Genomic DNA, 72,089 nt, shown 5'->3' with positions numbered 1-72,089 from the left:
TCTCTATCTCTGTCAAATAAATAAATAAAATCTTTAAAAAAATAAAAAAATAAAAAAATAAAATTGGCATTCAGGTAAAAAAAATATACAATGACATATTTAACCAGGAAACTGGAAACTGTGACCTAAGCTTTTTTAATCAAAACAGGAAATAGCTTTTAGAATCTAACATAAAAAAATTTCCAATTAAAGCTATCAAAATTACATGAGAATAAGTCATTTAAATGCTTTAAACAGAGACTCAAAGAATAGATATAATTTGATGCAATGGCCTTTAACACTTAAATGTTCCCTGGTGGCCTACAGAAATAATTTCTGCTTGACAGAAGTATTAATTAGGAAATACTGCACTTAATTATTACAACTGGGATTGGGTTAGATTTATAGCTGACTTTAAATAGAGAACATAACTTAACTGGAATAGTTACAAATTGATGTAACAAAAGAAAGTCAGTGAAAATATTTTAGTTTATTTCAAGTAGGGCTTAAATTAAAAAATATATGTACATAATTTCAGTATAGAAATAATTGTAAAAACTAAACATGACTAATTTTTACTTCTCTGATTAGATAATCTAATTAGCAAATACATAATTTAAAGATTCACATCTTTATTGATAACCTTGAAATAATGTCTAATAAAATTAAATACCTAGTTGGTTTTCAGTCCCAAGGGGAAAAAAGAATAAGAATTTATAATTAGCTATTGCCCCCAAAGAGTATGTCCAATATGTCCCGACTGCAAATTGTATTTGCAAGTATTTATTCCATTTACCAGTAACTGAAAACAAAACAAGTGCCACAGAAAGGGATTTATGAAAACTTTAATAATTTAGAAGCCATTATGATAAATTGAAAACATATTTATTAATCAACTCCTTATACCTGCTATGAAAAGAAGTGAAGATTATTCTATGGGTGAGTTTCCACAATCTCTTTTTCATAATGTGTGTTTATGTGTTCTGTATATTATTTATATATCAATAATTTGAGAATCTGCAGTACTATAGTTGATTTCCTAAAATGTTTTGTATTACCCGGAAAAAAATCACATTCTCCAAATAATTGATTTAGTGACAGTAGGTAGGGAATGTGTTAGTAATTATCTTCTAGTTGGCCAAATCCAATTGCTATAATCGATTTGTTCTGTTATTTCTTTTTTTACTTCTTTTTTATTATCAATGTGTATAAAATGCCTACTTACTGGTAAAAGTTTGGAATGGAGTCAGAAAAACAGCATACTGATTTCTTTTTTTTTAAGATTTTGTTTATCTATTTATTTATTTGAGAGAGAGAGAGAAAGAGAGAGCACGAGTGGGGGGAGGGGCAGAGAGGGAGAGAGAGAGAATCTCAAGCAGACTCCCCACTTAGCGCAGGGCCTAAGGACCCGGAGAACATGATCTGAGCTGAAGTCAAAAGTCAGACACACAACTACTGAGCCACCCAGGCACCCCATTGTACCAATTCCTTAAGTGTTTATTCTGAGGGTCAAGATTAAAAGGAAATATACTCCATATTTTATTATCTATGAATGTAAAGATAACAAATTACCCAATCAGACACATACAATGCAGATAACTTACCCACTGTCAAACTTCACTAACAAATTCAATGACATAGGTCATTCTGAGCTCCAGGAAAAGCAGGGAACATCAATCTTAGGTCCTGTCTGTCCACATAAGAATGTTCTTTGGACCAGATTTTTGTTATGGACCTCTCTAAATATTGCAAACAGAGCATCACTTACAGAAAATGATGCAATTTTGGCAATCAAATATCTCCATTTTATGCTCTGATAATTATGTTAGGTAGCATTGTGTAGAGATGAACAGCATGCAAATCTATACATTCCATGATTATTTATCATAGCTGATCCTAGGCAGAACCGGTTCGGCCTGCTAAAAGCATTCCATAGCTATGTATTTTCCCACAGATATTCCCATCACTAGTGTGTCTGCCAGTAGGTCTGTCATTATAGTATTTAGTGATCATTTTCCTCCTTTCCTTTCCTCTCTTTCCTTCTCTCATTTTTTCCTTCCGATCTTTCATTCTCGGACTTCCACTGGAAAAGTAGGAGTTAGATTTCAGTTTTGCTGCTAATACTTTCTTTACAACATGTGAAGAAAAATAACCACCTAAAGGAAAGAAGACAAGTCTTCTGAAATCTCCCCAAGTCATATCACATGTGTCAGGCACTGCAGAGGAATAAGGTTGTCAAAAATTGGTTTACTGTATGGTATCACTTATAGGTGGAATTTTTAAAAAGCTGACTTCATAGCAATGGAGAATAGATGGTTGGTTGCTAGGGGCTGGGGGAGTGGGAAATAGGTCAAACTTTCAGTTATAAAAATAAGTTCTGAGGATCTCGTGTGGAACATGGTGACTATAGCTAATCACACAGTATTGTACACTTGCAAGCTGCTGAGAGTAGATCTTAAGTGCTCTCACCACACACACACAGTTAACCTTGTGAAATGATGGCCATGTTAGTTACCTTGAGCTTGATAATCAATCCACAGTGTTTCCATACATCCAGTCATCACGTTATACACCTTAAGTATATGTAATTATATTTGTCAAGTGTTCTTCAAATAAGTTGGAGGAAAAAAGAAAAAAAAAGTTGCTTCCAGAATCTCTTTTGAATGTGAAATTTTTTAAAAAAGTTATTTCAGTCTAGATTAGAAAGAAATACAAATTGAAGGAGCATTAGAGTGTAGGCAATGAGCCCAAATCCTGCTTCAATATTCTTTGTAAGAAATGACACTAATTTTGCAAAAGAAAAAAAAGAGTATGAGGAGACATATTTATGATATGAGAAAAGTATAGAAGATGTGAGATTTTCGGGTTCATTGGGTGTGGTCTTTGAGGGACATATAAAAGTTACTTCAGATTTTCTGAATTAGGGAATCATTGGTAAAATCCACCCAGGTAAGATTTTTTTTTTTTTTACAAAAAGACAAATAAAAATTGCATATTTATTTTACATTAGGACTCCACTTAGGATTAAAGTCCCTTTTAAACTGAAGAACAAAAGATAATTTATATGGGACCATGCCATTGATCAAAGAAATAAACTATTTCCTTGAAATTGAAGCACCCATGTAAAATGAATTAAGCCAGCAAAAGAATTGTGGTGTAATAAAAATAAGATAAATATACTCACAACATCATTTATCTTACTATACATTTAATGAGCTGGTAGAAATTGGGCAGCATCTGTCATAGGAAAAAGAGAAAATTAGAAGTTAGCATCATAGTTATTCCAGAATTTGATATTTATTTTCTAGATTTAGGAACAAATTTCATGTGTGGAAATGGTTTAAATGAAAATTGAATACGAAAGTAAGTATTCTACTCTTTCATTTTTACTACAAGTACTTCTGTTGTGTTGCTTATCCTTTCCTGCTATGAAATCCACTGTTTTATGTGTCAGTCACACTTGGAGAAAAATTAAATTTCATTTTAATCTTACTGAACTGTTTTAATCAGTTTTATTATGCCTACAAGAATTCATCTTTAAGTAACTTGTCAAAAGCTCTCTGCAGAAGAATTGAAGAAGAGTAACATCTGATTAAAATGCTGGGTAAAAATATTGTCAAATAAGTAGCTTCTATACTGAATGAAATAGTGTATCTTCCCTTCAATTCTTTTTCCATATAAATTTTACATAGTTTTTAATATAACATGTTCTAATGTTCTGTTTCTATTTATATCATAGATTGCATTTCATAATTTAATGATTCAGATCATTCCATGTCACTTATGCATGATAATTTAATTTATGGTAACCTTCCCTTCTGTAACAATAGAAGAATTGTTCTTCCTTGTGTCCTCACTGTATTGTCCTTTGCTTTCAGATAGACTGTTAGGGAACTATTGTCTCTCTCCCCTGTACCATTAGTTTCCTGAGTTTATTCCATTCTTTTTGTTTGTTTGTTTTTGGACACACAGATGCCTTAAAAACAACCATCATAAAAAAAAAAAAAAGGCACCCTTCCACCCCACTCTCTGTATGTTGGCTATACCCTGAATTATCTCACATCGCAAAGTATTTGCATACATTTGCTGTCTCCACTGCACAACTCATTCTTTTCACAACTTATTCCATTCAGACTTATTAAAGTCTCCAATGGCAATTACGAGGCTGAAGTCAGTGAATAATTTTTAATTCCCCTCCCACTCAGTCTCTCAAAAGCATTTGATGTGGTTGGCATCTCCCTTCTTTTCTTCATGAGGGTTTGTTTCCTAAGCCTCCCTGGACACCACACCCATTCCTATCATTCCTTCTTCATCATCTGCCCCATCTCAGTTTTGTTTTCCCCTCCAGGACGCCTCCAAATGTCTGCTTGCTCCAGTGCTCAGTCCCCAGCCCTCTTTTATGTGTGTAATCTCACTGACTGTAATAAGATGTGCAAATGGATGAATTTCTAATCCACATCCCAAACCAGTAATTCTCCCCTGAGCTCTGATGTGCTGTATCCAACTGCCTCCTTGACTTCTGCATTTAAATATTTAAATAGTCCTTAAATTGCCAAATCAGAACTATAGTTGTATTTACCTCCCTCAAATTGCTCCTTCTGGATGCCTTCTCATTAACGTATTCAAGCGCTGTTTTGAGTGCTAATGTGTGCCAGACACCAGCAGCAGCCATAGGGGAAAGAGCAGAAATGGTCTGCCTGGCTTAGGTAATAAGTGGGTGTATTTTCTGAAAAGAATTTTAAAACCTTACAAAAATACCTGAAATCTTAACCACGCCATGGGAAATCTAAACAATGTCTATGAAAAACAATATGTCTTCCTAAAAAAAAATTTGCCATAAATTCTAAATATTTTCTGTGATTACCATTGCTTTTAAATATATGCAAATTTAAATTAGGACTTTTTTTTTTCCCATTTACCTTGTAATAAACTTTTCATTCTATCTGAAAGTTAATTCGGATAACTCACCCTGGACAGTTTGCTTCCGACACACGCAGACTCAGCCGGAATTCCTTGTTCCTTCGGAGAGCCGGCGGTGCCTCGGATTCGTCTGGCCTTGTTTCTGTTTGCAGCGGTGCCTCCAGACCCAGTGGCAGGACACATTCCTGCTTGGAAGCAGAATATTCCACATAAACAGCCGTAGAGGAGGACTTACAAAAAAATAAAATCTTGGATTACTCAATTCTGAAATTCTATACGAATGTTTGGGTTTTTTATTCCTGTTCAGAATCTAAAACAAACAGTTCAAAGTGTTATTTTGCTTGATAAGGGTAAATTTTAGTTCCTACTAAAATAATTTTACCACCTTTAAAACTGAAAATCATTCTCCTTAATTATGGTTAATTATATTTTAATGCTAAATAATAAAGCAAGAAAACGATAATCATTACCGAGTGTCATCTAATTATTTTTTAAAACAATTCTGCCTTTTGGTGGAGAAGTTAAGATGCTCGGCTCCAGGGGTTTGTTGTGCCGCGCACGCAATTAGCAGAACAGCCTCGGAAGACCCAAGAAGCTGGAAGAGAGCAGAGAGAACATCCAACCTCAGGTATCACCAGTTCCAGGATCTCGGTTAATAATGTTAAGGGCTTCTTTTCTTATCTTGGTTCTGCTCTCTTGGTTTCAGTCTGTGGTCAGTTTATTCCAAGTCTCCAGAAAAGATGGATGCGAGCAAGTCCAGCTTTGAATGCTTTGGTAGCTTATAATTCTAGTAATGAGAAAGACCATGTCTTTCCCATCAAATATGTATCAACTGTTAGGGATCAGTCATTGGCTCAGTTCAGGCCACATGCCTATAATTGGGACCACACAGATGGAGTTCTCTTATAAACTGTGGATCTCTCTTCATTTGTGATCGGGTTAGGTCCCAATAAACCCATTTGAAGTTGAAATATTATAAGTGAAAAAATACATTTAATACACCTAACCTACCAAACGTTATAGCTTAAACTAGCCTACTTTAAATGTGCTCAGAACATACTTATTTTAGCCTACAGGTAAGCAAAATCATCTAACACAAATCCTATTTGATAATAAAATGCTTAATATCTCATGTAATTTATTGAATGTCGTACTGAAAGTGAAAACAGAATGGTTGTATGGGTACAGATAGTGGTAAGTGGACTGGCTGCTTACCCTCACGACCATGTAGCTGGCTAGAAGCTGTGGCTCGCTGCCCAGCATCGCCAGGGAGGGTCCTACCGCATATCGCTAGCCCAGGAAAAGATCCAACTTCAAAATTCGAAGTAGGGTTTCTACTAAATGTGTATTGCTTTTGCATCATTGTGGAGTGGAAAAATTGTAAATTGAACCATCATAAATCAGGGACCATATATAGTCTGAACTAAGTCTCTACTTTTGTTTGAGGATTCTCTGTGATAGATAGACTTAGTATAATCACATTGATTAAAGATTTAAGACTAATTCCCAATAGAAAATAAAAAAGAAAGCTTATCCCAATTATATGATAAAATAAAGGAAGACAGGATATAAAATACAAAATGTGGCCCATGATAAGCATTGAAAATATGCACTTTTTTCTTTTTCTTTTTCGAAATATTCACTTAGAAAGCACTCAAGAATATCTTTATAGGATCAATAGATAAGCACACACATTCCCCTACCTTTATTAATATTGCCATATTGTTTTCCTAAAAGAGTGACGTATTTTTCAGAAGGGCATGGAGTAGTTGGATAAACTACCTTTACATTAATTTCACCATTGTTAATAGCATTATTTTACATTTTTCATAAATTTGTGTATAGAAAATTATAATTCACTTTTTAGTACTGTAATTTAAAAAATTTCTAGTGGAGTCATTCCTAGTGTGGTCAAACATTCTTTTATGCATATGACTTTTGTACTAATATTTTTTATGTGAATTACTTCTTTATGCCTCTTGTCCATTTACCTGTTTTTTTTTTAAGATTTTATTTATTAATTTGACAGAGATAGAGACAGCCAGTGAGAGAGGGAACACAAGCAGGGGGAGTGGGAGAGGAAGAAGCAGGCTTCCAGTGGAGGAGCCTGATGTGGGGCTTGATCCCAGAATGCCGGGATCACGCCATGAGCTGAAGGCAGACACTTAACGACTGAGCCACCCAGGCGCCCCCCATTTATGTGTTTTAAATGTTATTGGGTTTTATATTCTAAAAGCAAATGTACTTCCTCATTCTTCCTTGTCTTTTTAATTGATTAATTATTTTTCAGAAATAATCAGATATAAAGTAACTACTAACTGAACTACTGAGAATATATGGTGAACAAGAACATCTGGTCACACCTTTCCTGGAGTTAATTTTATTAAGTCCACTTAACATTTCTCAGAAGTATAAACAATGTTCATCGTCAAACATGCTAATACTTCTTTTCTAAATTTTTAAAATATTTATATCTTTAGAATAATTTTCCAATGACTGTGATTTACATTTCTCAAAGTGTTGTCTCTCTGAACACTTGTACCAAGTAAGATAAAGTCAGTATTACTGGAAACATGTTCTATAATCAGATATGTTTGGTAACATTTGGGTTAAACAAGTTAAATAGGTTTCTCCTACTGCAATTTTCATGTCTATAAAATGTTACTAAATAATGCAGAGAGAAGGAATATTCAATCATAGTTCTCAAACTTACTTTTTACCTTGAAGTCCTTTCTCTGGATCATTAATTAGTGGATTAATTCACTGGATTTGCTAGTGTAGCATTTTTGATATTAAAAAAAGATTTAATTTTGTTATCCATCTAGAGCATCATTTAATCAATGATATAAATTATAGGCATGAATTATTTTCCCCAAATAACTATCCGATTTTATTTTATTTTATTTTATTTTATTTTATTTTATTTTATTTTATTTTATTTTATTTTATTTTATTTTATTTTATTTTAAAGTAGGCTCCACACCCAGCAAGGAGCCCAATGCAGGGCTTGAACTCATGACCCTGAGATCAAGACCTGAGCTGAGATCAAGAGTCAGACACTTAACAAACTGAGCTACCCAAATGCCCCTCCAATTATTTTAATATAACTAATTAAATATATTTTTTACTGTTTTGTTAGGATTACTAACATATACTAAATTTATATGTAATATTCAATGTTTCTGGAATTTCTCTTCTGAGAGAGAATTCACAGATATTGATGTATTTTTTTAAAGATTATTTACTTGACAGAGAGAAAGAGAGAGGGATCACAAGTAGGCAGAGCAGCAGACAGAGGGAGAGGGAGAAGCAGGCCCCCTACTGAGCAGAGAGCCTGACACAGGGCTCGATTCCAGGACCCTGGGATCATGACCTGAGCCAAAGGCAGATGCTTAACCAACTGAGCCACCCAGGTGCCCTGACATTAATGTATTTTAATAACCTAATTTTTTAAACTATTAGCCTACTCTTTCTTCTTTGTTTCTTTTTAAAAATATTTTCTGAATTTTTGCAATCTATTTTTCAAAACAATTTTAATATATGCATTTTCAGCCTATAAAATTATCTTACTGGTATTGATATTTTACTGTACCAAATTCGTTGATCAAATTAGTGAAAACTCACAAGAGAAGAATATTTAGTATTTTCCTCCAAGAATATTATATGCCTTTCTATTATGCAAATTTAAAATTCTTGTTAAAGAACTATATTTTATTTTGGTAATTTTTGGTAATATTTTTGAACATTTTTATTTTATTTTGGTAGTAGACAATTATTCTGTATATTAATTTTTTAACATTTCTCCATCAACATACATAAGAAAGCTCATGTCAAAGTTTTTTGTTCATTTATTTGTTTTTAGTTTTAATACTATTACAATTAAGAAACAGCCTTCATCATTCATATTTTAAAAATATTTTTCAAACAGAAATCACATGCAATTGAACTAAATCTTGCTGACTTAGTTTTTCTTTTAGGATAAAATAAGTTGTGTATATAAGTTAGAGATAATGTTTAGGGACAAGATTATTTTGTGTGATTATTATAAGATACATACGTGTTTTACCCAAAATTACCATATATATATTTGTATATGTATATATATATATATATATATACACACACACATATATATTTTCAGCTTAAGTAAATTTTTCCAAATTATTTTCTGAGACACATGGAGAGTATTTTTATTAAATTATAGTAACTCTTTTTTTCCCTATCTTATACATTATTCAGGTCGATCATAAATCTTAATAAATTTAACTCTGAATTACTTTAGCTTTTTAAAAAAAATATTAACATGCACCACTACACTTCTCAAAGAATAAGCTTTTGTGATGATATTAGGCTTAAATTTAAAAATCTGTACCTCAGACAGCTTGGGGTTGTCAGATTGATGATCTGGGTATAAGAAGTTATGCCAATTCTAGTAATTCACTTTGTGACATGAGGCAAATTATTTCACATTCTAGACCCTGGGTTTCCACATGAATGTATGTATCATGGACAGATGTATCATGTCCTATGTAGCATTCTTTTGGGGGAATTAACACATCCTAATACTCAGTCACTAAGACTTTGGTGAGACTGACACCTGTCCCAGAATCTAGAGAGTGATAAAGATAACCCAAAATTGGCCAATCTGAACTCCATTTCCATGGCAACATTCGCATTTCAGTGATTGACTATGACCCAAATGAGGCCAGTAGAATCAAACCTAAAAGTTTTTCTGATATTTTGGGAAGACAATCCTCTTCCTGCTGAGATTTTCAAAGGGGTAGAATTTTAGGTTACGGCCAGTAGACATTTTTGGCTGGCTGGGAATAAAGCCAACAGCAAGAAAACAATGTGGAGAGAAACAATTAAGAAATAATAATAAAAGCACAAGACTCTTTTTTTGTAAATACTCTATGCCTTGTTGATATATTCCATTGTATATTCATTGATCTTTCTCCAAACTCTTATACTGTAGCCAACCTATGTTTGCAATTTAAAAAAAAGGGTATTTCTGACCTGTCGATTGTTTTCACTTACAGTTATGTGTAAAACTAAAGTGAACAAGAAAGACATATGCCAAATCTTTATTTGTTTATCACATATGTAAATGACTTCTTTACTGAATTATATGTAAATTTTGAATAATGGAAGAAATTCATTCTTTTTTTTTTTCTATTCACAGTGTAATGGCTAAAGATATGATACACTTTTTTTAAAGTTTTTAAAAAGACCAACTTTATTGAGGTATAATTTACACACCGTACAATTCACTCATTTAAAACGTTTTTGATAGTTTCTGCATATTACACTAATGTTACAAATTGCATTTTCTTAATGACTAAGGATGTTGAATATCTTTTCATGGGCTTATTGGCCATTTGTGTATCTTTGAGAAATGTGCTCTACCAAACAACAGCAGAATACACACAGAAAAAAAAAAAGGAATCCAATTAAACAATGTGTAAAGGATATGATACACTTTTAAGTTTAAATTGTCCTATTAACATTAAATTAAATTAAATTAAACGATTAATTAGTTAAATTAAATGAATTAAGTTAAACAATGTCCAATTAAACAATGTGCAAAGGATATGATACACTTTTAAGTTTAATTTGTCCTATTAACATTTTCCCCATCACTCTAGCCAATCAACATAATAATGACTGCAGCCCTAATTTGTAGTATTTGCCAATTTCTGTTTTATAAATTTGCAAATTTCTACTATGGCTTATTTCAACCTACCAATATGACATCACTGAGATTCGCTGTGAAAAGATCTGTATTTTCACCATACATACATACACATAAAGGTTTCAAACAATCTCAAGAGTACAGGTTATAATAAGTATAGTACAATGATTAGGAAATTGTGAATTTTGAATATGTGTTACTTTTGTGTTTAATACGACACACTTATGTCTAATTTACATAAATTAAATTTTAGTAATGGCTATATTTAACAACTTCAACAATTTGCTCACAAACATCCTAAAAATTTAACAGTTTCCACATTAGGACTTCAATATTTGAGTCACAGTTTCTGGACTTTAAAATGGATAGTTTTGAGTACAAATGAGATAATTTGTGCTGAATGGAAAAGAAAATAGTGATTCTTTTGAAAATGAAAAGCCTCCTTGATACCAGTAACCTCATGAAGGTATTCAACCTCACTTAACACTAATTTCCTTACAAATAAAATAGGATTGATAAGAGAATCTTCTTTATAGGGTTATTTTAAGAACTAAATGAGATTTTTGAAACTCTTAGCACAATTCATGAGCATAAAAATTGAGTAATACTATTGCATTACTATAACTTTATTTCACATTTTTGAAACCCTAACCACCTTCTCCTAATTCTTAGCTCTCTGGGCCCTCCAAATATGTGGGTAATCCAGTATCTCCAATGTGCTTCCTTTCACATATTATCTATTGCTTAGTCATTTACCCACAATAATCTCCATGAGAGATTCTGTCAGTGAATTAGGGAGTTTATGTATCACTAGATAGCTCTACTACTGAGGGCCAAGAAAATAAACATATAAATAACGTATACCCTTTTGTAAATGCAAATTATATATATTATCATATATATAATATGATATATTATGATATATGATATATGCATTATGATAATGCATCATTATCACTCTTCTTGGGAGCATTGTGTTTGGTAAGATTGGTGGTTGACTGGTCCATTCATCATGGAGAGTTATTCAAACGGGGAGCCTGCTCTTCAATAGTGTGCCAATTACTCCTTGGTTGAAATTAATCAGGAGAGTTTTCAATGAATGTCCTCTTTCTCCCAATTCCAGTTAAAACTAGGTAAAGTGCTTTTAAACCTATACTATTTTCTCAACTGTAATTTTAAACACTAGTTTTTACAAAATATTACTCTTAAAAATGGTGGCTGTATTCTTTACTAAATTGGCCTACGTACAGTTTTTTTTTTTAAATGTAGTGTTAAATCCTTACATGCCTTTTCATTAGCTCAAATCTATATTGAGGTTTATAGTCTTAGATTCCCTAGTAGAACATCTCCCACTTTTTAAGACTCCATACTCAAGTAATTTTAGACTCCTCTATGTGGAATTATAATGATTAGAGTCCTTCATTCTGACATGATCTTGATTCACTACATAGCACAGTGTCTAGTAGTTTCAAGAGTCCTTTGTGAATCTTCAGTTTATTTTCCAGTGGAATTAAAGCGTATTTTAAATAATTTTTTCTCCACAGACTGAAGTTTTACCACATGTAGAATGTGCTGGAACAATGGTCAACCTAAGCAGATAAGAAGCTTTTGGTTATATTACAAGGGTTAGAAAGTTGGGAATAAACATTATTTCTGCCACTTCCAAGGGCCATGACTTTGAGATAGTCTTTTTTTTTTTTAAGCAGTGCATTTTCATTTTTCTTTATTATAGATCTATATCTACATATCAAGATTATAAAATACACAAAGTAAAATAATAAAAATAATGTATATGATATCAACTAAATGAAATTTAAAATGCTTGGCACACCAGAATTTCTTCATGAATGTAATTTCCCTTGCTGGTTGGGATGACGTAATTAATATAACTCACTTATTATCTATGCATTTAATGACAGCCTAAATTGCCCCAAATACAGGCCTCGACACTGGGTATATAGTGGTGAATGGAGTAAACCGTGATCTCTGACCCTATGGAGTTAACTTATAAAAAGGTGACTAATAATCCATCATTATTATAAACTTAATAAAATTCATTTTATCATACTCTCTCTAAGATAAGAGATATGCTTAAGTTCCTTATGGGAAAAATAATGAGAGAAAGCGAGATGTTTAACAAAATCCAGGAACTATAGATGAAAGGCTTAGCAGCATAGAGGTAGATATTTTTCTTTGAAAGCCTTAGCAAATAAAGTTGAGGCAAAGAAATTTCAAACCTTTGAAGTGAGTCTTGGTCTAACGGGGGACAAAGTTGACATTTGTGTAAGACAGACCTAATGCTGGCGGGTCAGGCTACTTTGAAATGTACTCATGAGGTCTAGCATGAAATTAGTGTGGAGACAGCAAACCCTATTTCCCCGTATGTTATAGAAAGTAAAGAAATTTCTAACTGCTCTTATAGACAGAAAAACCCACAGATACAGATTTGGGCATTTTAGTAGATTAGATTATTTTTCAAAATATTCACTCTCCCTTCCCTCCTCCATGGAAAGATTATTTTACCAGTGTGTTTGGTCATGTATCTTGCTGTAGGCAATGGGATATTAGCAGATATGAGATGAGCAGAGGCTTAAAGTGTGCTTGGGGGGTTGAACCTGTCTTTTGCAAATCTCCAAAATCAATGAGAAACTAAATATGCCTCAGGTAGCTGCACCTCCCTCAATCATGCACCGGAATAAATTCATCCTGAGCGTATCTGAATGAAATTTACGGCTAAAATGCAGCTAGAGACAGTTACTCAAGCAAGCCCAGCCTGTGTCAGCAACACCTTAATAGACATATAACTATGATAACTAGAATAAATTGTTGCTTGAAGTCACTGAGTTTGTGTGGTTTGTTATACAATATTATACCTAATAAATATAGAAATCGGTAACAAAAAGGGGCTACTACTTTAACACACCCAAACTATGTGGCAACAGATTTTGATGTCGGATAGTAAGAGAGAGGATGTTGTAAGCAAACCATCCTCCTCTTAATAATTATATAAAGAAAGGGGAGGAATTGTAAGAATTTATTATCTAAATGTATGGAGAAAACAAGGCAGGGTTATCCATGAAAGATAATTGAAAATTTAAGGTTATTAAATTAAACACATGTGAATAGTATTAAAATACTTAACAAGTAGAAAAGAACAGGTACAATCCAACTTAAATAGCTACAACAAATAAAAACGGATTTTGGTCATTAACAACACGTATGACCGTAATGGTGCAAACCCGTTTAACACACACTTTAATTCCAGATTCTTTAGCACTCCAAAGAAGTGAAAGATTTCTTTATGTTGATCAGATAAAAAAAAAAAGTAAAATAGCAGCAAGTAATTTTTTTTTCTAACAGAAAAGGAAATAATAACATTCTAATGATTCCATAACTTTGTTTACAGTAATTATTTTTCTTCCATTCCAATACTTACAGTGAGGACTCTTTTTTCTCTACTTTTCTTCTATGATGAAAAAGTAGGTTTGAGTCTTAGCCTTCAACTACATTATGCTAAAGTATAAAATATGAACTCAGGGTCAATATTCAATCAAGACCTTTTTCAGTTACTTTTGTGTGTCTTTCTGTAACAGTCTGTTCTGCTCCCACTGTATGTTCCACATAAGGAAATGAAGTGACATTTTTAATATTTGCCTGTAATATTCTCTCCACTTCAAAAGCATTTCTTATTCCTGCTTAATGAAAATCCTCAAAAAAAAAAAAAAAAGATTTATTTATTTATTTGCGAGAGAAAGACAGAGATAGCAATAGAGAACACCAGCAGGGAGGAGAGGGAGAAGCAGGCTCCCGGCTGAGCGGGGAGCAGGACATGGGGCTGTATCCCAGGACTCTGGGATCATGACCTGAGCCGAAGGCAGATGCCTAACCAACTGAGCCACCCAGGCCCCCTGAAAATGCTTTTTTAAGGCACATTTTACTTGTTACTCTCCATTTGCTTCACCAGATTTTCTGTGTATTCTCTTCTGCCTTGTTCTGTGCCAAAGAGTCTGACATCTGTGCTGCAGGATGTAAGCTCAAATTCACACTGGTTTGCAGTTAGGTTCAGTAACTGGGAGCAACAGGTAGTAGATCATGGGGAGAGAGGAGAAAGATATGGGGGGAGTCTTTATTTTTATTTTCCACAGCTATCTGTATTTACTCCCTCCCTCTGGAAGAGTTATACTCTGATACGGGTATCCCATTGTGGTATTATGTCCCAATTCATTAACCAGAGAAACCGTAGGCTGACAGCTTGCCATGAGGTCCAGATCAAGAGAAAGTTTGCAGTATGCGAACAATAGCATTACGTGGCTTGCAGAAAAAAATTAGGATCTAAATGATAGCTGAGATATTCCTGGCAGATAGGAAGGGTATATGGAGTTTCAGGGATTTTCCTTTAAATAGAAACAAAATAGGAGCCTATTCTGTTCCTAGGATTTTGGAGTAGTGCAACACTGCCTATCTGTGTTAAATAGTCTCCATTTGAAGAGTGACTGTGAGGCTGTTTCTGGATCCCTGTAGAGACTTACAAATGCTTAGTAAGATACCAAGTGACAATGGAAACAAATAGATATCACGAACTTTGAGTTATCCAATTCACTAAATGATAAAGTGGGTTGCACACAATTGCGTTCTATTCTTAAACAGAAGTAATATGGATGAAACTGATTACATTTGCCTGAAATACACAAAGAAATTTAATGAAGAGCAAACATAGACTCTCATCGTACCTACTCCACTGTTGTTATCTTTCCCTCAACACAATCCATTGGCTTCATGAAGAATTCACTAATGACCAGTTGATTAGAAAAGATAAAGATCAGGCCTGCTCTGCAGATGGGAATGCGTTGTGTGCTGGCACTCAACAGCGTAAAGATGGCCCTGCATGATAGCTGCCCTCAGGATGTCTCTGAAAGTCAATGGTGAAAAAAAAATATTGTCTCTGTTCGCAAATCTACAGGCAATGCATCTAGTCTCCTTCAACATGAGAGATGGCCGAAAGTACAAAACTGCAGTAATTGGTGCACACTGTCTAATGGGTTGGCCGGCTGGGTAGGAAATTGGAATTAGATTAGATTAGCATTTAAGTCTTGGGGTAAAGTGTAAGGTTAAACTTCTTGTACTGAACACAAATGTGAAGATATCTGTGTCCAACAGAAATACTCATGAAATGCCATGTATTAGTCTCTTCATCATCAGAGGGAAAAGATAGTCCCTCCTTTGAAGTTGTTCTGCCTCTTTTCCAGACTCCAGAGTTTACTCAATGACTCCAGGTACAAAATGGCTATGGTGGCAAGAATGGTGTCTATTAATGCCCTTAACACTGTTATTTTACCAAACTGCCTTGCTATTACCATGTTGGAGTGCTCAAAATGCTAACGTCAGAGGCCAGTGCTGAGCTCCTATTATGGCTCCATTACTCAGAGAGAGCAGTCCACCACCAGAATGTAGATTGTTTTCGACATGTGACAGAAGATGACAACAAGATACCTCAAGAAATAGATGCTTACTCTAGATAAATTTTGTTCTTGCTTGGGCAAAAAGCATGTCTTATCAGCATACCATATCTGGATTTATAAAATGTGTATTAATATGCATGATAGTCCATAAAACATTGCCTTTATTAAGGAATTAATTGTACAGTGAAATAAGTAATAGGTAAATAAGATATGGTAATAGGCTCACACACAGAATTGACTAGTCTTACCATAAACTCTATCACTTAAAGAAGCTGACCTGATAGGATGGCCAATGGTTTATAGACACTAATTTTTGTCATTGAATGGGAAAACCCCTGGAATTTTCTGTCCTGTAGGATGTGATCTATATCTTATACTAGCGGCCAGTTTTTTGTGTGTTTTTCCCCATAGCCAGAATAGATGGGTCTAGAAACCAAGACGTGAGGCAAGCGCAGCTTACTCTGGTATTTTTCTTAATAACCCACTTCTAAGGAAATTTTGTTTCCTGTCCCTACTGCTTTGCGATTAGTAGAGATGGAATCCTACTAACCTAGGGGCGCCTGGGTAGCGCAGTCGTTAAGCCTCTGCCTTTGGCTCAGGACGTGATCCTGGCGTTCCGGGATCAAGTCCCACATCGAGTCCCACATCGAGCTCCTCCGCGGGGAGCCTGCTTCTTCCTCTCCCACTCCCCTGCTGTGTTCCCTCTCTCGCTGGCTGTCTCTCTGTCACATAAATAAATAAAATTAAAAAAAAAAAAAGAAAAAGGAATCCTAAATAGGAACTTTTCCACTAAGGAAAATGGTCGTGGTTCTACTGATTTCTAAGGTACAAGCTCCCGTTGGGTTGCTCTTTTTTTTCATGGCTTTAACATCTTTCCAGGCATTATTAACCTTCAATAACCTTTTCCTTCCTCTTGTTCCTTTATTTCTAGATGTGCTAACAACTTCTTAACGTTCCCAGACCCTAGGGACTTCATAGCGCTCCTTAGATAACTTAGCTGCAATAAATAACTTTCATTCCCTTCAGTTAAAATCTTCGAGTGTCCTGTTTTCTGCCAGTATTGTGCCTACTACATACACCCATAAAATTCCCCTGAATATTTCTTCCTTTTCTCCAATTCTCTTTCCTTTAGTCCCTTGTCTAATCTCCACCTGCATTAAAATGTCCCAGAAAGAAGTGATTTTATTCTTTGCTATAGATGACATTTTATTTATATCATTCAGTTACATTTTATTTTATTTTTAAAGATTTTATTTATTTATTTGACAGAGAGAGAGGCAGTGAGAGGGGAAACACAAGCAGGGGCAGAGGGAAAGGGAGAAGCAGGCTTCCCGCTGAACAGGGAGCCCTATGTGGGGCTTCATCCCAGAACGCTGGGATCATGACCTGAGCCAAAGGCAGAATCTTAACGACTGAGCCACCCAGGTGCCCCCGTGACATTTTAATGAGACAGTAAAATCATGCTCTTTGAAAAATGGCAGCAAACCAGGGATTTTTGAACCCTATGGATAATAGAACTACTTGAGCCTATTGGACTTTTAGCTCTCTCAGAGGGATTTCTCTTCCTAAACAGTTTTCCTTATACACTTTTATCAAACAAGGTCATTGAGCTACTTTAATTTCTCTGGGTTAGCAAATATAAATGTAGAAAGGATTTTAAAGTTTAACCAAATCCAGTTTCCTTCAAAATGCTACTCAGACAATTAAAACAAAACAAAACAAAACCTTTCTCACTGAATTTATGGACTAAGATTTGTCATACAGGCACAGGGCCTGTCATTTACATTATTTTGAATGTGCTCATGGTGCCTTGGTACTTTTGTTTTTTTTTTTTTTTTTTTTGTAAAACCAATGATGTGTTCATGGTTTTTTGTGTTTGCAAATGTTATCTACCCAGAAAAACTGAAGACACTCAGGGTAGAGAAATTACTGCTTCATTCAATCCATTTCATTTAACTTGAATCCATATGCCCAAGGCCCTATCAATTATTCGAATACCAATTTCCTTAAACTTGAAAGCCATTTTCAGAATGTTCGACAGTGCATTTGTTTGATTTCTCAGGTCACATCAAGACTCTAATTTTTAGTTACTAATAAAGCCATTAAATTTGTAATAATATGTTTGTGGTTTAAAAGTACGAGTCTAAAATAATCGGTTGTGTGGGATTTTTTTCTTTCATTAAAATCCCGCTTCCTTAAACATCTCTTTCAAATAGAACATGGTATCTGCTAGTTGTGCATTTGTTTTCCAGTCCACATTCCACAATGTGATTTACACACAAAATAACGTTAAACGTTTCTAACAAGTCAGCAATTTTTCTAAGTTGGGGTAATTCCATGAGATAAACACACGAGAATTGCCTTTAGAATGCTAAATAAACTAATTGAATCATTCGTCCAAAATATTTTTCAAAAAACATGCCAAAAATGTCAGTTGTAATGAATTCTTTAGCCAAGCACTAAGTTACTTAATTATTTTTTCTTAACATTCTATAGACTTACTAGTATAAAGTAAGTAGAGAAATAAAACTCACAGTAATGATACACTCAAGTTAGCACAGAATCCAGACTTGAGAAAAGTGATCTAATTGGTTGTATAAACCAAACGCTTATGGGAAAATGGTAAGTTTGAACCTAATAATGCTAAGGATCCACAAATTTTCATAATCCACAAGGTGATTGTAATAACTGGATCATAGAAGGATTAGAAAATACAATGAACTAAAACCATTAACTCTTATATGACACTGGGTTCAAAACAGATGAATTCAAAATTGGCAAGTTTCTAAAAAAGGCAATATAGTCTTTATGAGATGATGTCTATGGATATCTATTCCAAAATAGATTATTCTTGAAGGATCAAAATTGGTCTGTGGTCTTTTAGGGGAAAAATGTAGTACTTTACAAATACACAAAATTATTTTTTAAGTATCATGCTTTTCAACTAAGATTATAGTCTAAAAGTATATGAAGAAACTAGCAACTAGTGTATATAACTCAGCTTTTGGTTCTATCTATCTAGTTGTTTGTTTATAGATTTTCTTCTGTATTTACTATTCCTTAGAAGTTGTTCAATTTTTTTCTGCCGTGTGTGTGTGTGTGTGTGTGTGTGTGTGTGTGTGTGTGTATCTCACTTTCTAGTGCAAGGACACTTTTGAAATTTCTTTGAAAATATTTACAAAAAAATAAGAGTGAAAATTAATATAATTTAATTAATAAAAATCTAGAATCCTAATAATTTAAGGTTAACTTAGTTGGCTCAACAAATCACAAAACATGAAAGTCATAAAACTAATATGAGACAAAATTTTTAAATCTAAATATCATATATTTCTACTTATGTAATGCACAAAAATATTTTGTTTGTACATGGCAGGGTATTTTAATAATGATTCTGGGGAGAATCTAGACAAACCATTTACCTCTGATCTGTCCAAACAAAAGGATCAGAAGTGTTGTACTGAAAGAGATAAAAGGTAAATCTTTTCGTGGTACAATGGATTTTGTCAAACATAGAAGGATGACAGCTGAAGTTCAAAATTATTTCCTCAGTTGCCTTACTTTTGGGGGGTGGGTCTAAGTGTTTGTATCGTAACCTCTCCTGGTATTCTATTTATCTATTTTGTGTCATAAAAAAATGTGTGCGAACTTTGTTTTAGTTTTGTTTCTGTTTTTGGGGGGGTGGAGGGGGGGACAGGTATTTCTCTCACTCTCAAATTTTTTGGGCCTCACACAGCAAATGGAATCATGTCATAAACCTAATGCCAGGAAGGTTGTGTGTAAGGTGCCAGGTGAGGAAACGGACTCCTTCTTGCGTTATACCTGTGCGAGAGGTTCGCAGGAAAGGATCTACTGAGTAGACCTAATAAATGCTTTCTGTGATCAGAACCAGAAATAGCTCCAGGCAGTGGTGTTGCTTGGGAGACATTCTTCATGCTTTATTGAACAGGGCCTGAAGATGTACCAATTGCGAACAGACCAAAGAAGTTAAATTTGAGGAGGAAAGGGAACAACAAATTTGCTTGAATTGTCACATTTGAGAAAGTCCCATCACTTTAATACGTGTGGGAAATACAAAATAGAGACAAAATCACAAACATTAGTGGGATCTACAAGAAGAAATCAAGTATTCCCAGTGGCTTTCAATAGACATAAAGGCATCCAGTCAATATGAACAAGTTGCCACTAGAAAGTTCTTTCTTTGTAATAAGAGTAAACTATTTTTTATGTAAAAGAATTAGAAAAGCATTGAAGTCATACGGTGTCTAAACACTATAATTAAAAAAAATGATAATGACCTATGTGCTTTTAAATACAATAATAGAAATCATGAAGTGATTTAAAAAAATAATCATCAGTCTGTCTGGGAAATAAACCTCAACATCTTGTAATAAATAGTAGCATATTGAAAACTAAGATACAATCTTGTTCATCAGGAAATCTCATCTCATATCAACTTCAGTATTTTTTAATAAGATTGAGTGCTTGTATTCTAAAAGCATATCAGCTGTTTATTATCAGAACCCACACTTAAAAAAAAAAAAGATTTTAATTATTTGAGAGGAGAGAGAGAGAAAGAGAGAGAGAGGGAGAGCATGAGCAGGGGGAGGGGCAGAGGGAGAGGGAGAAGCAGGCTCCCCACTGAGCAATGACCAGAGGCGAAAGACCTGAGAAGAAGGCAGACCCTTCACCAACCGAGCCAACCAGGCACCCCCGAACCCACGCTTTTAGTAAGCATCCTAGGTAATTCAAAAGCCCAGCGAGGTTTGAATTGTACTACTTGATAACTGTCAAATATAATATGAGGTAGATATAGTGTAAAACTTTTCTGAATCTGTTCCCTTACCCGGAAACCCTTTTGGTATAGCATATCCCTTGAAACTATAGTCATGAAAAAGGCACTTTAGGATATGCTGTAATGTCCTTCATTAATGTAAGCAGAGATAATTATGTGCATAAAATTCTTTGGTCATCCCAACACCATTTTTTTAAATTTGAAACTTAAAAACCATGATTGATGGCTGGATATCAGCAACAACCTTGTCTGGTACCTTGATCTTATTGACAAAAGTATCTTTAAATTTGTTTTCTTTGTGCTCCTTGGGCATTATGAAAACTTAGCAAGATAGCGTTGAGAAAATTTTCAGTGTTTCTCAAGGAGAAAGCAAGAGATAAGTCCAAAATAATCATGACTTGCAAGTATCATGTCTTAACTATCTTATCAGCACTGTAGCTATTGTGGAAGCTGGGTTTCCCTCTGGAAGAATATGAAGGAGAGGTCAATTCTTGAAGGATTTCTCTCCGCGTTGTCGAACTCAGAGCAAATAGCACTCACCTTGCCTTGGGGGAAAGAAATGATTACAGAAAATGCCCCAGATGATTGCAAATGCTAAAATCCCGAGCACTGCCGCTTCTCCTGTAGTATGGTAAAAAGGCAGCATTGTCATGCTAAAATTAGGACTTGGCTTGAGAACCTACCCCAGCAACAGTTTATTTGGTCAGGGAAGCAGCTTCACCTGCAGATGGCGCCAAGAGGTTTTGAATGGAAATCTACAGGGCCGGGAAATCAAAGAGCAGAAAATCGAACTGTTGCTGGAACTAAAGCCCAGTAAGTAGGCCAGACCCTCCATGCTAAACCTATTCAGGATAATTGTCTGCTAAAATAGAAGTGTTAAATACTACTAGAAGCTCTCCTGACATAATAACCTGCAGCTATAGGATTCCTCCTAGAATCCTAACTACGATCACCACTCAAACCGAAATCCAGGATAACCGAAATCCAGGAAAACCACAATTTGAATAAAGAAAGACAATCGGGACACCTGGGTGGCTCAGTCCGTTAGGGTCTGCCTTCGGCTCAGGTCATGATGTCAGGGTCCCGGGATCGAGTCCCTGCATCCAGCTCCCTGCTGAGCAGGGAGTCTGCTTCTCCCTCTGCCCTCCCCCCTACTCGTGCTCACACTCTCTCACTCTGCTCTCTCAAATAAACAATTACTTTTTTTATTAAAGAAAGGAAAGACAATCAACTAATGCCAATAACAAGATGCCTCAGGTGTTAAAATTACCCGACAAGAATTTTAAAGCAGCAGTCATAAAAATGCTCCAAAAATCAATTGAAAGTTCTCTTGAAGAAAAAAAAATAAAAATCTCACCTTTTTAATAGAAAAGAAGTTATAAAGAAATACATGTTCCACAAAAGACAGTTTAAAGAAGAAAAATCACCTGATCACATCATTTGACAAAATTCAACACCCATTTATGATCAAAAAAAGAGTCAGACACCCTACGTAAGGAGCTTGGAAATCACCACTCCATCGCAAAGAATATGTGAAAAACTAAACTAGATGAATAATGAACAACTCTTCTTGATCCTTTTAAGAGGAGAGGACACGGAACAAACAGCTGCCCTCAAAATTGGAGAAGCAGACAGGTGAACATAGAGAGTTGAGGTTTCCCAGAGCAGGGACTCAGGACAGGAAACCACCCTGAGAAACAGTGCAGGGTAAGAAAGCTTGAACTGTGCTTGATGAATTGCTGGATACTCCATGCCCGCAACTCTGAGAGTTAAAAGCTCCGAGTGGATCCAGTTGAGAGGTGGGGGAGACAACATTGTGATAATTACCTTGAGAAGCTCAAAAAGATTCCTACATACCTCTGTATCTTTGGGATAAATACCGAGTAGTGCAATAGTGAAAAGAAGGGGCACATGCACCCCAATGTTCATCTTAGCAATGTCCACAATAGCCAAACTGTGGAAGGAGCTGAGATGCCCTTCAACAGATGAATGGATAAAGCAGATGTGGTCCATATATACAATGGAATATTACTCAACCATCAGAAAGAATGAATACCCACCATTTGCATCGACGTAGATGGAACTGGAGGGGATTATGCTAAGTGAAATAAGTCAAGCAGAGAATGACAATTATCATATGGTTTCACTCATTTGTAACATAAGGAATACTATGGAGAACATTAGGAAAAGGAAAGGATAAACGAGAGGGGGGAGATCAAAGAGGGAAATGAACCATGAGAGACTGTGGACTCCGGGAAACAAACTGAGGGTTTCAGAGGGCAGAGGGTAGGGAGATGGGTTAGCCTCACGATGGGTATTAAGGAGGGCACATATTGCATGGAGCACTGGGTGTTATACACAAATAATGAATCATGGAACACTACATCAAAAACTAATGAAGTACTGTATGGTGACTAACACAACATAATTAAAAAAGAAAAAAGATTCCCACATTAACATCAAAGCAAAATCCCCTTCTGCTTCTGGCAGAGGGAGGGAAAGAGAAATCATTTTGACATATGCCAGAGCTTTTCTTAACAAAGCCCACCTTCATGAGAAACTAGCTAAGCAGAGCCTAACCTACAGGGTGTTATCAGTACCTAACTGACCCGGGGCAAAGGAAATACTCAGCTCTAACCTCCTCTCGTTGTCCAGGTGGGATGAGGGAAACAACCAACTTGAGCCCACTCTAGCCAACCTATCTCACCAAAGGAGGGAGAGAAAAAACTGAGAAACACTTGTGAAGTCCACAGTCCAGAGGCAGGGGCTCGATAAAGGCAGAGACCAAATGACAGGACTACGGACTGCTTCCTCTCCCCACTCAGATCACCACCGCATTACCAAAAGCCTATTTCTAGCAGTTTCTTCTACCCCTTACATCATATCTGGCTATCGAGAAAACATTACAAGTCATACCAATAGGAAAAAAAGCACAGTTAGAAGAAACAGAGCAAATATCAGAAGCAGACATGGCAGGGACACGGGAATTATCAGGTCACATGTCCAAAACAACTCTGATTCGTATGCTGAGGGCTCTCAAGGATAATGTAGACAGCATGTAAGAACAAATGGACAATGTGAGCAGACAGATGGAAAGCCTAAGAAAGTACCAAAGAGAAATGCTAAATATCAAAAAAAAAAAAAAAAAAAAACTGTAACAAAAATAAAAAATGCCTTGATGGGCTAATTAGCAGACTGGACATGGAAAGCATCTCTGAGCTATAGGATTTATTAACAGAACTTTCAAAAATTGAAAAGCTAAGAGAACAAGACTGAAAAAGCAAAACAATATCCAAGGTATGCGGGACAACTAAAAATGTGTAACAACATGCTTAATGGAAATAAAAACTTTAGAAATTGGGGCGGGGGAGGGGTTGTCTTTGTTTCCAGATGACATGATTATCTCTGTAGAAAATCCAAGAGAAATGACAAAAAAAAAAAAAAATCTGTAAAATGGAGTATTATGCAGTGTTAAAAAGAAATGAGCTCAAACCTAAATGCATATTACCAAGTGAAAGAAGCCAACCTGAAAAGGGTACATACTCTATGATTCCAACTGTATGACATTCAGAAAAAGCAAAACTATGAAGACAATTTTAAAAAAAGGAGCAGTGGTTTTTTGGGGTGGGTGGGTTAATAGGTGCAGCACAGAAGAATCTTCCCCTCTGAGAATACTCTGTATGATACCGAAATGATTGACACATCTCATCATCCATTTTTCCAGACCCATAGAATGTACAACACCAAGAGTCAAAAATGTAATGTAAAGTATGGGCTTTTGGGGATTATGGTAAATTCAATGTAAATTCAACCAATTGTAATAAATAGACAATTTTGGTGGGGGATGTTGATAATGCGTGGGTGGGGCCAGGTGATATATGGAAAATCTCTGTTATCTGCCTTTCACTTTTGCTATAAACATTAAACTGCTTTTAAAAAAAAGAAGTTTTAATAAAAAAAATATCAGAAAACTAAAAATAGAAGGAAACTTCTTCAGTCAATAAAGAACATCCACGGGGGGGGGGGGGGGGGAGGTACTTCTAACATTATCCTTAGGGTGAAAGACTGAATGCTTTTATCCTAAGATCGGGGACAAGGCAAGAGTGTCCACAGTCACCACTGCTCTTCAACAGAATGTTGCAAGTTCTAGCCAGCTCAATAAGTCAAAGAAATGAAATAGAACAATTACAGTTTGAAAAGTTACAGCCCCTACTTGCAGATGGCGTGATTGTTGATTTAGAAAATCCCAAGATATCTACAAGAAAAATAAAAATTAATGAGTTCAGTTTGCAGGATAAAACCTGCCTGTATCAATTGCATTCCTAGAGGAACAATAAATATTAGGTCACCAATGTTAAAAAATACAATACCATTCCAAAATAAAATAACTAGTTGTTATTCTAATATAGACATGCAGGACTTATATCCTGAAACTTACAAAATGTTGATGAAATAAATTTAAAAGGATCTAAATAATTGGAGAAACAGGCAGTGTTATGGATTGGAAGCCTCAATATAGCAAAGATGTAAATCCTCCTAAATTGATCCATAGCTTTAACATTTTTCCTGTCAAAATTTCAGCTAAGTTTTTATAGACATAGAAAAATGTATTTTAAAGTTCATATTGGAAAGAAAAGGCCCTAGAATAGCTAAAACAAATTTCAAGGAAAGCAAAATGAAGTGGGAAGAAACACTCTTCCTGATGATATAATTAAGACTGTGTGGGAATTGGCCGAGGGATATACATATCTACGGAACCAAATAGAGATCTCAGATACAGAGCTACACAAATATACCCAATTAATATTTTATTAACAATCTGACTTTGAAATCAATCTGGTGGTACTTATTCCAACTCTCCTGGGTGCATTTCAGCTTCCTAATACTACGGATTTCCTTCTTATTTTATTCCAATAATGATCAATGATGTGAAACGATTAAAGTATATTTTAGATAATATTATGTAGCCAAAAATCATATATAATAGCATTTTAGCATTATATCTTGTATATACTACATAATAGAAAATACAGGACAATTTTAATACCACATTATTAGTATTAATAGAACCTTTTTAAAGTAATAAATTGTTAATAAAGTACTATTTTACGCAAAACAAAAACCAAACAACAAACTTTATCCACTTTACTTGTCATGCACAGATTTATTGTTGCATTGCCCTGAAAAGAAAGCTGTGTCTTCAAGATGAAAAATGATTGTTGAAATGATTACAGGAGGCTGACCCTCTGTGTGCAAGGCTGTAAACTATTTCTCAGGAAACTGATTCAAAAACCCTGAGCTAGGGAATAGTGCAGAGGACAATAGGGGAAGGGAGGGAAAACTGAAGGGGAAGAAATAAGAAAAGGGGACAAACCATAAGAGACTCTTGACTCCGGGAAATAAACTGAGGGTTGCAGAAAGGGAGGTGGGTGCGGGGATGGGGTAACTCAGTTATGGGCAATAAGGAGGGCACGGGATGTGATGAGCACTGGGTGTTATACGCAACTCATGAATCATTGAACATTATTTCAAAAACTAATGATGTACTATACGTTGGCTAACTGAATTTAAATTAAAAACAAACAAACAAACAAACAAAACCCCTGAGCTACTAAATCTATTCTCTGACTCTGGGTAGATGGGTCCAAGATAATCAGTGTAAATAAAGCTATTTTAATTAGTATGTCACAGACCTAACAGGCTCCAATGAGTGGGGACTCCTACCCTGTGGGCATTCTACTTTGCACTCTGGAGTTTTTCTTAGCTGCCAACAATGTGGGTCACCTCCAATCCTGCTACAGGTTTTGGGGAGAGTTTTATAAAAACGAGTATCTTTTAATGAGCACTTTAAAGGACAGATCCCCAAGGCTAATAAGTTCTGCAGAGTTAAAAGGTTATAAGCATCCCTTCCAGTCTGCCATTTCCCCTGGTCCTCCACCAGAAACCACGATCAACAGAATTCCAAGGTAACTATGTCTAAATCGGACACCTCCTTAAATACTCTTGTGTACATAACACCAAGGAAGAGTAGGAGATTCTTGAGTCCCGAAGGACTGGGTGTGAAGGAAAGAACAAACAACTCAAAAAATGCAAATGCCTTTCCCGTTGAGAAAACATCCCGCATTGGCTTTTCTGATTTTCTGTATTTGAGCAAATGTACATTTGGAAATATGCATGCTTTTTATGGCAAAAAGTGTAAAGACATCTTTTGCCGAATTTTCCTTGCAAATGTTTTCCTGTCTGTATCTGGAATGATGAGAGAGGAGGAAGGCAAGGTGAAAATAAAAAGTTGGTTGAGACTGTTTTATTAAAAAAGTGAGAAGAGATTCAGAATTGTGGCCAGCATACTCACCTTGATAAATCACAGCAAAGGCGTGGTAAGACTAGTACCACTGTATTTAAAAACAACAACAACGAAAGAATCTGCAGTCACTAATTTAGAAACACAGGCTTACTTCTTGAACTGTTAAACATGAGCACAAGACATTTAATTGCCCCAATATATTCTTTCCTTCATTTGCCAACACTGACTAGAGTAATTATTAAATTTTTATTCCTTAATTTCTGCCTGATGCAGTCTATTTAAATATGTAACTCTTGGAAAGATCAGGGAATGTCTCATATAAAATATTTTTTAAAAAACGAGTTCATAGTATTGAACACATTGGCTAATCTAATCAAGGTCTAAAATCTGATTTGTGCTAAATTTGTGGCCTTGGATAAGTACCTTAATTTCTTTCACGTTCGAGTTTCTTATGTATAAAATAAAACGAACAATTCTATTGTCCTGGGTCTTTGGTAAGTTTTCCTGTTTTGTCTGAATGTATTGTCATATCTCTTAGAAAGAAGATATTCGCTATCATTCAAAGAATTGGCAAATGTTAGGCAATTCTAGTCACAAAAATACTATCAATGTGGTGAAAAAATCTCAAATATTTAAAATGGTGGTTATGAGGGAAGAAGGGCTGGATGTAGTGGCTGTTGTGCTCCTCAGATTTACCTCGGCTAATGGAGTGGGCGGATGGAGAGGCTGGGTTGAAACCTTTACCAAAGAATCATTTCTTAAATTTAAACATATCCCCAAATGGAATGAATTATCTTAAGACGAACTGCAGTCCCTGGCTCTGTAAATGTTTATGCCAAACCAGAATAGCTCCCTCCCGGACAGTTGTTTAAGTCAGATTCATGTAATGGCTGGATTCAGTCATATTCAAATGCCCCCTACCTAACGTGGGACTCTGCTGAATGATATGACTAAAACACGTTTACCATGTTGATCTGCTGGCTGCCATAGCCAAAAGGTATCTGCAACATTTGGTAATCATACTTTGTTAGGAAAAAAATACTAACTTCAAGCTGTTAAAATTTGGTTTGTTCACATACAGAAAATTACATTCTACTCACATTTCTTAAGTGATTTATTTTATACAATGAACTAAGAAAAAGGATAAGGACAATAATTACAATGGAGTTTTAGATTCAATAATCAATTCAAGTACAAGGTAGTTTAGTGCACATTATATATCTTCTCCTAACCAAAACTCTGCAAAATGTATGTCAACACTATTTTAGAGTTGCTAATTGAGCTAAACTTTATGGGTAAATGATGAATGTCTAAATGTCTGTTTTTCTCAAAATCAGTAGACATGGTAAAAATGGGAAAGATTAAAAAACAATGGTATCTGGTAAAACTAATATGGAAGTTCTGAACTAAAAGAACTCGAAATTGCAACAATTCAGCACAGTGGGCTTTGGAATAGGAAGACCTGGGTGTGAATTTTATTTAGAATTTCCTTATGCATAAAATCAGTATGATAATATTTATTGCAAGTTACTACTAGTTATCCGTGTAATATTGGGTTCAATACGTAATCCCTTTGAGTCTGGTGTTTACTGTCCACATTTCCAACGTCATGAAAGAAAAGACACAAAAATGTAACTCATTTCATGGGGTTGATGAAAGGATTAATGAAATAACACTAAAAAGTCCTTATGTAGTTCTGGAAACATGCTATCTTCTCAATAAACCTTATCTATTATCATTATTATAACATTTTTCCTTACATACACACAGACACACATAAACACACATTCACTAAATGGTAGTTATCTATAAATTATGATTATTGTCACCTGTTCAAGTTATTAAAAAATTGAGTTATAAATTAATCTTTTCAGACATATTTATGTCTATCAGATGCCAGCCTCAGTACTTTTGCTTGTCAAACAAATATAGCAAGTAGGATCACTGTTGGCTAGAACATAATGAAATTAAATCATTATGTTCTTTTACTTGCCATACTTTTATAAAAATAAATTGATTCAGGATTTTGTATACAATTTAAAGATAAAAATATCTTTTTTTTAAAAGATTTTATTTATTTATTTATTTGACACAGAGAGAGACAGCCAGCGAGAGACAGAACACAAGCAGGGGGAGTAGGAGAGGAAGAAGCAGGCTCCCAGTGGAGGAGTCTGATGTGGGGCTTGATCCCAGGACTCTGGGATCATGTCCTGAGCCGAAGGCAGACGCTTAACGACTGAGCCACCCAGGCCCCCCAAAGATAAAAATATCTTAAATCTATTTATGATTCAATTTCTTCTGTGAGGTAAATCATCTTTAATTATATTAAAACTTTATATGATTGGAAAGATAGAAAATAAATAAATGATCAAATATATATAGGAGGGTTAACTAATGATACCACAATAACATGACATATTTTAATGATGGAATTAGCATTTCTTAAAAAATTTTGAGAAATATGAAAAATGCTTATAGAAGAATAAAATAAAATTATTTCAATGATTATTATGAGTATACAAAATAACTTGTTCATATAAAAAGATGGAAATGAAAAGATAAAAATTTTTATACAGTTATCTTTGGGTGGAATGATAAGAGGGTGATATTTCTTGGATAGGCACTTCTACGGCTCATTATGTTTCCAAAAATTTCTGGGGACATGTAATGAAACCATGTATAATTGAGAATCTTCTGTGCTTCTGGAGATAAGCTTTCTGAATACACTGAAACAAAACCCAGGTGTTTTGATGTTGCTAAAGAGGATGTGAGGGACCCGGACTGAATGTGCACTGATTACAGAACATGGGGATTCCATGTTTTGGTAAATGTCTACTAGGAAGTTACCTCTTTGGTACTCACCATAGACCTACCAGTCAAGGAGAATAAACCCTTTGTAATGGATACACTTTGGAATAATCATAAGATGAGGAGGAAGACAGAAGAGAAAGGAGGACGGAAGATAGGAGGAAAGATTGGAGAAAAGGAGGGAGGGAGAGGGAGAATGAAAGAGAGAATGAGAAATATCAAATTGCTCATTTCCTCCTACTCTTTTTGTTTTCCCTCCCCCAACCCCACTGTGTCCTTCACCTTCTCCCTTACTTTTTCATTCTTAGCAAAGGAGGAGAAAAGGACAATAAAATTTAATCCACTGGCAGCAGATCAAACTTCTAAGTATTAGAATGAAAATTCAACCTGAATACATCTGACTTGAAACTTATGCTCTTTCTACTCAGCAGCAACCAGACTCTGGAAAAATACAACATCAGTAAAGGTAAAAATAGGAGATTTGACATTAGACAGGCTTGACTTAAATTTTAGATCTGCTACTTGATGATGTATGACCTTGGAAAAACTACTTACGTACTCAATTTTAGTGTCATCATCAGAAAAAGCAGGTCAATAATATATAACTCATATAATTATTGTAAATGAAATATTCAAGGTAGGCATTTAAAGTACCAAATATTTAGTATTAGTTCAATCTGTCTCTCTCTTTCTCCTTCCTGAATTCCCACTTCCTCTTTCCTTTCCACTCTCTTAGTTTATGTTTGTACAATTAGGTTATTTTTACAATTAAATTATTTCCACTCTGTTAGTATGTGTTTTTACAATTAAGTTTATGCTTTTGTAATTAAGTTAATCTCCAACCTAGCTATAAGTAAAAAAAAAAAAAAAAATCATGAGAACATAATTGTTCTATCACTTTATTTTTTATTTTATTTTATTTTTTATTAGAGAGTGGAGTGGCAGAGGAAGAGGGAGAGAGAGAATCTCTCAGGGCTCAATCTCATGACCCTGAGATCATGACCTGAGCCAAAATTGGGAGTTGGATGCTTAACCAACTGAGCCACCCATGAGCCCCTGTCCTGTCACTTCAAAGAGAAGTATTGCCATTTATAAAAATAGAGTATCTGTATATAGGTGGCCCATATACTTATTCATATATATATATTTAAACCAGTATAGTACTTGAGAACATAGGTTCTCCATTCTGCATCAGTTGGAACCAAGATTATCTTTCTTGAATATATGAAAATGTCATATCTTACTTCCCTTCACCCACATTAAATTAAGCAATATACTGTAATTTTGAAATAGTGAATATACAGGCATCTATATATAGTGGGTAATTAATTAAATTTATGGAAGAACTACTTTCTATATTACAGGAAACAAAAAAATGAAAGTGGTAAACTTAAGAATTGAACAAAAGAGTACAATGAAAGTCTAGGCACAGGTCGTCAGAACACTTCTATTATCTTGATTAGTAAAAAATTCAGCTTGATTAGGAAAAGTACCTGCCTTTGGAAATTCATGTAATAAAATATGCAGTTTGATCAGGAAATCGTGCACAAATTCAGCTGCTTCTATATGCAGTTTGCCCATTTAATTATACAGGAGACCTAGGGAGGAGCACAGCTGGGTCTGTAAATTATGAAATGGGATGAGCCACAAATGCATCTTTATTAAAATGATTACACAACCTCTCTCCTACATACAAATCTCCACCAAGAGATATCAGAATAATCAGTTTATTTCTGTGCGTTTTGACAACAATCTGCCATCTGCTAAAATGTGTAATCTAGCAACAGAAGAGTGCAAGATAACACCAAAACTCTTACATAGGTGAGTAAGGATAAGTACTTATAAGGAACTGAATGCCCCTAATTTCTTATCTCTTATCATAATCCATGATGAGAAGGGTGTTATACTGGTGTATTCCTAGATAGTCAGCAGAACTCCACTGCAGTGGGTAGAGACAGGCTCTGATGTGGATTTGAGTTTCAACTCCACCTAGTACCAACTGTGAAAATCTAGGCGAAAAACATACAGATTCCAAAACTTTTGTGTTGTATAGAATAGTAAAATTAAGTGCCAGTAACAGAAATTGAGATCGCCAAGTGCAAAATTTGACACTAAAACCAACTAGAAACCAAATCCAACTGCTACCTTTTACATGTTAACACTCAAAACCTAAGAGCTATCCAATATCAAAACAATTAAGACACTTTAAATTAAAAAAAAATTCATGGAGGTCACTATTTTATCCCTATTTTCTCATTCTTATATGTTATATTTTATCTTTGGATTGTTGCAAACATTATCAGAAACTATTTCTTATTTGTGGACTACCGTTGGGAAACACAGACTTAACCTATTGTAAAAATGAGTGTAAGGAAGCTTATTCTTAAAATGTTGACACTGGTTTAAAATGAATCAATGGATGCAACACACATCTGGGAAATACGTAATAAATACATAACAAATGTGAGTTAGTTTCTGGCCCTTCTATAGCAAACATAATACAGTGAAAAGCGTGAAGAATGTGCCAACCCCATGTTTAACTTCTTTTGCTACTTATAGCTGCATCAACTTGGGAAAGTTTCCTTATCTCACTGATGTTCTGATTCTTCTGTAAAGAAGACAAAACAATAGTTATTTTAAGGGATTGCTGGAAGATTAAGTTAAATAAGAATATATGACAATTGTTGATAAAATATATAGTCCATAGTAGGTGATCAATTAAGTTTTGTTTGTCCTGTTTCTCTTCTTTACCTGGCCTTCCTTTCTTTCAATCAAAATATCTATATATTAGCAATAAATGCATGGATCTTATGAGGGTAGAAATAGTAATATTTAGGGGCACCTGGGTGGCGCAGTCCTTAAGCGTCTGCCTTCGGCTCAGGGCGTGATCCTGGAGTTCTGGGATCGAGCCCCACATCAGGCTCCTCCACTATGAGCCTGCTTCTTCCTCTCCCACTCCCCCTGCTTGTGTTCCCTCTCTCGCTGGCTGTCTCTCTCTGTCAAATGATCTTTAAAAAAAAAGAAAAGAAAAGAAAAGAAATAGTAATATTTATTTATTTTCATTTTGCTGTTTTTGATGTCATTACATTGGCTAAAACATAAGTTACCAGTTCATCAATACAGACATTTGATCTAGTCTTTAGAATTTTTAAATTATTGTTTTAAACTTTAACATGCATGTTTGGTTTCAATGCAAATATCTCATTTGAAAATTGTTGTTGAATCAAATTTGTATTAAGAAGGGCATATACCAAGGAGTTCTTAACAGTTCATTTCTAGAAGATCCCTTAAATGTCGTTCTTGTTTTTTGTTTGTTTTAGAGTGACTTAATTCTCTGGAATTAAAAAAAAAAAGAAGAAGAAGAATGCATAAGTAAAACCAATAGGCTTCGCAGTGATTCACTGACAAGTCTTGGTTGAGTTTGTACCTATCTTTCCCATCTGTCTTTTTTGGTTCTATATTACAAGAAAGGTGCATTAAATTGAGTCTAATTCATTTTCTGTAAAACCCTTAAAAAACACAGCACAATCAAAAGGAAATGCATAATTGGTAAACAGAAACTATAGCAACTAGAATTATCTATGACAGAACAAATCAACACTCTGTACCTATTTAATTAAAAGATAAATGAGAGTAGAAGCTGAAATTAAGCATGTTTTTTCTAGAATATTATAAAGGAGAAAAAAATTGCAATTTAAATCTAAGTGGCTTAGAAATGTGTGCATTTCGATACCATTTTCTGTGATTCTACCACTATTTGTTGCATTTATTACAAAGTGCACTTTAGTACTGTTAACTATTCAGAAATCTTCAGATATTGGAATAAAATAGGGAGAAACAAATAAGTGACAAATCAAAGCAATTAATCTGAGGCCAGTTGACAAAGCCAATAAGATGTTAGACTGGGAATGAGTATGGGAGTCTCAATACTGATTCTTTGTTAACTGACCTGGGAGCTCTCGGCAGTCTTCACTCCCTCTTTTCTCAAATTTGTACTCAAATTATTATTTTTCTGAGATATACCTTTCCTGTAGCTTCAAATACATGCAATTCTATTTGATATATAATATTAAACATTTGCTATGACAAGTATTTTAATAGGTGTTGAAGGGAACATAATGCTTTCTATATAGTCTGTATTCTCAAATTTCTTCCAATCTAAAGCAAAAAAGAGAATCTTTAGAGGTAATTAAAATTCTAGTTATAAGACTTCTGACTTGACAATATGGTGAAGCCCCGTGTCCACAAAGTATAACTGTAATCTGTGAATATGGAAGATTAAGAGAGAACTCTGACAGGTGGAAAAAGGAAGACAAATGATTAGAGACCCCAGGATTGGAGGAAGAACATGGCAGTAGGCAGGGCATCTTATGACCCAAACATAAAATAAGGCACCCATTTCACTAAAATAGTACCTAAATATGCTAACCTTACCTGTTTGGCCTTAAGTAACAAGCAAATAACAAACAACTAAACAAGGTATCCCTCTTCATTTATATTTATACAAGTTTCACTTAGCTGTGGGATACTAAAACGTATACTACTCTTCCCCTGTTTTTCACTCTTTCTGTTTCTGTCCTCCTGCATGTTTATGCTTTCTGTTGTCCACCCCGAATATTCCCTCTAAGCTAGAAAAAATAATTAAGCTGATTAAGCTGAAAATCAAGCTTTAGAGTTGGTCTTCAAACCAATACATAGGCCAGCTTGCTGAGATACATGCTAATGGATCTGGGATCAGAAATGGGTAGCCCTTGTCCTCAGAGGGATTGTAAAATCTCTTTACTTACATAAATGACTTCAATATAAAGCAGATTGAATATTATAAAAGGGGACACAAGCAAAGTTGTGTTTTTATTTTTCAATTTTTATTATGGAAATATCGTTGACATACAATGTTATAGGAGTATCAGGTGCACAATATATGGATTCAACAATCTCATATGTTATGTGGTACTCACCATGAAAATTGTGCTCACCATCTGTTGCCACACAAGATTATTACAATATTATTGACTCTATTCCCTATGCTGTACTTTCTATCTCAATAACTTATTTATTTTATAACTGAAAGTTTATACCTTTTAATCCCCTTCATCTATTTCACTCACCCTCTCACCCCTCTCCCCTTTGGCAGTCACCAGTTTGTTCTCTGTATTTATGAGTCTGTTTTTGTTTTTTGTTTTTTGTTTGTTTGTTGATTTGTTTTTGTTTTTTTTAAATAGTCTACATATAAGTGAAGTCATATGGTATTTGTCTTTCTCTGACTTATTTTACTTAGCAGATACCGTCTAGGTTTATTCATGTTGTTGCAAACAGCACACAGCAAAGGAAACCATCAACAAAACAAAAGGGCAACTTACTGAATGGGAGAAGATATTTGCAAATGATGTATTTGATAATAGGCTAATATCCAAAATATATAAAGAACTTATACAACTCAACTCCATTTAAAAATGGGCAGAGGATCTGAGTAGATATTTTTCCAAAGGAAACATACAGATGGCCAAATGACACATGCAAAGATGCTCAACATCACTAATCATCAGGAGAATGCAATCAGAACCACACTGGGATATCACCTGACACCTGTCAGAACGGCTAGTATCAGAAGACAAGAAGTAACAAATGTTGCTGAGGATGTGGAAGGAAGGGATCCCTGTTCACTGTTGGTGGGAATGTAAATTCGTGCAGCCATTGTGGAAAACACTATGGAGGTTCCTCAAAAAATTAAAAATAGAATTGCCATGAGATCCAGTAATTCCAGTAATGGGTGTTTATTCAAAGAAAACAAAGTCGCTAATTCATACAGAGATATGCACCCCTGTGGTCATTCCAGCATTATTTACAATAGCCAAGAAATGGAAGCAGCGTTGTGTTTTCATTGAGAGGGTCAAGAGCAAATCTATTTGGAATAAGAAAACGCGTGTTGGGCTTTGAAGAATAGAATGAAATTTGACAAATTTGGCAACAATGAGGGAGGGCATGCCATGTCCATGTCCACATTCCTGAAATAACATGAACGAAGACCTGAAGGCAGGAGAGTCAGAGTTAGGATCAAGAAACAGTGTGTTGGCCAGTTTGGCTGGTTACAGGGTAAGAAGAGTGTAGACCAGGAAGATAATGCTTGAAAGGAAGGAAGGAAGTTTGAATGTTTAGCTGGTGAGTATGTATTTAAGTAATTCATGTGGAGCCACTTACACGCTTTTAATGGAAGAGTGTGGCATCATTAGGGTCCTGACAGAATGATGTGGCAGTAGTCAGAGCAAAAACTGGAAATGGAGATTTTGGTGGGTGAATCCAGTTAAAGAGCTAGTTAAGATCAGGAGATCTCAAAGGGCTGAATTAAGGTGTCAGCAGTGGTGATGTGACAAAAGTATACTTCTCTTACTTGCAGAAAAAAGATTAGAACCGCATAATTTGGAAAATTCAACTGAAATAGAGATGAAAGGAAAGGAGCTGTGTTTAGTTTAAATAAAAAGATTTTAAAGCACTTGCTAATTTCACAAAAGACTGAGAGCAGTAAAAAGCAGAGCAGGAGAAAGGGTCAGGGGAACCATTTATTCTAACTAAAATTTATTTGACATTCAAAATAAACTGTAGGTACATTTAAAGTATAAAGCTGCTGAGAACTAGAGAAGCTTAAGTAAATACTAATATTAAAACCACTTGTCTCTCCTGACATTCACAACAAAACCCTAACTACAAATAGGCTAAGTTAAAGAATGGAATTAAATTATAGTAATAGGCATCAAAGCAATCTTAGCATGTTTTAGTTTTGTTGAATAATCACAAAATGGAATAAATAGTCCAACTTATTTCTATAAATCATATTTATTATATAATTATACTATACTTATATTAAACAAAATTAAAAATAAAACTCATCTATTATTTTAGCATTAATTATTTTTATTTCTCTGGGTTATCCATATCCTTATGTGTGCGTATTTTACACAGTTAAAATTACAACGCTTGTAGTATTTTGTATTCTATTTTCTACATGTAAATCATAAATGTTTTTCATGTTGCTTTGTGGTTTATATTTTAAATTTCCAAACAATATTCCATTGATTAAATTTGTGAAAAAAAATGTAGATTTATTTTTTCAGTGGTTGAAATGTTAGGCTCTTTTGAGGTTTTCAATTATTAGAATTAATATTATGATTAACATCACTGCATATTACAAGCCTTTTCTCTACATCCTGTTAATTCATCCCAGATATTTCCTTAAATCTTTTTGCTAGGCTGCTAACTCCCACTGAGAAGTCATTTTGCCTTATTCCCCATTGCATCTGCTGAAACTTGCATATGCTATGCCCCTAACAAATGTTTTGTATAGTGTTTTTTTTTCTTTTTCATCATTCAAGTAGGGAAAAGAATAAAGAATATATACTGAATGAAAGGGAAATGAATGTATGAAACATCTACAAATGATTGAGTATCTTCATTCCAGTAGAGGGCATTGCCCAGATTTTCCAGCTATGAATTTATTTTATTTTATTTTTTTCCTATTCTTCCCTTCCAGTCTTCTGGAACAGCCTTTGTTACAGTCCATTCCCAAGCTTATCTCTCCTGTCCTCTCCTTGGTACTGTAACATCCTGATGTTCTGCCAATAAACTCTTTTGGTTTAACTTGTCCAGAATCAGTGTTTTTGCTTGTAGCCAAAGAGGTCTGTTGCTACAAGTAATCAAACCATTAAATCCAAGTAAGACAATTGGTTCAAAATGCTGTGGTAGAGGCACTGGGAAACTACAAGAGGGAATCTTAACCCAGCTCAGAGAGGAATAGCAGCCCACCCAAGACAGATGGCCCATTTCAAAATATTACCTAATTTAATATATGCCTAAAATAAATTCATATTATTGTTTTAATTAGCATGCTTGTATTTATTAATTATATTCTCTCCTGCAAATGTTGTGCATTTTAGGATATTAATCTAGCTTTTAAGGGAGAGTGAGAAAGAAGGATTATGTCCAGAATACAAGGTGCCTTTTCAGTTTCATTTCACAATTTATATATTTATTTTTCATGCTGAGTTGAAGGTCTTTGTTAATCTCATCGAAGACTAAGAAGGTTGGATTAATGATGCTGGTGCACAGAGTGGGCAGGTGTGAAGGAATGACAAGGTAACTTTTCTCTTCAGTTAATGCTACCCATTTAGCAACTAGCAAGCCTGACTTGTTAACTTGTATAAGAACGCTAAAGTTATGCATTTAACTTTAAATAGAAAGCCTTATGTAAAACATGGTGACTACTATAGTTGGTAACACTATATTATGTAATTGAAATTAGCCAAGAGAATAGAAAAGAAGTAATAAATGTATTAATTAACTAGATGGTAGAACCCTCTTATAATGTATCCTTATGTTAAATTATCACATTGTATACTTTAAATATCTTATAATTTTATTTTCAGTTATTCCTCAATAAATCAGGGGAGAAAAGCCATGTAAGAATTCAAACAATGAGAATTATATACCACTTCTCCATTCCCATACTTTCGCCACAGAATAAAAAATAAAGATAAAAAGTTAAGTTTCCTTAAAGTCTAATAGATAGTGTTTGTTGATTACCATGGGACTTATAATTAGACAAAAATGAACATAATCTTTAAAATGGGTCTCTTCTGAAAATGGGTTGGCTATTTCTGAAAAGAAATTTTATTGACTCTGATACATTAATACCCGAATGAGCTACCACTGAACTTAGGGAAATAGAATGAGTTTTGGAGTCAGAAAAAACTGAAGTCTGACCCTGGCTCAGCAACTGAGAGCAATGGGACACCAGCCAAACTGTGTAACTTCTCGGTCTTGGTTTCTTAGTTTCATTCTCTGCCAAACAGGGACAAGAACACCTTTAGCACAGGGCTTTTGCTACAAATGGAGAAAATGAGCATTAAGTGCCTGGCACATATTAGACACTACATTGTAGCAACTGTTATTTGAAACCATTTATCTGAGGGCGTCTGGATGGCTGGTCAGTTAAGTGTCTGCCTTCGGCTCAGGTCAGGATCCCATCCAAGTCCCACAATGGAGTCCCTGCTCAGCAGGGAGTCGCCCCCTGCCCCTCCCCCTGCTCATTCTCTCTCGCTCTCAAAAATAAATAAATAAATAATCTTAAAAGAAAAAAAAAGAAAGAAACCGTTTATCTGAACAAAGAGTGTTCTGCATTCCTCTGGGGAGGTGTAGGCCTGAGGACACTGGCTACTTCTTCCAGGAATTTAGAAACATTTTAAAGAGTCATTCCCTCAACTTGGAATGTATGCTAGGACCCAGGTCAAAGCAATACATTTAAATGTTTTCTTAGTAGAGTTCCCATTTTCTGCTGAAAATGCCCAAAATCCAAAGCCAAACAATTAAAATCTACCTGAGAATCCATGTTAAGTACTTAGAAAGTTTCAGTGAAGGACGCCTGGGTAGATCGGTTGGTTGGGCGTCTGCCTTCCGCTCAGGTCATGATCCCAGGGTCCTGGCATCGAGTCCCACATCACACTCCTTGCTCAGTGGGGAGCCTGCTTCTCCCTCTGCCTGCCACTCTCCCTGCTTGTGCTGTCTGACAAATAACTAAGTAAATAATCTTTAAAAAAATAAATAAAGTTAAAAAATTAAAGTTTCATTGAAATAAAATGTTTCATAAACTGATCAAACTCCATAGTAGGTGCTTGTCAAATCCAAATTTCCAGGAAAAATGATGTCATAGCTCCTTTCCGTGTCCTTCAGTAGAATGCCGAGCATGCAAATCACACAAATTATTTTTCTCTAATTTTACTTGCTTTCTTATATACTTTAGTACATATTTTTCTATAAAATAAAGGAAATGTAAGAAATGATGTCTAAAATTCTTTAAAGGGAGTACTCTCATTTAGGGAAATAAATGAGACACGCCAAGCTCTCAGCAGGAGAGAGATCCGAAATGATGACCTGTGTGGGTGGAGGTGGCAAAGCTGATAATCAGTTCTGACTCTGGGCTCTCAGTTTAATCACATTGGTAATATATATTAAATACTTATGATACTTCAAGTAGCTTTATAAGCATTGTACATGCAGACTTTTATTTAATGATCTCAAAACTCTGTAAGAGAGCAAGATTCAAAGTGTTTACGTATTTGTGTTCCTAATCATGTATGCAGCTGCCTGTCCCCTTTGCTGCATTTGTCCAGCCACTCACTCAACCATTTGTGGTCTTCTAAGTCCCACAGGACATAAAGAAATAAAAGATATAAACTTTTTTGACGGGTTCAATATATTAACGAAAATAAACTTGGAAACAAGTGAACTGTGGTTAGTTTGTATGTTATGTTAAGAAGAACAACCTGGTATAGTTCTAAAAGGACAAGCTTGGAGGAGCCGTTCCTTTTGGAGAAAGCTCATTCTACTATCGTATTTCTAAATAATATAGTAAGCCTTTGCTATTTTTGTTTCATCATTGGTGCATTGGAACCAATAGCATTTATTCACGGGGTATGAGTTAATAAGATGAAGGTTCTTAGACGGTCTGAATCCTCAAGAAATGTAATTTTCCTTTATACAGTTTTCTATAATGATTGCTGTGGGGGGCAAAACTGACTAATCCCTGTAAATCTCTTTCTTCTAGCCTCATCTTCAGGATATATGCCAATTATGATAATAATAAACCCAATTCAGAATATATATATATAACCTGTATTTATCTTATATGCTCCTAACATATCCAAATGATACATATTAAGAATGCTATACAGATGAGTTTTGCCACATCTTTAGGGAACAAAAATCCCTTCCTATGCACACTATTTTTTTTTTTTTAAGATTTATGTATTTATTTGAGAGAGAGCATGAGCATGGGGGGTTGGGTAGGGGGAGAAGGAGAGAGAAACTCTAAGCATCTAACCCAATGCAAGGCTCGATCTCACGACCCGGAGAACTCGACCTGAGCCAAAACCAGGAGTGGGATGCTTAACCAACTGTACCAGCCAGGTGCCCCTCTAGGCACACTATTTTACAAAGAAGCAAAAGAAGGGAAGCAAACCATAAGAAACTCTTAACTATAGAGAACAAACTGAGAGGGTTGATAGAGGGGAGGTGGGTGGGGGATGCGGTAAATGGGTGACGGGTATTAAGGAGGGCACTTGCTGTGTTGAGCACTGGCAGTTATATGTAAGTGAAAAATCACTAAATTCTACTACTGAAACCAATACTACACTGTATGTTAACTAACAAGAATTTAAACAAGAATTTGAAAAAAAGAAAGAGCAAAAGCGAGGACTCCACTAATTTATTTTATAGAATTAAAACTAATAGAAATTAATTCAGACATACATGATATAAGAAAAGGTTATATTATAAATAAGTCTCAGTTACACAAATATACTAAATAAATATTAAAATCAAATTTATCAATGTATCAAAACATATATTGTGATAGAATTTACATTTCAAGCCATGACTGAGTAATCCAGCCTAGACTTACTCTCCCTTTTTAAATTATAAGAAAAAAATTATGTGAAGTAATGATTTTCAGATATTGGGCAATGGGCAGTATGAAGCCATATTACTGAGAGAAGAAAGAAAATGACATAGCTCTAAGATTTCCCCAGTTTATTGCCTGGAAAAAATTCCCATGCCATGGTAGAGAAGGGAGGAAACTTAGCAATAGGGAAAAAAAGTGGAAATAAATAAACAATAGTAACAAGTCCAACATTATTTAAAGGTATACAACAAAATATTGCACCCCAAAACATAAAAGTCACTATATCCAGCAACCAATAAAAAAATTCTCAAGCACAGAAATAAGGGGGAAAATATGATCCTAAATTAAGCAAAAGAAACAAAACACAATAGCTAAAAACCCAGTCAATATGAAGGGACCAAGAAATGGCAGATATTACAAAAATCAACAGCCAAAGATATTAAAACAGCTATTATATATATGCTTTATAATTTCTTGAAGTTACAAAAAAAAATAAGCTGGATGAGAAAAGGATTGGAAAAATTTAATAAAGCTCTAAATGAAACTTCAATATAAAATTGTTCAAATATTAAAAATGAAAAATACACCAGAAGTACTTACTAGTAAATTAGACATTGAAAAAGAAAAGATAAATGAACTTGAAGAAATAGCAATAAAAATATTTTAAATGATGAAGTTAAAAGTAATTAAACTTATCTAAACTATAGGAAAATACCACATATTATAATCTACCGGCAACTGGAGATCAAGAAAGAAGGTGGGAGAGAGTGAGTGAACCATATTTGAAGAAATGATGATTTGAGAAACAAAACAAAGAAAAAAGAGATAAACAAAAACCAGACTCTTAAATACAGAGAACAACCTGGTGGTTGCCCGAGGGGAGGCAGGTGGGGGGATGGATGAAGGCATTTAGAGTGTACTTATCTTGATGAGAACTGAGTAATGTATGAATGGTTGAATTGCTATATTGTACACTTGAAGCTAATATCTGTATGTTAACTATACTTCAATGAAAAAAAAATGGCAACATTTTTTTCTAAACTGAACGAAGTCTTAATGCCAATATCCAAGACGCCTGTTAAATTCCAAGAAGAATAACTTGAAAAAAAACACACACAAAAGTATGTCATAATCAGTGGAGGAAAACAGACACACACATGAACACACACACACACACACACACACACACACACACACTAGAGTGGCTCACAGATAATAATGATACTATCTGAAACTGCCTACCAGACACAATGGAGTGAAGTCTCTGAAATAAATTGCTAATCTATATTCTATTCCTAATTTTAAAAATTAAAAAATAAATATAAAATAAAAAGAAATGAAAAGATCCTCTTCAACCCCCTCCCCCCCAAAAAACCCAGTAGAGGTTATTGCCAAAAGATTTGCAGTTCAAGAACCAGAAATTAAAGGAATTTCTTTGACGAGAAGGAAAAATTATACTACATGGCAATTCATCTATACAAAACAATGACAAGAGCAAGAAATGAGAAATATGTGTGCAAATATAAACCATTTTAAAAATCTCTTTAAAAATGAAACTGATTTGGAACACCTGGGTGGCTCAGTTGGTTAAGTGTCTGCCTTTGGCTCAGGTCATGATCCCAGGGTCCTGGAATAGAGCCCCATGTCAGGCTCTCCACTCAGCGGGGAGCCTGCTTCTCCCTCTCTCTCTGACTGCCGCTCCCCCTGCTTGAGCTCTGTCAAATAAAATCTTTTAAAAAAATGAAACTAATTTTTAAAACAAAAATAACAGTATTTAATTTTTTGTTTTATACATAATTAAAGAAGTAGTAAAATATATCACAAATTAGCACAAAGGACAAAAATGCATAAATAGACATAAACTCTAATAACATTCTTACTAAATTCATGAAGTCATATGGTATTATTTGAAAGTTGACAATTATAAGTTGAAAATCTATATTATAAACCATAGAAAACCACAACAAATAAAATAAAGGGGTATAACTAATAAGCTGATAGTGGAAACAAATTGAAAGCATAAGAAAAACACTTGGTGATTTAAAGTTATATGGGAAGAAAAAATAGGACTGATGAGACAAATAAATTGCAAATATCAGACAGTGGATATAAAACCAAACATGTTTACTTCTCATTCAGACGTATTCCTTAATCTGGATCTATTTTCATTTTTGCCCTCTTTTTATTGGATTGTTTCCTTATTATTGAGTGGTGAAAGCTTTTTTATTTTCTCTATACATGTTCTTTCTCAAGTATATGTTTCACAAATAATTTTTCCTTCCATATAGGTTGCCTTTTCATTTCCTTAACAAGTTGTTTTCAAAAACAAACATTTTCAATCCAAGAAATTGCCTATCTAAGAAATATTTGACTAACCCAAGGTCACAGATTCTTTTCTGACCTTTTCCTTTAGAAAAGTTCGATAGTTTTAGCTTTCGTAGTATACATAATTGATTTCAAGTTAATTGTTTGTGCATAGTGTGAGGTATGTGCTGGATTCTTTTTTTTTTCCTTTATAGATATCTAATTGATTAAGTAGAATTTCCCAAATGGAGTGTTCTTTACCCACCAGATTATCTTGAATCCTTTGTCAAAAAAAGACAGTATGTGAAGGGTTGTTTTTTTTTAAAGATTTTATTTATTTATTTATTTATTTATTTATTTATTTATTTAGCATGTGCGAGCAGGGGAGGGGTAGAAGGAGAGAAAGAGAATCTTAAGCAGGCTCCACGTCTAGTGTAAGGGGCTCCATCTCACAACACTGAGATCATGACCTGAGCTGAAACCGAGTCAGTTGCTTAGCCAGCTGAGCCACCCAGGAGCCCCTATGCAGGTTTATTCTTATAATCTATTTTGTTCCATTGATTTTTATTTCTATGCTTACTCATGTGAAATAATTGTCTTGATCAGTGTAATTTTAAGTCCTAAAATTATAAAGTATAATACTTCCATCTTTTTATTCTTTTTAAAAATCGTTATGACTATTTTAAGTTATTTGTGTTTCCATATAAATTTTAGATTCAGGCCGTGAGTTAGCCAAAACCCTTCCCCAGAAGGGAATTATGATGGGAATTATTGTGTTTACAATCAGTAGATCAATTTGGGAATCAGTAGGTCAATTTGGGAAGAACTGACCTCTTTAAACATCATGTGGTGTAATTCATAAATTTGGTATTTTATTGGTCAGTTTTATTCATAATAGCCAAAATTGAAAACAATGTACATGTCCATCAACAGGTTTATGGATAAAGAAATTGTGGAGTTAGTATGCATTGAAATACTACTCAGCAACAAAACAGAACTAATACATGTACAAGCAACCTTCCAGATAAATTTCAGTCATGCTATACTAAAGAAGCCATACACAAAGCACAATGGTTTATACCCATAGTGACAGCAAGCAGATCAGTTGTTGCCAGATGTTGAGGAGAAGAGGATGAGATTGCCTTTAACCGAATATGTGAAAATTTTGTAGGGTGATAGAAATGTTCCGTATAATTATGATTGTGGTTATATTCACACAACTGTCTACCATTGTCAAAATTCACCCAATTGTTCACTTAAATTGGGTGAAATATATACTTTTCACCTAGGAATTCAAAGGTGAGAAAATCATTACTGGATTGGTATAGTTTATTAAATAGAGAGTGTTGGCAGGGGATTTCCACCATGGACCTTGAAGCATTCCTTCATGGTCTTTCTGAGTATACCAAACTTCAAGGCTTGTCAGTCTTCTGACAATGAGCACTGTCTCTAAATACTTGCCTAGACTACTAATTAGGGCAAGGAAATCATAGGGTGAGCACCATGAAATTGTTTGCTCCCTGAGGAAGTTCTTTTTTAATTGCCAAGGCCAACCTATGAAATGGAATTTCCAGAAAGCCAACCAAAGGCAAACTGCTAACTCCTCTTGTGATGAGGAAGGAGCACAGAGAATGCAGTTATTGGAATTATGATGTGAGTGACTCATCTCAGTTCTCAGAAGTTCTGACTAAAATAAAACTGTGAGCTTTCTCAGGGCAAAAATAGTACCTCTTCCATCTTTGTAAATGCCCTTCCATGACACCTCTTTTGGGAAGAGCCATTGAGAGAGATGCAGCTGCTCATGTTAGGCAAGGTCAAGAAATGGGAACGTGTGGCTGCTGTCACACTGAACATTAAGTAATTAATGACTTAGGAAATAAAACACCAAGTTTCTTGCAACAAATATTATTTAAGCACATCTGAGGGAAATATTAAATTCAAGATAGATTGAAATATCCTCAAAAGGCCCATAGTGAGACTGAAATGAAGGTGGAAAAAAGAAAGTTCAAACTTAGCAGTGACTGAAAAAAAGTTGCATTAACTATGACCAAATTTATTATTGAAATGTTCTTTTTTCTAGTCCATGAAGATAAAACTCTTCTTTTGATCAATTTTGAAATATTGAATTCTAATGTGTTGAGGCTCTTTAAATGTACTACCTTTGGTTAATCACGGGTCTCTCATATATGCTCAAAATTAACAAAAGGAGAAAATAGCAAAAGAGTGGGGTTTTCATTAAAATCATTTGGGTGACTCTAATGTCTAGTAATATGTAATTGTATTATGATTCATTTCCACATATATCTAAAAGGAAATAAAATCCCACAAAGTTTTAATTAACACTTCTATGGCTTTTTGAAGTCCATAGATGAAAGGTACTAACAGAGTATAAAGTATTATAATTAATATTCTAAAAAATGTAGATTTTAATTTGCTTTTCAATAGAGTTCCAAGCTTTGAGAGTGTATGATACCACACACCAGGAGAACTGGTTATAATTAGGCACAAAGAGATAGTTCAAGTAAAATTGTTCATATTGACTCTAAATTTAGTTACTAATAGAATTTATGAAAAAAATTACAAAAATCACAAAATGCATTTTTTGTGCTGAGGGTGAAATAAAATGTCATTTAATGTGATTGCCTCAGGGCTCTATTTAACTAATATTGGAATAAGAAAAAGTGGGGGGCGCCTGGGTGGCGGAGTCATTAAGCGTCTGCCTTCAGCTTAGGGCGTGATCCCGGCGTTATGGGATGATCCTGGCATTATGGGATCGAGCCCCACATCAGGCTCCTCCGCTGGGAGCCTGCTTCTTCCTCTCCCACTCCCCCTGCTGGTGTTCCCTCTCTCACTGGCTGTCTCTCTCTCTGTCAAATAAATAAAAAATCTTAAAAAAAAAAAAAAAAAGAAAAAGTGGATAAGGAAGAGGGATATTGGTCATTTGGAATTATAATATACTCCCCATAAACAAAATAATTAAATTAAAATAATAGTTATAATGAAACATTATTAAATAATAATTTTCCCCATTGATTCTGGATGATTATATGGAGAAGCTTTATAACTTTATGCATTTTAAAAAGTTATGTTTACATTTCAACAAACACTCATTGGAAACTCTTAGTGAGCAGTGTGCTAGATCCTGAAAGGGTTATACATATTCAGACAAATCTATACTATTTTACATTTGAAGGAAAGGGGAAATTGTTATGTAATGACGACAGCAATTTTTAGCCAATCCTTGCTGTACAAATTTGAAACATATTATTATATTTCTGTGCCATAATTTTGAAAGCCAAAAAATTGTATCTAATTTAATACAAGATTCAATTCAGTCCCTTAAAAAAAAGAACATGAAACAACTACTTCTCTTTCTTTCTAAGAAAAATAATAATTATCCTCTTTCTTAATATAGATGAAGAAGGTATATTTGAAGATTAGTTCATATTTATGGAACTTGGAAGCAGATAGCCTGCATTAGAATTCAAGCTTCAGTATTGGGTTGGTTTTGTAATAGTCAGCAAGATACCTATACTCACTCTGCTTTAGTGTTCTCGTTTGTAAAATAAGAATAATTACAGTACATATTATCATGAACATTAAGTGAATTTATTCATGAAAAGTGATTAGAATAGTACATTCTACATTATAAGTTTCCAGCAAATTATTTTAATTAATATTTAGCTATCATTATTACTATTATCATTGGGTTTTAAAAAAAGTTTTAAAAACATATTTTCTGTGCTACTCTGTAAAATGTGAAAGCAAGTAGTTAGACAACAGTTTTGAGAGATTTGGAAAACAAGTGTATAAAAATAATAAGGAATGCTCACGCAATAGAAATTCAATTTTAAGCCCATAAAGATTAGTTCATAAATACTAACAAGAAATGCAGACTGCATGAAGTAAAAGTCATGTAGACTCTCCCTTAGGCTATCAAGATGTCATAGTAACAGTTCCTGGACAATTAAATTTGGTGATTTAGAAGAAGCATTCTCTATGAAAATGGATTTGTAATGAACTTGCTCTGCAAGTAGGTGTCTTCTAGAATTAATTTAGTACATTTTGGATATTCCAAGCTGAACGAACAAAATGAATTTAGGTCTCTGAGCATGAAAGTCATTAACTTGTATTCAGATGCGAGCGGGGAAGTGGGTAAGTGGGACTGAAAGAAAAAAATTATGACCTAGAACGGTGGACTGTGCCATATTTCGACTTGATCTGGTAGTTGACCAAATGGAAATCAATATTGCAGAATTTATTTATACCTTTATCTCTTCATATGAATGTACAAAATCCCCACCATGATCTGGATACAGATCAGTCACTGGCCATGGAACAATCATGAGTAGTGAGGATCAGAAAACTTTCACCCTACTGTTACTGGACCCCCAACACCAAGTTCTTAAGTGTCAATGTCATAGAAATGAGTACTGAACTGGAGAGAACGAAAGCAGGCAGAATTCATTAAATGGAGCTTGTGTACAAGGGAGCCAGCAAGAAAGAGGAATACCGCTCCCCGAAGGGGGTAGCGTGCCAGGCTTATAAAGGCACTTTTCCAAAGGGTGAGAGGCAGGGAGTAGGGAAATCCTTCAGTCCCACAGTCATTGCCGTGTGGTCGTTACTTTTTAGTGGATGCAAGACAGCCACAGGATGCCTTTTTCCATGGTCGACATTCTTTCCGAGCTCCTAGAAAATAGAAATACTTATGGGAGCAGGGTTTAAATTGATACTTCTGATTTTGCCCAGACAATCATTACTCCCTGTCTACTGTTATTTCTCATTTGGTCTCTTTCCCAGAAGGAGGTATTTGTCTCTGAGTGTATGAAAACTTTTAACCTTTGCCTTGGACCAGTGGCTTCACAGGAATTAAGTCCCTCTTGCTTTCCCTATACTGTCTCACTGATTCGTTGGCGTATCATGGGGGCCTATAAGTGAGGGAGGTGAGCTAGGAACATACTGACCATTATAAAGAATTGTGTAATTGTGTCAATAAGCTTGGGCTGGAAACTTAGGGAGCACATATTATATTCAGGTGCAGGTAGCCTAGAAATGACAGCCTGGGATTCAAGAATAAGATGAGCTATTTGATAGAAAACTAGTAAGTGTGTTATGAAAAGCATAGCTGAAGCCATGTGTATGAGTGTGGTCACTGAAGAAGAAAGTACAGGGAAAATGAGAGCAGAGAATACTGTGAAATTCACAAATTGTGGAATAAATACTAGGATGCAGAGCCAAATAAATAGATAGGCAGACACATAGTGGATCATCAAGACAGTGAGACACCCCAGATGATAGGGCAACAAAAGAATTTCCATGGGGCAGTTGTGTCTACAGCGTGACAGGCTATAGAGGAGTCCAGGAGAAACAGGTGAGATGAGAAGCCATTTAATTTGTCTTCTTTTTTTTTTTTTTTTTTAAAGATTTTTTATTTATTTATTCGACAGAGACAGAGACAGCCAGCGAGAGAGGGAACACAAGCAGGGGGAGTGGGAGAGGAAGAAGCAGGCTCATAGAGGAGGAGCCTGACGTGGGGCTCGAACCCGGAACGCCGGGATCACGCCCTGAGCCGAAGGCAGACGCTTTAACCGCTGTGCCACCCAGGCGCCCCTAATTTGTCTTCTTAATTTATGATTCTTTTATCTTTCTGTCCTTATCTCTATCTAGACTGTTTTTTAAATTCTCCCTTCCACTGTCAAAGCTTAGGAACAGAGGTGGCCTTTTATTATGGTTTAAATGCCTGATGTCAATGTTAAAAATATGTCCCGTGGATGTTGTTATATGTTATTAGAATCAGTTTACTAATCCTCTTGTTCATCAAATGTTCACTTAATTCTTAATATATAATAATTGCTTTTCCATACACTAGAGGTATAATGATTAAAAAGAAAATTCCCGGGGTGCCTGGGTGGCACAGCGGTTAGGCGTCTGCCTTCGGCTCAGGGTGTGATCCCTGCGTTATGGGATCGAGCCCCACATCAGGCTCCTCTGCTATGAGCCTGCTTCTTCCTCTCCCACTCCCCCTGCTTGTGTTCCCTCTCTCACTGGCTGTCTCTATCTCTGTCAAATAAATAAATAAAATCTTTAAATAAAAAATTCCCTCGTTCATGGAATTTGTATTACAAATGGAAATATAAAAAATCATATATAAATACAAAAAGGTAATTGTAGACAGCACTAAAAGCTATGAAGAAAATAAAGCTGCAAAAAATTAGAATGCAGTAGATTTAATTGATGGAAACAATTTTTTGTCCCTCTCTGAAACCACCCCTTTGTATATAATAAAGGGTTTTCTTTTTCTCCATCAAGAAGTGAAATATATTCCCCATCCTATTGTTCCTGAAATTGGCCACTTAATTCACATTGGCAAGTGAGATGTCAGCATACATAATGTAAGCAGACACTTTTAAAGAGCTTATGTTTGGATTTTCTGTATCACTGCAGCACCATCATAAAAAGACATGCCTGAATAAAAAAGTTGGAAGACACCTTCTACCCAATTTCAAATTTTACTATAAATCTACCATAAACGAGGCAGCAAAGGTACTGGTGAAAGTATAGACATATAGATCAATGCAATAGAATAGAGATCCCCAAAATAGGTCCCCATAAATATAGTCAACTGACCTTTGAAAAAGGAACAAGGCAATCCAAGAGAATGAATGATATTCTCAACAAAAGTTACTGGAAAAATTGGACATTCATAGGCATAAAATTCAACCTACAAACAGACTTTACACCTTCCACAAATGTTACTCAAAATAGATCATATATTTAAATTTAAAAAATAAGAACTCATAAAACTTCTGGAAGAAAAAATAGGAGAAACTCTCTATGGACTTCGATTTGATGATGTTTTTAGACATAATAGCAAAAACATGATCCATAGGGAAAAATTGATAAGCTGTTTTTTTATTTTCATAGCCAGAAAACAAAAAATATGAATAAATCTTAAATCTATACTGCTATGTGAAAGAAGCTAGTCTGAAAAGGTGACATATTATATGATTCCAATTATATTAAGTTTTATGAAAGACAAAACAATATTGTTGGTAAACAGATCGGTGGCTCCTCCTGATTCTAAGGGTTCAGAGGAATAGGGAAGAGCTGAGTAGATGAAGCACAGGGCAATTTTTAAGAAGGTGAAACTACCCTACATGATACTGTAATGGGGAATACATGACACTCTCCCTTTATAAGAATGCATACAACTTTAAGCACAAAGAGTAAAACTTACAAATTAAAAACAAATCACTTAAGACATTGGAAAATCATGGTGTGCAATGCAGGATACAAAAAATAGCAGTCTAGCTGCATCACAAATGCATAAAACAATGCTACCAAAGGGCTTGGGATAAAAAGGAGCTGACCTAGGTCATTTGGGAAATAAATGGAGTGTCAGTAAGACTGAGGCAAAAGGAACTGTACAGGAATACTGTTCTCTAGATGGCAGAGTTGTTTCCCTCAGGGGAAAGATTTAAGAATTATGACCCTGAAACTGAACAATTAAATAAATAGATGGAAGATGATGAGAACCAGGTTTCTTATTGTTGGAGTGAGAATTTACAGAGAAGCCAGAAAAAGACGTTTAGAATGATCCAGATCGTAAGGGATTAGAGTTGGAGTCATCAGAATGAATTCATATTCTACTTAATATATTTATAGATAGCTACATATAGAAATATTTATAGATATATGTACACACATGGTTAGTATGAAATATATTTTCTTTGTTAGCTGAGTGGGACTAAAACAATGGCGCCCTAAGAGCAATGATTATACCTAGTGTCTAAACACTGGTTTCTAAAGCCATCCCCCAAAACGAGTACTAGGGCTCCTTGGAGAAAAGACTGGTCCTAGGACTGGGGTTGGAAACATACTAGAGAATCTTACAGTGCCAGAAAGTAATGGAGGTATGTCAAAAGTGTTCAGGAACCTACTGAAACAGGAAGAGTCCCCAACTGCCAAAGTTCAAACAGTTTGGACAACAAAAGAAATAAAAGGAATTTTGCATTATAATTCAAAGTATGAAATAAATATCCCAAAGTCCATAGTGTTATAAATGAATGACTGAAGACGTAAGTTAATGAGGAGAGGATAAACACAACTCCTGTTCAGAAGAACTCCAAATAATTTATGTAGATACTCTGCGTTCAAGGAGGTAGAGTCTAACTCTTTACCCCTTAAGTGTCTTCCTGCATAGAGTAACTTCTTTCCCAAAAGTGCAGGCAGAAATGGGAACAAAGTCACTTTATAGTGGTCTCACTATAGAAATCTCACAAACACTGCCTCGGCTAGGTGATTAAGTTCAACATTGATAGTGATAAGTCATGCTGATAGCCTGTACTTTTGATAGTTGGAGATGAAAATCACATTTTATCTCTGTGGTTTTCCTCCTCCAAACATATAACTCCAGTCTAATCATGAGAAAAACATCAAACAAACCCACTTAGTGGGCATTCTGGGAAATACTTAACCAATACTCCTCAAGCTGTCCATGTTCTCAAAACCAGGATAATGTGAGAAACTCACAGACAAAACCGGCCTGAGGAGACATAATGACTAAATGTAATGAAGTATTTTAGGTGGGATCCCAAAAAGAAAAAGGGTATAAGGTGAAAAATCAGAAAAGTGAATCAAGTGGGGACTTTAATTAATACTAATGTATTAATATTGGTTCATTAGTTATGCCAAATATCACATGCTAATAGAAGATGTTAATAATGATGGGAGATAAAGTTTGGAATAAGAGGGCTGGTGTTTAAATACTGACTCTTACCACTTTCTGGCTATGTAACTTGGGTAACTTACTAACCTCTCTATGCCTCAAATCTCGCTTCTGTAAAATGAGAATAATGTCAGAAACTTCCTCATATGATTGTTCTGAGAATTAAATTAGCAAGCATTCCTGAAACACTTAGGATATTAGCTGATACATAGTAAGCATATATATTTGATAAATAAAAATGAATTTGGTTTCTAGTTTTCTTTTGCTTGCTATTTACATGCCATAAAAAGATGGAGATAAGCAATCTCTAAAGCCCGTGATCTGGCGGGGACAATAGATTCTAACAGGAAGCAAATGTGTCATAAGCTCACAGGATTTCCATTACTTAAATTGTTGAGGGCCTCAGTGAATCTGGTATAAACTAGCTAAGGGATCTTGGGAGTTGAAATATTACAGAAAGAGTAAGTCAAGGTGATGACTGGAATTGTGATTAATGTCCCATGTTGTAATAGATTTGATCCTATTCCTAAAAGAATCATCTGCTTGCATTATTGTTGCATTAAAGTCATAAAAATATAATAAAAGAACATGATTTCAGAATGTTAAGCCAATAGAAGGCTCTTGAGGGCCAAGAGCCTTTATTAGATTTGTTTTATTTTAAATGACATTAACTTAAAAAATGCATAATTCCAGTATGAATGTTTCTAATGTTTATAGGTTATAATATCACACAACCCAACTTCAAACACAAATAAAATCCTAAGTGTAAATAGAAGCACAATAGATCCAGAGAAAACATAAATTATAAGGTGTGACTTGGGGGTGTGGCTTTAAGGATGCAAGTGGACGGCAGGAGAAAATTGCTCTGATAATAAGGTCATAATATTAAAGGTATTTATTTAACAGCTAACAGCATCTGACACATAATATTTTGTATAATAAACAATTTAAAATGTTGTCTGTAAATCAGTCTTGAGTAAAACTGAACTATACTAAGGGGGTATAGGAGCAAGCATGGAGATCCCTGAGTGTTGCCTAAATTCTCAATTTGTCCAATGACAAATCATGGTGGGGAAGTCTGAAGCAACAAAAGCTAAGTATGAGGATATTCATGCCCACACAGACTCCTTCTGGCACTGCCTCCTGCTTGGGGAGACAGCTGGGGCTCTTCTACTGCAGGAGAGATCCAGAAGACCAAGTAGATCCGATTCTTCAAGCATGTACTGAAAACAGATCCAGTGAATATTGGGCTCATTACAAACAAACGACTCATCTCTTAGGATGAAGTTAGCAGTAATTCCTTCTAAGAAAATAATTCACCTAAGGTCACAAATCTAGAAAATGACAGAGGTGTAATTCAAATCCAAGCCTCCTGGCTCCAGAATTGGTGCTTCTGACCACTGCAGGAATACATGTATATAATGCGTAATTGGCAAAATATGAACATATTTAGGGCGTGTGTGCTCAAGAAACATAATAAGAATATGCTTTTAAATATTGAAAACCATTCAAACTATCTTAATGTGTTTAAGACTATTCATCTAATGAGACTAATGAATTAATGAAATGGGAGTACTTGATAGTGGTTGGAAGAACACTAGGATTGAATTACTATTATACACCAATTCAAGTCCTTGGTAAGTATTTATAAAGCACATGCACTCTGTTCAGTAGCACTGATCTATATGCTGTGGTTAATACTTGGGATTTATAGCACACATACACAGACCATGTCCACTTGTCACTTTACTGTCTTTTTAAAAGTCAACAATCTCTGAACACACACAGATGCAGACACAGACACACGCACACACACACACACACACACACACCAAAACATTAAAATTAAGATTAACTTTGACCTCAGGTTTTTGTTGCAACATCTGGTCCTGTCAATTATAATATCTCGTGATTAACATTGAGAGAATTGGCCTTGAATCACTAACGTATGTGTAAGGAGCTGATTTAGTTTCTAAATTACACAGAAATAGCTTGGCATAACATCTGGTTAATGTGCTACTAAAAATGAATTTCATTTTAATAGATTAAAGTTATATAAGTCTCCTTTGGGAGAAAGATTAGACAAATTGAATTTTCTCAAATGTAAGAATTATGTGTAATACAAATTTTTGAAAATGGGAACATTTTTATTAAAGTGGGGTATGTATATATGTGACATTTTCAGACATATAAAACATCTAAAATAATGAATATTTCTTACAATATCTTTTGTATCACTTTCACTTTTTTCAAGAGAACATAGTTTTCTTTCCATTGTCTATGTATGTACGTATGTATTTATTTTCGGTGTGTATTATGGGAAAATGGAGGGATCTGTTCCACCTCTATTTTTGATGATGGATTTTGGATGAGCTTGCTTCATATATGACCATAGTGACCTATGATTGCTTAAGTCAATCTCATGTTTCCATGAGAGTTATCCTGTTTTCTGTGGTATCTATCTTACAGATGGTTAATTTGAAATACCTTGTGGATGATTAATTTGAGAACTTGAAGACTCCTCTTATGCCCCCCTTTCTCTCTAATTGAGTGTTAGAAGTGTTAAAAAGTCTATAGATAGACTTAAGGTGAATAATTATATTTGTGTGTATATAGATGGGTACATTTTTCTCTGGAGAGGATTTGTGGCTTTTACAAGATTCTCAAATGATCAAGCATCAGGAAAAGAAATAAGTATAATGCTTTAGATCAATACTGAATTTCTCAAAAAGTCATTCCAGTAGCGATTAGTTTTCTCAGGGTCAGAATGAAGTTGTTACAGGATCTAAATCACTCAATTAATGACTTTAGTTAATTGATCTGTAAAGCAAGTATTTTGGATTACGTTTACTTTTAGTGTCTTTTCTAGCTAAAAGAGTCTATGAGTGTTTGGATTCATTACAAAGTAGCAAACATTTCTAGCTCATGTGCAGAAATAAAGAAAATATTCTCATATTTAAATTTACCTAACCTATGGTTATTTATTTCAATGTTCTAAAGTTATTATTATTTATTGATGTTACTAATAAGTAATAACTTTGTTTCTAAAGTTACTGTTACTATTTTTAAAGTTATTGTTTCTAACAAATGGGCTATTTATTAACATTGTAAACTTTAATATATATTTAGTGATTTTCCATAAGGTGATTTGCAATTCTATTTATTAATGGAGTTTTGGTTAATCCTCAGTTGACTTTTAGCTATTTTAAAGAAATTATTGTGTAGATCTGGTAATTGCTATCTCATATCATTCCTTCTTACCTAGAGTTTATTCTCTTTTTAAAGCAGTATGTATACACACACACACACACACACACGCACACGCGCACACACACGTAGTGTGTATATGCAAAATGATGGTCCTGTTATATTTATGATTGTAAAGAATTAAGCTTTCCTAGCATATCTAAGCCCATGAAGAAAATACAGCAACAATGTGTAGATAAAATTTCATTACATGCATTCTCCTCCTTCATTCAGTCTTTCACAGATCTTTAATACAACTTATTAAATTGAAGGCATTTTATAATTTTCATGCTGCTTTTTTTTTTTTAAGAGAGAGAGAGAGAGCCCAAGCAGCAGGGAGATGGGGAGAAGGATGGACAAAGGGAGAGAGACAGAGAGAGAGAAAATTTCAAGCAGGCTGCATGCTCAGTGTGGAGCCCAAGATGGGGCTAATCTCATGACCCTGGGCTCATGACCTGAGCCAAAATCAAGAGTTGGATGCTTAACCTAGTGAGCCACCCAGGCACCCCAATTTGCATGCTATTTGAGAAGAGAAATATTTTCTGTCTCTTTCTCTGTACTTTTCTCCCACCGTTGTTTTCTTTCTTTCTTCACGCCTTTATTTAGTTTCATTCTTTGTTTAGCTAGAGAAGACAACAAATACAATACAAACTAAGATAATATCTCTGACTCCATGAGGCTTATAATAAACAGGCTTTTAAAATGGTCTCATATTCACATAACCCTATGTCTTGCCCAAAGTGGTGTACCAAAAGGTATTTTGACATATTTCATGTATCTGAAATTTTACCTTTACTATTAGAAATTATTGTCAGAAATATTTCTATTTTTTCAGTGGTTCTCTTCTTAGCTACTCAATCTGCTTCAGAGTAGCGATTGTCTTCTCCACTAACTTTCAGGACCAAGCAAGTCACAATATATTTTTTAAAGTTTTTATTTAAATTCCAGTTAGTTAACATATGGTGTAATTAGTTTCAGGTGTACAATATAGCGATTCAGCACTTCCCTACATCACTCAGTGCTCCTAGCAGCAAGTGTCCTCCTTAATCTCCATCATCTGTTTTACCCATCCCACAACCCACCTCCCTTCTGGTAACCATTAGTTTGTTCTCTTTAGTTAAGAGTCTGTTTCTTGGTGTGCTGTCTCTTTTTTTCCCCCTTTGCATGTTTGGTTTGTTTTTTAAAATTCCACATATGAGTGAAATCATGTGGTATTTGTCTTTCTGTGACTGACTTATTCCCCTTCGCATAATACTTTCTAGTTACATCCATGTCATTGCAAATGGCAAGATTTCATTCTTTTTTTACGGCTGAGTAAATATATTAAAAATTCAATACGAAGCATGTTCAGCATCAATCAATTATGAAAAAGTTCATAATTGAATTTCACATTGTATTTTCAGAGCAACTGATTTAAGTTTGGATTGTCTAGATCGTTGGCATTTTTGTATGTGTCTTGCCCCAAGTAATATCCATTTATAATAAAAACTTTGGTTTTCTTTTGTTGTCTGACGATGCCAAGCTCTTTCACACCTCATGACTTTGCATTGCCATGTTCCTTCTTCCCTAAAGACTACAATTAAGAATATTTACTGGCTTCTCAATTAGAAATATTTAATGTCTAACTCTTACTCATACTCTAGATTTCAGCTGTAAATTTCATTTTCTCAAAGATGTCCATCTCTGATCACGCCATTATAATTTTGTCATATAAGTGTTTCTTTTACCATGTCATATTTTTCTTTCAAGTATTTTAACTAGGTATATTATTATAATTTATACAGCAAATTACATAAGAGCAGGCATTGACCAACAAAACTGATGCTATTTTTATGCTTGAGTCCAAGAATGCTCTGTTGGAAGAGTTATTAACCATTTAGTTTCTGAATAATAGTAAGTTCAGGCGCTTCAGAGGAATGGGCCAGGATAACCAAGATAATCATTATTTACCAAGTGATACAGAAGCGTTTCAATATTTTAAGCATTCTAATGCTATACCGGCACATAGAGTTATATATCAGTGTTCTTTATCACAGTCTTCATTGTCTCCCTGTTATTCTTTATTGCTCATCACTCTCACTAGATAATATCTCCATCACCATAAACACCGCCTCTGTTGTAATATCCATTAAAAGTATAATAACTAGAGATGACTGATGAATAAATAGACGGCTGATACTGATGCTTAATACTCCATTACATGTTCTATTAAGAAAAAAAGTTTGGGGCTCCTGGGTGGCTCAGTCATTAAGTATCTGCCTTCAGCTCAGATCATGATCTCGGGGTCCTGGGATCGAGCCCCACATCAGGATCCCTGTTCAGCAGGGAGCCTGCTTTTCCCTCTCCCTTCTGCTACTGCTCTCTCTCTTGCTCACGCTTTCTCTCTCAGATAAAATAAAATCTTTATTAAAAAAAAAAAGTTGTATACTCTCTTCTAAAGCACCTAGAATTATTGTTTCCCAATTTGTATTTAGAAAGCCTAGTCTTTTATTTTTTTTATTATGTTCAATTAGCCAGCATAGTACATCATTAGTTTTTGATGTAGTGTTCAACAATTCATTAGTTGCATATAACACCCAGTGCTCATCACCACACATGCCCTCCTTAATACCTACCACCCAGTTACTCCAACCCCCCACCTCCCTCCCTTCTGTAACCTTCAGTTTGTTTCCTGGAGTCCACAGTCTCTCATGGTTTGTCTCCCTCTCTGATTTCTTCCCATTCATTTTTCCCTCCCTCCCTCCCTCCCTCCCCCTGTGGTCCTCCATGCTCTTCCTTCTGTTCCACGTAGGAGTGAAATCATTTGATAATTGTCTTTCTCTGCTTGACTTATTTCACTTAGCATAATCCCGTCCAGTTCCATCCATGTCAATGCAAATGGTGGATATTCATCCTTTCTGATGGCTGAGTAATATTCCATTGTATGTATGAACCACATCTTCCTTATCCATTCATCTGTTGAAAGGCATCTCTGCTCCTTCCACAGTTTGGCTATCGTGGACATCGGTGCTATGAACATTGGGGTGCGTGTACCCTTTCTTTTCACTACATGTGCATCGTTGGGGTAAATACTCAATAGTGCAATTGCTGGATCATAGGGTAGCTCTATCTTCAACATCTTGAGGAACCTCCATACTGTTTTCCAGAACAGCTGCACCAGCTTGCATTCCCACCAACAGTGTAAGAGGATTCCCCCCTCTCCACATCCTCACCAACACTTGTTTCCTGTCTTGTTAATTTTTGCCATTCTAACTGGTGTAAGGTGGTATCTCACTGTGGTTTTGATTTGTATTTCCCTGATTGGAAAGCCTAGTCTTTGTAAGTAGGGATATTCTACCTAGTTGAGAACTTGGGAGAGCTTGAATTCACTCCCACAACAAAATGAAGAATACTTCCCTAGGAGCTATTATGGTTCATCATGAAATTAGCCTGACAGACAATGGCTACACTTCCTTCTTCCCAGCACAGGAATGGGTGGCTTATTAATACTATAAAACATCTTGCTGAGGAGCTAGGTATAAAATACGTAACAAAATTGTATAGATGTCAGAATTACTAAGTCAGTGGTGAATATGTTCTATAAGTACTTTTATCTAATTGAGAATGATTGAAGGTAATTTTCTTTTTTGTTGTTTTTTAAAATTTAAATTCGATTAATTAACATATAGTATATTATTAGTTTCAGAGGTAGAGTTTAGTGATTCATCCCTTGCTTATAACACCTTGTGCTCATTACATCACATGCCCTCCTTAATGCCCATCTCCCAGATACTCCATTCCCCCCACCCACTTTCCCTTCAGCAACCCTGTTTGTTTCCTATAGTTATGAGTCTCCTATGGCTTTGTCTCCCTGTCTGATATCATTTTATTTTATTTTTCCCTCCCTTCCCCTGTGATCCTTTGTTTTGTTTCTTAAATTCCACATATGAGTGAAATCATATATTTGTCTTTCTCTGACTGACTTATTTTGCTTAGCATAATACCCTCTAGTTCCATCCATGTTGTTGCAAATGGTAAGATCTCAAATTTTTGATGGCTGATTGCACACATATACCACAAATCCTTCTGCCATTCGAAGGCTGAATGGAGACAATATTTGAGTGTGTCACTGACAAATTCTAATAACTGCATCGATGTTTGTCCCCAAAGTCCTTTATTTCCTTTAACTAAAAGAATTGTCTCAAAGTCAACGGGTAATAAAATTACCACATATTAGCTTTTCAAATTCCTCATCATTCTAGAAGTGTCTTCATATGAATACATTTTAAATAACTCTAGGAATTTTAATACATTTTTCTGCCTTGTTCATCAATGTGATTTATTATTTACTACAATATCTAGCAGTCAAAATAGAACACAAAACCCTATAAATTATCTGGAGCTTCAGATATATGAGGACATCTGGCAAAAATAGGTCAGAATACCTTGTGAACCTTATGTTGGTATTCAACATCTTATGTAATACTACATGTCCACTTTCAATGTCTTACATATGGAGTCTCTTTTGCGTCCTCGATATGCTTTTTTAAGAAAAATATGCACAGTGTTTATTTTATGCAAGTCATATTTCAAGCAAATAAATATATTGTTACCTTTAAAACAGCTTTTAATTTAAAATTTTATTTAAAAAAATTTGATTTCTCTCTCTCTTTCTCTCTCTCTCTGCCTCTTCCTGCACTCACTCTCTCTCAAAATAAACAAATCCTAAAAAAAAATTAGAAGTGAGTATTCCAATTTTTACTTTCTCTATTTCATGGAGGCTAAGGAAGCTTTATAGCTCATACATTACAAAACACAATGATAGCCCAAGTCTTAATGATTCCAAAGCCTATCCTCATTTCCCTGTACTCCTTCATCCCCTTTAGGCCATAATGTTATTTTGTCAAGGAGGCCTGTTCTGCTCTAGTGGATGCTGCAACCTTCCCTTCCTTTATCCTTTCTCTCCAGACTGCCTAAATACCATTACTTTTCCTTTTTTTATTTTTTTACTTTTATTATTTTTTAAAGATTTATTTATTTGGAGGGGGAGGCAGCAGGAGAGGGAGAGAGAGAATCTCAAGCCGACTCCCTGCTGAGTGTGGAGCCCAACATGGGGTTCAGTCCCATGACCTTGAGATCATGACCTGACCTGAAACCAACAGTTGGACTCAACTGACTGAGCTATCCAGGTGCCCCACTCTTCCTTTTTTAATGTAACATTTAACTCTCTGATATACTATATAATTATGTTTTTTGAGATTTCTGTATTTATTTGGTTACTAAGCACTGCCTATCTCTACCCTCTTGAGTACAAGCTAAATCAAGTGAGGAATCATGTCTCTTTTGTTGACTTATGTATCATAAACATTTAGAACATAGAAGGACCTCCATAAATATTTAGTTGAATGGATATATGATTGTTACACGGTAACATACCATAGAAGATAATTGTAAGGTTTTAGATCCTGTGGTAAAACTTATTATCAAAATACTTCAATGGAGTTGAGTTAGGCCTCGATAAATAATACATATAATAATAATAGTACTAATATTAGTATATGAAGATATATGGTCTCATAGTTTTGGTAATCAGACTGCAACAATTTATTTGCTATATAGTTATCTTCTTTCCCAGATACAAAATTCTCCACACATCTTGGAGTCATTTTCTGTAATATTGTTGACATTTTTTTTAAGATTTTATTTATTTATTTGACAGAGATAGAGACAGCCAGCGAGAGAGGGAACACAAGCAGGGGGAGTGGGAGAGGAAGAAGCAGGCTCATAGCGGAGGAGCCTGATATGGGGCTCGATCCCATAATGCCAGGATCACGCCCTGAGCCGAATGCAGGCGCTTAACCGCTGTGCCACCCAGGCACCCCTATTGTTGACATTTTTTATGTCTCTCCTGATTTTTATTCCATTTGTTCTATCAACTTGTTACACCAGTTACCAAGACAGGTGTGTTAAAAGCTGTTACCATGTTTGTGGATTTGTCCATTTATCCTTCTAGTCCCCTTTTAATTGTTAAACAGATAACTTCCAAAATATATTTGTTAATGGTGCATATGTTATACTTGCATTTTTGAATACACTACCAGTTGCAATCAAGAATTATTTACTCAAATAAGGATATATGCACTATGACAAAGAACAAATTTCTTCAGTGGGTAATCTAAGGAGGGAGAAGTTGTGGAATCTGGCTTAAGACTCTTGAATCCTGATGTACATATTTTAAAAGACTAATAAATTAAAATGGATATTTAATAAATAGAGTTAAATATTTATTTAATATAGCACATTTCCTGAGTGTACGAGGAAATATGAAAATGAAGAAATTACACTGTTATTCTGAAAATAGAGTTCTGGTTCTGTCTCCAACCACATAAACCCGAAAATGATATTAGTGCTCAACGTTTTCATCATCCCTCACTCCTAAAGAAGGAATAACAATGCTATTCTATCAATCTGATGGGTAATGCTGATACTGAGAAGTTAGAACAAGTTAGAGCACATAAGTATAACACATTTGACAAACATAAAATATTTTACCAATGCAAAAATGTTTACAAATTATTTAAACTGTTAAAAACATTTACCCAGAAAATCCTGATAATCTGAAGGGATATCTGCTTATTGCAGCTTTATTTACAATACCCAAATTATGGAAAGAGCATGTATCCACGGATAGATGAACATATAAAGAAATGTGGTATGCGCATACACTGGAATATTACTCAGCCATAAAAAAGAATGAAATCTTGCCATTTGCAACAACATGGACAAAACTAGAGGGTATTATGCTAATTGAAACAAGTCAGTCAGAGAAAGACAAATACCATATGATTTCACTCATATGTGGAATTGATGAACCCAAACAAATGAGCAAAGAAAAAAAGAGAGAGAGACAAACCAAGAAACAGACCTTTAACTCTAGAGAACAAACGGAGGCAAGGTAATCTATAGTTTTAGAATCAGAAAAATTTCTCTGAGGTGATGGCAATGTTCTGTAATGTGGTTCCATTAGTGCTTATATGGATTCAGATAGTTGTCAAATTAAAGCTGTACTCTCAAATTGACACTTTTTTTTGTATTTTCTATGTAAGTCAGACTTTCATAAGGTATGTTTCAATAAAGCGTGTTTCTTCAAAAATAAATAAAATAGATAAGCCACTGAAAAATGAGAAAAAACAAAAAAATGAAATTAGAAATAAAATGTGAGATTCAGCAAAAAAATAGTTTTTCATTTACTTGTTTACTTTAAATTTACTTTTTAAACATTTAATAATGTACTCCAGAGCAAACTTCTTTGCTTTATAGGGTCTGAATATAATCTTTTTCTATATTTGACAAAGGGCTTTCAATGTTATTGTATATAGAACTTAAAATGCACAAAATTCACAATAAGATTGTCTGGGGCTTATACCACTCTCTGCAAAGCATGATCACAAACTGTGTGTTCCTATAGGACTTAAAGATTGACACACAATAAACTGCTCTGTTTCTGTTTGCCCTTGGAACAATCATTCTTGAGTTTAGATCAGTGACTTTGGCTTCGGTAAAATTTCTTTATAATTATATCCCCCATTTCTTAGCCTTATTGCTTCCCCACAGACTTCTGGAAGGACTGATTTCCACTGAACTGCTTCATCTGGTATTGCTCTTTTCTTACAGTCAGAGAGGTAACATACCTGGAATTAGAGCTCTCAAATAGGGTCGAAATGTTTATCCAGCCACTCTTACCAGTTACATCAATTTTATCTATTGCAGTCCCCACAGCACTTAATTTATTTGTGTATCATGATCTGGAATTCACAACCAGAAAATGAACAAAGGAACTCCTTCATATTGAATTTGTTTTACTGAACATGAGAAAAATCAAATTTTTGTTTATCTGGCAGTTTAGTAGATTAAACATTGTAAGGAGACTCTAGAAATTGTATTGTTCCTCATCCTTTCATCATCCTTTATTCACTCATTCATTTATCCATTACTTCACTAGGTTTTCCATTTATCAACGCAGCTACTTGCCAGTAATCAACCCCAGCTACATGCCATCCCACCCATTAATCCTTCATCTTCCATTCATTACATACCTCCAAAGCATTATCTGTGCATCTGTACAAGAGTGTATCAATGCACTTACCAATCCATCCATCATCCATCCTTTATCCATCCATTCATCCACTTAACTCAGCATCTGCCTAGACACTCAGCACCATGAATACTGATTGTGAGTTTGGCATTAAGCTATATTAGATAGTTCAGGAATAAAAAAGAATTTCATAAAACTAATCTCAGACAAGAGAGGAGATGAAACTTATGAGTTATTAATTTTTTTTGAAAGTTGTGACTTTCAGATAACTTTTTGATGTTCATCTTTTCATCTCTATTAACTCATGAATATTCAGAGCAATGTGGTTACACAGATAAGCAATTACCTGTGAAATTTGAGGAAAATACAGACACCCCAGCTCTAACCCAACATTTCTGTTGTGGAATATCCAGCAAGTTCGCCTCAGCATCAAATATTCTGATCACTCCACATCAATTTAGATGCATAGCCAACATTCAGAACCACTGGCTTCAGAGAAATCCTACAGTGTAGTTTTCATTCAGTAGTATGTTTCCCTAACTCACCTCAGGAGAACATGGGTATATATATATATTAATCAGGCTTCTCATACAATGTAAATCTCACATTGTGCAAAGATACACAAAAATCAATATAAATGAACATATTTAAGGTGTGTGTAATTACAGTTTAAAAAAATCCTATACATGTTAAGGGAAGGAGAAACAGCATGTTTTATAACAGACATATTTATCAAGAAAAAATAAAAGATTAGATTTCTTTATACTTAATTCTCTTTACAGTTTTATAGGAAACTCCTTCTCCATCTTCCAGGAGGAAATAATATTGAAGATGTGTTTCTGGATTTTCTGCTCACAGCTCATTAAGGCAGGAGGGGTGTTTTTGTGAGTGGTGGGTTGAGAGTCTAAAATTCATTGATTTTTTTTTTTCCTCTCTATTCAGCAAAGTTAAGGTAAAGTCATCTGTTGCCTGGTGATTTCTTTATTCTTCATTTGAAACTCTCCCCTGTGTAATAAACATCCCTCCCCAATCTCTTTGTGATAAGCGGAGCTGTTTACTGCATTGGGCCTGCTTTCTAGAAGCATTTGTGGAGGCTTTCTCTCTGTCTTGCTTTCAGAATTTTATGAAAACTAGACTGTAATTTGCTCTGTACCTAGTCTGGAATCTGTCTTTCAAACCCAATTCTCATATGCAAATATAGATTTAGTATGCAAAGAGAAGAAATGGAGAAATAAATATGATATAAAACTTTCATGGCCTAATATTCATTGTTGATAAGTCTGGAAAGTTGGCTAAGGGGATGGTTCATGGAGAACTTTGTATGCTATGATAAAAAGGCTGGGCTTAATCCCGTAATGTTTGGGGAGATGTGAAGGATTTGAGAGAGGAGGAAATGAGCCCATCTGCATTTTGGACAGACAACTAACTATTCAAGCTACAGTATGGGCGATACTATTCATGCTATTCAAGTACAGGGTGGAAAAGAAGGCTGAGACAGGGAGACCTGTGTAGTAGGTCCTACAATGATTCGGAAGAGATGATAAAGTCCGGAAAGGAATGGTGGCTGTGGGAAAGCAGAAGAATATTTAGAATGAAATATTTATTTTAATTTTGTGTCATCATAAATACATGGGCAGTCACTATTGGAATGTCTCGTACTTCTCCTGCTTCTGATTTCCAGAATCAGACAAGATCATCTACTTCGCTGTTTTGGGGTTTTCCTGTTATTAAAACAGCGGAGAGAAAGATGTGGAAGGATCCACTTTGACATCTGGATATGCTGCTAAATCTCTGAAACCGGCAAATAGGAGTCTATTTTGAGAAATACTCTTGCCAGTAGCATCTGGCAGTTCATTCCGAGATGTTTTCCAGGTTGCAAAGGACTTAGGATTTCACTGCAAAGATTTCAGAGGGAAGAATTTGCCTTTGCTGCTTTCAACATCATTGCTCTGAATCAGAAATTTGCATGGTTGCAGTTGTGAGCATATAAATTTTATTTTAAGATGCTCTATCCATATCCAATTTCAGTTAAACTCAGAAAGTTACTGCTACTCATGAGTGGTAAAGTGTAAGGTCCTTAGCCTGTCATATAAGGGTCCTGATATCTTTCCAACTCCTGCCACGCCATCCCTGATACCTTGTGCTATTTGTCTTATCCAAGCTCTCCGTGTGGTCATGTCTCTGTACATTTGTTCATGCCATGACCTCTGCCACAGTTTCCCCTCCCCCATTCCTACACTTGGCTGACTCCTTCTCCTTCTAAATTTACTTCAAGGTTTTATTTCTCTTTGAAATATTTCTTATACTCCTCAGCCATTTCAGCCCTGTCATACTATCCCCATAATCTATGCAGTTTTCCAACTCCACACTTTTCGAGCTTATTCTGAGAATTTTACAAATTTTAATGCACACATGATCAGCAAATCAACATTTAAGTTTATTTAAGAGTGGCTCCAAAAAGAAGCCAGATTATTATAGCAAAAACTCCTGTGTATATAATCAAAATTAGAGCTTCCATCTGTTATTCCCAGAAAAATACATTATAAGCCGTTGATAAGAAAAAAGTAATCTTTCAGATCTTTTCTCAGACAGCAATTGGCAGCAGCCAAGTTAACGAATTGCATTTAGTTTTTGTCCTCAATATCCATTTCTCTTCTTTAATAAAGAGGCTTATGTAAAACTTTTATTTGGACAAAATATTCCAGTGACAATCTCATTTCAGAAAAGCTATAAAGACCTTGCTTTTTGGTAGCCTGCTACCTACTAGAGAACAAGGTCCCCTCTTGAATGGGCTGAAGAAGCTTTTGCTTCTACAAGGTTTAAATAAACAAAACAAATGTTTCACCTCAGGTGAAATGCTTGAACGGCTCTCTGCTGACCTACAAGGGCAGTTGTGTAGCTAGAGGAAAAATTGGCCTGGAATATAGTTCCACATAACACAAACATTGAAAAGTACAAGGTTCTAGTTAAAAAGGTGCAACATAATTCTCGAAAGGGAAAGAATAATAGTTTTAGACTCTGATAAAGTAGTCTAAAAGTTCCTTGAGAAATACAACATTTTTGAAAAGTGGATAGCAGTTCATTAATAGTGAAGAAAGGAAGTGAATTTCAAATATAGAGCTTAATAGAATGTCTTGCATATAAGTAGTAAAATAATGTTTAAATGCATATACCCATATACTCTCACTGAGCCCATGAACCTACCAACTAACATTGAAGAGCATATTTGATCAAACCCTTTACAGATAGGGAAATTGGGGCCCAGTCAGTTTTACTATCTCATTCTCCAAATAATCACAAGAACTAGAATGGAATTCAAACAACACATCAGTTAATTTTTCAAAACATAAAAATTGATAAAATATTCAGAAGCAAATGCCACACACATATACACACATACATATATAAAATAAATTGTAAATACATTATTTGAGAAGACTCAATATTTCTCTATATTTAAAGTTGTAATTTTTTTTACTTTTTTTTCTGTCTCTTTTAGGAGGTAGCTCAGGTCGGCTCCCTCCCTCAGTGGCATTTCTCTGCTGTAGTATATTGATCTCCTGGCGGAATGCAGGAAGTTGTCTTATCGTAAAAGTGTTTGACAATATATAGAAAGAGAATATTTGCATGTCAGAAATATATTCACAACAACACCTGATTATTATCAGCTTCACTAAATTTCCATACTTTTAGTTGTTGACATGTGGTGGAAAATGTGGGATATACACAAACTGTCAAGTGGGGTAAAGGAGAGATTAATCAATGCCAAAGAAGAATGAAAAGGTATTGGGGCGCCTGGGTGGCACAGTGGTTAAGCGTCTGCCTTCGGCTCAGGGCGTGATCCTGGCGTTAATGGGATCAAGCCCCACATCAGGCTCCTCCGCTATGAGCCTGCTTCTTCCTCTCCCTCTCCCCCTGCTTGTGTTCCCTCTCTCACTGGCTATCTCTATCTCTGTCAAATAAATAAATAAAATCTTTTAAAAAAAAGGTATTGGTGGTTACAGTTTCAGACTGGTTTTGCCTTTTAATTGCTGCCTAAGTGGTAGGAGTTCTGGGCATTAACATGATTTTAATAACCTCCTTAAATACTCAACCTCTCTCCCCCTCCTTTTCCCTCCTGCCTTTAACTGTACCTTTAACGACCGAGAGCCTTCTCATTTCTGCTGAAAATGCAAACGCTCCTGGGAATGGAAACCAGGTACATGATTCACTTAAATTCTCTTTCCTAAGGGGATTTGAGAAACTGGGCATAAAAAACAAAGAAGTTAGACACAGAGGATAGAAAATAAAACAAAACACAAAAACAGGAAGAAGAAGGGAGTGGTGCAAGGAGGATGAGAAAAAAAGCAGAATGATGAGTACAGGGATGAATCACTGTAACTATAGATGGGAACCCATATTTTCTGTGCATATCTACTTCACCAGTTTTTGCTGTAAAAGAGATAAGGATTTTCTAACAGAACTAGAAAGGGGGGAATGGCTTGATTATGGTGCACCAATTTCTAATCACCAAATTTAAAATAATAGTAGTGATAATCCTTTTAATATTCTTCCTTGGCAGAGTGAGTTTCATGTTCATTGCAGTGGGATTTATAAATTTCCTTCCCATGAATTATTAATCTGGGTTCCTTGATTTGGATCATGTCTTTATAATTTTACCTCCTACACTATAGTCTGATATTTAGAAGACATTACAAACCATAATTCATTGATTTGATGAATTAATTTTATTCCCAAATTCCTTAGAAGTGAGGGGAACCCCTTTTTCCAGAATGTTAAACTGAGTCCACACTTTAAATAAATAGACATACAGAGAAAATGATTCAGTTATAATGAACATACTGCGATACATTTCTGTTACACAGAATCAGTATATGAAGCTCCCAGGCATTAGTAAACAAAAATGCAGACATCAATATTCTCCAAGGTTTTATGAAGAAAGACACATATAGATCATTCTTAAAAGTCTAAAAAGTGCAGGGAAGGCTAGATTGTATTTTCTAAATGTCATGTTAGGTGAAATGTTCTCACTGAAAAAACATTTTTGAATGTGATAATTCATTAATTAAATAAAATTTTCCTTTACAAATTTAACTTAGTTTTATACAAAAGTTTTCCATCTCATATCTTGAAGGTCTTATCAGTGAACAAAGCATAAGGTATTGACATTATTTTTTTGCATTCTAATTTTTTAAAAAAAGATTTATTTATTTATTTATTTGACAGAGAGCCAGCGAGAGAGGGAACACAAGCAGGGGGAGTGGGAGAGGAAGAAGCAGGCTCCTAGCAGAGGAGCCTGATGTGGGGCTCGATCCCAGAACTCTGAGATCACGCCCTGAGCCGAAGGCAGATGCTTAACGACTGCGCCACCCAGGCGCCCCTGCATTCTAATTTTTTTAATCAGTTCTCAGTAATAAATCTATTGATTTCTTCAGAACAAAAGTCCAGAAAAGCCTCTTATCAAAAAACAAAATTGGTGGCATCCAGACAGAAGTGAATTGAGTTTCTACTTCTCAGCCTTAATTGGATGAAAACAATTGGTGCCATTCGGTGATTAGCAAATCACTTAGATGGTCCACTGGGATCATCCGTTTTGTCTGAACATAGGCCTAGGAATATAAATATGGGAGCTTCTGGTGCTCACAGATCTTACATGTTTGTAGGGTGCAGTATGTACCCAAAATAAACAATTAGAACCAAGCGGTTTAATATATATGCATATGTATGTATATATACACACACATAATATATACACAAAATAGATGTAGGCACATGTAGTTTTAGTTACATATAAAATGTATATACACATATACAAAATGAAAATCATATACGTATTAAAAATAATGAATTAGATCTGTAACTATTACACTGTTTTACATTATCATGTGAGAAACTCAAGTAGTTGACAAATATAGGGGTTTTGATTGCATTTTTGAAAACAATCATGCAAAGCGTATATGTACATGTGTTTGGCTACATGAAATTTCAGAAATGAGGAAAAGCATATACTAGTTTGTTAAATATCATACTCTTATATTGCATGAATTCAAGAAAATAAAACTCTATCTGTATTTAAAATTCAAATTGAGATGCATAAAGATTCAACAAGCATATATTTAAAGGCTGGAAGGCAAAATATGCAAATGGAAACCTCTACTTGATTAGCTTATGTGATTATAGGTAATTTTCTTCATCAATATATTATTTATGTTACTTTGTTATTTACTGATTTATTTCATTTTAATAGAGTCTAACATATCAATATAGTTACAAAATAATCTATATTTCAATACAGACTTCAAACTTTAATTTAAATATGAAAACAGAATTAAAGACAATGCATTATATCAATATAAAATACTATTAAAGTTGTTGCTAGTAACGCATAAAAAGAAGAAACAAAGAGTTGAGACCTGAATGGGTTCTTCTGTTGTTTCACTATTTATATTTAGGACCCATTCCTTTACCTAAACTGAAAGCTGACTGTCAGATTTTTTCTGGGTTCCCAGTGTCTGAAAGTGCCCTACTTGGAGTTGGCATTCCGTGACTACTTTTCACTAAAGATGACTCCAGTGCTGAGTGACTCAGAATTCAGAACCTTGACGTGACAGGGTTTATTACCTCATCTTAACAACAACTGCAAATCATCAAGAGTTATTTTGAAAACACATCTGAAATCTCTACTACCTTGGTCTTCATAGAACTTCTTAAGAATATAAAAGAGGAAACTTTTCATAAATAAAATGCAATGGTATTAAGACATGTCATTCCTCTGATGTCTTAGGCTTTCTTGAAAACCCACAGCAGATTCTTTAAAAAATCCACTGCAACGTACTCCCCCAGGATACTGTATCTCTGAGGGGCAGACTAAACGCTCCCAGTACAGTGATTCATAGCTCTGCCCCTTCCACTAGATTAGCAGCCTCTTATTTTTAAGAACTACATTTCCTTCAGTTTCTTTTTTATTTTTTAAGTTCTTACGGATGTCCTTAGTGAAAAGGACTAATTAAGTATTTAACAAGTATTTGTTGAATGAAAAACATACACACAACGGAAGGGTTGTAACCTCAGTCTGAGGACCTTACATCTAAAATGCCAAATATAACTCTCTTTTGTGGTGTCTCGGATGTGGTAGGCTGTTTTCAGATGAAGCTGAGCATTCTCAGATACGGGCTACCAGAAACTCATTGAAGTAGATGACAAGTGAAAACCTCGTAACTTGTGAGAAGCGTATGGCCACAAAGGTTGCTGCTGATACTCTGGATGAAGAATAGAAGGGTTATGTGGTCCGAATCAGTGGTGGCAATGACAAACAAGATTTCCCCATGAAGCAGGGTGTCTTGACCCATGGATGTGTCCACCTGTTGCTGAGTAAGGGACATTCTCAATACAGACCAAGGAGGACTGGAGAATGAAAGCACAAATCTGTTCAGGGTTGCATTGTGGATGCCAATCTCAGTGTTTTCAACTTGGTCATTGTGGAAAAAAAAGGTGTGTGTGGGGTGGAGGATAATCCTGGACTCACTGATACTGCTGTGCCTCACTGCCTGGGGCCCAAAAGAGCTAGCAGAATCCGCAAACTTCAATCTCCCTAGTTGATGTCCACCAGCATGTTGTAAGAATGCCACTAAATGAAGAAGAAATCTATAAACAAAGTGCCCAAGATTCAGTGTCTTCTTTCTCCATGTGTCCTCCAAGACAAATGTCAGCATACTGCTCTGAAGAAACATTGTACTAAGAAAAATAAGGAAGACGCTGCAGAATACGCTAAACTTTTCGCCAAGAGAAGGAAAGAGGTGAAAGAAAAAGCGCCATGAACCAATTGCCAAGAGACGGAGCCTGTCCCCTCTGAGAGCTTCTACCTCTGTCTGAGGCCAGTCAAAAATGAGATTTTCTAAAAGTAACAAATAAATACGATCAGACATCAATAAAATAAAATGCCAAATACAGTCACACATATTCACACCACTGGCTACGCAGTATGGAGTGTACTCGATTGTTTACTCAATCCAGATGCATTCCAAATATTACCACTTAACAGAAATACTAGAACATTCTTCTCTAAATATAACCTTTTAGAGATAAAAATATTAACCAAAATGTTTTACATGTGTCAATCTGCTGAATACATTTTAACCTTCTTCTTGACATTTAGATATCTGTTATGAAGGTGAATTGATATACTAGACACAAATGATGATATTTTTGCTCCTCTTTTAAGTGGCCCCAAATGTATATAAGGTATATAAACAATTGTAAAGAGGTATTTACCTATATGTACAATTTTGGCACATAGAATATTTAAAAATTTTATATCAGGAATAACCATTT

General features: G+C 35.0%; 1 pseudogene; it reads left to right on the top strand.

The window, feature by feature from the left end:
- The first annotated feature begins 21,495 nt into the window (after nucleotides 1–21,495).
- On the top strand, nucleotides 21,496–71,630 carry LOC123799523 (small ribosomal subunit protein eS6 pseudogene; annotated as a pseudogene).
- The last annotated feature ends 459 nt before the right edge of the window (nucleotides 71,631–72,089 follow it).

Source organism: Ursus americanus, chromosome 24 (genome assembly GCF_024610735.1).
Source record: "Ursus americanus isolate L20-20 chromosome 24, mUrsAme1.1.p, whole genome shotgun sequence".
NCBI lineage: Eukaryota > Metazoa > Chordata > Mammalia > Carnivora > Ursidae > Ursus > Ursus americanus.
The sequence above is the reverse complement of the archived record's forward strand: the minus strand, read 5'-3'. Positions and strand labels throughout refer to the sequence as shown.